This window comes from Phragmites australis, chromosome 4 (assembly GCF_958298935.1).
Source record: "Phragmites australis chromosome 4, lpPhrAust1.1, whole genome shotgun sequence".
In the NCBI taxonomy this organism is placed as follows: domain Eukaryota; kingdom Viridiplantae; phylum Streptophyta; class Magnoliopsida; order Poales; family Poaceae; genus Phragmites; species Phragmites australis.
In genome coordinates, this window is record NC_084924.1 from 33,336,844 (window position 1) to 33,408,932 (window position 72,089).

At 44.6% G+C, this 72,089-nt stretch overlaps 1 protein-coding gene across 1 annotated transcript; it reads left to right on the forward strand.

The window, feature by feature from the left end:
* Window positions 1–29,531: 29,531 nt before the first annotated feature.
* On the forward strand, window positions 29,532–33,639 carry LOC133916179 (endoglucanase 9). Its single transcript, XM_062359734.1, has 6 exons — window positions 29,532–30,175; window positions 30,688–30,995; window positions 31,082–31,543; window positions 32,513–32,648; window positions 32,731–32,903; window positions 32,984–33,639. Exons 1-6 carry the CDS (start codon window positions 29,794–29,796, stop codon window positions 33,380–33,382), a joined length of 1,860 nt encoding a protein of 619 aa, XP_062215718.1. The 5' UTR covers window positions 29,532–29,793; the 3' UTR covers window positions 33,383–33,639.
* Window positions 33,640–72,089: the final 38,450 nt, after the last annotated feature.

The following is a 72,089-nucleotide window of genomic DNA, read 5'->3' on the forward strand; positions in this document are numbered from 1 at the left end:
AGAGAGCTCAGAACGCGGAGTGGCTTTTGTAGCCAAGATTTGGGCCACATATGAAGAACTTGGGTTGGGCTAATGGCATGTGGGTAACCGGTATTTGTACTAGATTGAAAGAACTTGCGACATAGTATACTTCTCGGATGGCCCGATGGGCACCTACGAGTGAATTCAGGAACCCAAGCCCTACCCACACTTATTTTGGGTACCTAACCCGCCAAACCCGTAGGCAAGAAATTGCATCTGAACCCATGCCCGTCAGGCACAGAACCCATGGGTACCCAAACTCATGGGCTTAATTGTCATCCCTAGCCCTTAGTCCCTTTCTGTTTCAGTTTTACTGAGCTTGTACCTGATTTGTCCCCTCCTGTCAGGCAATTTTGTGAATAGCAACGCTCCTTGAGATCCAATGCTCTAGCAACCATGGTGGCTCCCCTCAAGATGATGGCAATAATGACAGTGAGAGGAGACGACAATGGAGGAGGTAACAATATTGAACGGCGAAAGCAACCTTCAAACACTAGCAGACTAACACCTAGCGTTAACAACAGCAAGATCAGTTAAACTTGGCATGCTTTTTTTGAAAGGATAAAGTTGGCATGTTTTAGGACATGTTTGGCAAAGCTCTAGCTCCAAGAATTCTTGGAGTAGGATATTCCTAGATCTAGAAATTCATGAAGCTAGACCTGAGGGTATACTTGAGGTGTTTAAGTAAGTCATCTAGTTTATGTTCTAGACTAAAAATAGATACTTAAACCACTTTCCTACCAAATAGGGTCTAAGACCAACTTTTCGACCTGCCAACACCAATCCTAGAGTAGTAGCCCATGACCTAAACATTCTGTATGCTCCATCGGCAAATTGCAAGCAGGGTGCTAGCAACAAAGGATACCATCCGAAGACATAAAGACAGGTTGGCCATGGAAGCATCACGTGAAGACATGATAAGAATAAACAAGCCAAGCCCTCGCTCGGTGTGGCATTAAGGGTCTGTTTGGTTCATGGGATATCCCTGGATGGGATATAGCCATCCAATTTTTGAGAGTGTTTAGTTGGAGGATAACCTGGATGAAATGGCTAGGTAGAGAGAAATGTTGGACAAGCTCATTCCGTGACTCCACGACTCATCCGCTACCTCTTCCTCTCACCTCCCTAACTCCATCCGCCCTTTCCTCTCACCACCTACTCCCTTTCCTCTTGGACCTCCCGCAACCGCCCCACCCTATTCCTTACCCTCCTTTTCGAGTCACCTCCCGATGGCATCTGGCGAGGCCTCCGTGTAGGTAGTGGACCAAATTCGGGTGGTCGGCGTGTGGGCTGGTGCCCTGGAGGTGGCTCTAGGCGCCTGGACAGTGCCGATGTTGCGGGCAGAGGTGCCATGGGGGGCAGGGGACATGGAGCCCAATCACGTCAGCCACATCTTCAGTGGATGCGTGCTCAAGGATGATCCCCCCGCGTCTTTGCACCAGGCCGGACTCAATGGCAACACCAAGGTGCTCTCCACCATTCAAATACTGCAAGGATCACGTCCGTGCCAATGTTGAACAACTTAAATTCATTCATGACAAGCAAGAATGGGGCTATTGTGATGAGGGATTATGCCTCTTTAGAGGTGGCCGAAGGTGCATCTAACCCTTAAGTGTAGTTTTGTTAATTAATGACAATACACATAGACTAATAATTGTATTGAGAATTGTTAGTAGGTTGTTCCATAGGTGATGCATGAAGGATTGATCATGAATTCATTAAGGAATGTTATGTGATCAAGAGAGATGCATCAAGATGAATGAGCTCTAGGTGATGTTCGGGTAAGTGGTGATAATGCATATGGAGTAACAATTATATTGAGAATTGTTAGTAAGTTATTCCATAGGAGATGCATAAGTGATAAATCATGAATTCATTAAGAAATTCTATGAGATCAAAGAAATACATCGATGTCATTGAGCTCTAGGTGATGCTCATGAGATAAAGGAGAAACTCAAGAAGATTAATGATAAGCGTGAAGGCTAAGTTACTTGTAGAGATTAAGTGACTAAAAGTATGAGATTGTCAATTGAGTTTTATGAACTAACCTATGTATTTTGTGCTTGAGAGTGAGTTATGGTTAGATTCCCTAAGAAGACATGAGCTGAATTGAGATATTTAATATGCTAAGTTGGAAGAGCAAGATTAAGACAAGCTTAATGGACAACTTGTGTGCTTGATGTTTGTGGTTCATTTCTTGGTAGTGAACTGGATGAAGATGATATGAAAAGAGAATCTTCTAGGTTTGGTGCATGAAAAGCAATCAAGTAAACTTCAATAAGCTTTCGGAGATCGAGATAGGAAGTGAGGATGAATATCATCATCAAGCTCAAGTGAAGAGTTGATGACAAGCCTAGAAGAAGTATCAAAACTCGGATGATGTGTTTGTCAAGTCCGACGGGATGGCTCAAGGCAAAGGTATAACTAGAATATGTTTTCTAGTTTTGTCGGTCTCAAGATGCTTGGTGGGAGACCGAGTTATAGGTTTGATAGTCGTACTATTAAGAGGGGTTGCCGGATTAGCTCACAAGATGTCAAGTGCTCATGCCATATGCTCAGTGCATGGTTGGTTTGTGAGTAGGTTTTGCTTAGTGTGTTTGGGGTATCTAAACGGCGGTTTAGATTTAACCCTTTGTGGTTGTCACTTTTGATTAAAGTGCCTTTGGCTAAGCCTATGTGGCGTTTGATGTACCATGTGGCTTTAATTTAATCATGGGAGATTAAACTTGGTAAAGTGTGTGAAAATATCAGAATCATGTTTCTGAATGTTTCGAGTGTGTTTTTGTTGGGCAAAAGTCTCTTTAGCATTGAAAGTCCCAAACTGAGGATCGGATGTTTCGACTAGGTCGGACAATCTGATATTGGAGAACTTGGTGTTCTCGGGTAACTCTGTGAAAAAGATTGGACATTCTGATGTGGTGATCATAAGTTCCGATCCAGGTGTCGGAAGTTCCGATATGATCAGAACCTCCAAAATTTGCGAAGAGTGTGCTCTCTCAACAAAGCTCAAGATCACAACATATACCATTTACAATATAGTTTATCACAAGATATGAATAGAATGCAAATGTTTAACTTGTATTGCCTACCTTGCTCGTAATTTCATATTCTACTTAATATCAGAGTTTTCATATGCAGCAGAAAGTATTAACAACAAAATATCAGTGGTGCCATTGCCTAAATGGCTCCATAGATATTAGCTCAATTAGACCTCCTCTATTTCTACCTGTCACCAACATCAGTAGGATAGAAATATCCATACACTAGTTCGTTGTTACCTACAACAACTTAAGGGCAGCACCCTGAGTATGAAGGTATACACTAGTCCCGACTCTAAGGATAATGCATTTGGTTGAATAGTAAGGAGTAGCCACAAAATTAAGTTGATTCAGTGAAAAAACACTTTAATCAATATAATGACATGAACAACTGATATTGATCGACAATTACCAAAACCTCTAAGAATGTAACTTGCTCAACTCAAATAAGCATCAGTAGATGCTTCTCATGACTGCCTACACACTTTCTATTTTCCCAAACCGAACGAAAATTGCAGCTATTCAAATAGTTCTTACGCCCTGCAGGCGAGTACTTATTTACCCACACCACACAAAACCATCCGGCTTGTACAACCTACCAGCTACAAAGGGGGGTACCCGTGACAACCTTTCCCAAATCAACCCCAATCATTTGAACATGCATCTATAGGAGTGGAGGTTACCTAGGTCTACTCCCAACAGTCTAGATACCTCTACAAGCTCACTAGCTCACACCATAGACCAGCAAACCAAAGGGTCACAACAAACATAAGGTATTTAGCTCATCTTTACCATATTCGGATATGCGATAGGTATGAAAAAATGTTTAAGCCAACAAAACCAACGATTGGTGCTTAATCGATGCAAGCGGTCTATGACATCCGGGTCTCCTCTCCCGAACTACCCCTGACACACGCTCACATCTCATCTCAATCTCACCAATTCATCAACCCAACCCATTATTCCTTTGAAATAGTAATTGAACGCCATAAAGCTCGCAAACGACGGTGACATCCACCGCTCAACTTCTACCAAGGAGCTATGCAAAGGCTAAGCAATTATCGCATCACTTTTAAGTTAGATCATGACACATTATACCCAGGCTACAAGGATCAGGATTAACAACTTTATCAATGTAGGTACTATGCAACAAGTCGGACCTACCCACCTTCCCAACATCAACTCACTAAAACATGCATATACGACGCGTAGCAATAACTAGCAAATTGACCAATAATTCACCAAAATATAAGGGAAATATGATAGATGCTAGTTTGGTGCTTCCTGTTCTTCACTCATGAATTCCATTGGTTCACCTTCAGGTTCAAGCACACTACTTTCCGAAACGTTGTTTTCTAAACTAAAACAACGATCCATCACAATGAGTATGGATGATATGCAATGAGAGATGCTCCACAATGCATGACAATAGTGTAGATGTAATGCATCATGTCATGAATTTATAGCATAAATGATTTTCTTAATTTGGATTATTGTTAATTGTTTTACAAATCTCCTAGATTAATTAATCTTAAACTAAAGATTAATCTTAAATAGAAAATTACTTAGGTATAAGATGAGAGTAAGTATATTTAATGAACATGGAAAAATATAACAAGATTAGAAAAATTGGTTTCACCAATTTTGGACTTACCAATAATTAATTATGAGTTATTAAAGTTTAAAGACATTTCATTAACTATAATAATTTCAATACATATTTCATGGCTCCTAGCATTTTTAATGTGTATAGCATGATCATTTGAACCTAGAAAAATTGGTTTCACTATTTTTGGAGTTATATTGAATTTCCTATGCATTCCTGAAGCTCACGCCGATTTACACACTGAACAATAATTCATTTGCTGATTTTCTCCTTTAACCGAATTAACTAAGCCAGCTGGACATTTTACACCGAAGGCTAGCTAGCCCCAATCATAAGCTATGGGATCAGGGGCCATTGACCCGGTCAAAATGATGGACCGGGGTTAAATTGCCCGCACGCGGTGAGCACGGTGGCGTGACCCGCCGTTGGCAAACGGCATCGCCAATTGATCGGTGGGGGAGGGGGTGGCAGCGGCAATAGTCCACTATAGCGAACTCAGATGAGCAGGACTTGGGCGATGTAACATCCTAATTTTCATTTTTGGCAATTCATAAAAATTTGCTAGATTTTACTTTGAGTTAAACCAATTTTTTTTAAAAAAGGTTAAACCTATTTTCTAAAAAGAAACTCTAATTTGACATAGCAAATATTCGAATAATGTGCATCCATGCTGTCCTTAGGCATGTAGGGTTTTTCTTTGTGTGGTCTAGTCTATGTTTGAGTTGAATTTGCTTCAAATTCAAACTTTAAATGAATTTAGAAAAATCAAATCAAAAAGGAAAAAGATTAAACCTTACCTCGGGCTTCCTCCTCCTCTTTCCAGCCCATCTCTAGCGGCAGCCCGCTCGCCCCCGCTTCCCTAGACCGCGCCGCGTGCCCGAGCCGTCCCAGCCGCGTACCCGTGCTCCACCGAAGACGCTCGCCTGGTCTCCGCCTTCACCGTCTGCGACTGACCAGTGTGGCCCGCTTGTCAGTATCTTCGTCTTCGAGTTGAAGAAGCCGCCGCCGCCGCATCCAAGTCCGAGTTTGCCACCAATCTCCAGTCCCAGGCCTTCCCGTGTCCTCCCGAGCCCCTATAAATATAGGCCGCCTCTCCCCGAGCAGATCCAATCCAAGAAGTCATCGAGATCGAGCCCAATTCGCTGGATTCGAGCTCACCGCCGCCGCCAAACTCGCCGCCTCGATCTTGCTCGCCGTTCTGCCACTCCAGAGCCGCCGAGCCCCACCTAAAGCCGTCAACAGAAGCACGCGCGTTCGCTGTGCTTGCCGTCTCCGAAAGACCACCGGAGCTTCGCCACTGACGAGATCCTGTGAGGTCCGTCACCGCTCTTCATCGCCGACCACCTTCCGGTGTCTTTCCACCCTCAGTAAGACTTCCATCGCGTTCCTCATGTGCGTCTAGCCATGTTCCGCCGCTCGCTGGAGCTCTTAGGTTGCCGGAGCGCCGTTCCGGTGAGTCCGCCGTCGTTCCCCGCTCTTCCCCGGCCGCCATTCGCCTTGCGCCGTCAGATCTGAAGCCAATGTCCCAGATTAGATCTACTTTATACCGGTTCAGCAAACAATCAGATGATGCTGTGTGTCCCTCTTTAACCTAGTCAGCCGCCATGCCCAGTCAGCCCTGCCACGTGTGCACCACCTCAGCACCTTTGCTGATGTGTCAGCCACGTGTAGCCCAGTCAGCATGCCACGCAATAAATAAAGTTTTCTAATACAAAAATAAATTTGATAATTCCTAGAACGGTAACTTTGCAATCTAGACCTTGTACTTTTCTGAAATAGCATAAAGAGCCCTATCTTTTTACACTTAGGTCCTGACTTTTCCAAAATTACATTTAGGTCCTCTATTTTAAAAAAAGTCCCTAAAACTTTCTGTTAATTACAATTAAGTTCTTTTCTTAATTAAAATAAGCCCTCATCTTGTTTTTAGCATATCTTTTTCGTCGTAGCTCCGTTTTAAGCAATTCTTGCACCGTTAGATTCATTTTTCAAAGCTCTATCTCCCTAGATAGGTTTTATATTGATGTTCTTTTGTTGTGTGTTTTGTTCTTAGTGTATTTTGGTTGTGTGCTTTTCTGGTAATTGTGCGATCAGTCGACAACGTCCCGGATCAATTTGAGGAACATCAAGACCAGTAGCAAGAATACACTGAGCAGTAGCAAGGAGAAGGAAAGTGTCCTTGATCATCTTAAACCTATGTTTTTAAATATTTTATTTTACAAATTGCATGCAATGTCTGTCAATATGATAGGTAGTCACCTATATTAGGGTTTTTCCTAGATTTTTCCTTATCATCCCTTGGAACCTAGATGGTTTATAGTTAGGTGTCTTTGTTGAGTAGATTGCTTAGCCATGCTTTGGGATACTGGGAAGTGTCATAAGCTTGACTAATGAACATATGCAACAATGGTGGTTAGATTGTTAATGCTCTAGTAACATGGAACCTTAGACCTTGAGCATAGAGATGTTGGTGATAGTGGTTATGGTTATGATGTTGGTTTAGTGTTTGCTCAAGTAACCTAAGTAAGGATCTATTCATGGAGTGATAACCCAAGAAGTAACGTACCAACCACGAGGCTAATATAGGTAAGGCATGACATACTAGTTAGAGTATATCCAGTGTGTGTTGTGTTAGCACAAAAGGGGGCTTCTGGGTAGGAGTTTAACTCGTGTAAATCCTGACGGTGAAATCTAGTGGGTAGACACATACTGGATTAGTATCTGGTTAGTGGAAAATGTCATTCAGTGATTTCTTGGTGGCACACCACTGGCGTGTGTTAAGTGTTTCACGAACACGGTAACATGGAATTCATTGACTCGTGAGAAAAGTTGGACAACCTCTGCAGAGTGTAAAACTGTTATAACAGTCGTGCTCACGGTTAAGAGAGACTTGGATCCTCACATGATTAGTGGGTTGTGGTTATGGGTTTGGTCATTGTTTTGGTTATAGTACAAGGAGTACTAGACGGTTGTGGTATGCAAGGTGGGGAGCCTTGTATACTGGATGATGGACTATTTGGGTTACATTCACTTAATAATTGTTTAATGCTTTCTGAGTTCAAATACGTTTTCATTACTCGCATTTACATAAATATACCATGTATTAGCCTATTCTTGATATAAGTCTGCATATCATTACTTTTCCACACTTGTTGAGTATTCTATGTGCTCACCCTTTCTATCTCCTACAAAACATATGCTGCTCAGTGGAAGACTTTGGAGATTTTCAAGATGACGACCTGGTGTTCTAGGAGCATGTCTTCCGGTCGGTGCCTATGGAGTGCTTGATCGCCGATGCTTTTGTCCCGCTGTCGTCGTTTAGATGCTATCGTTTAGCTTTTGAAGTTGTTTAGGTGAAGTCTTTATGGTAAGAAGTGAACGATTATAAGTTAAAGTATTACTTTTTTTACTTCACCTATGACGTCCTTATGTGTGTTAAACTTCCTGGGCACACATAAGCCGCACTTGGTTTTGTCCGTTAAAACCGGGTGTGACAGGTGGCGGGCCTAGCTGGAAGATGGTCTGCGGCGAGCGCAGGGAGGCAGCGGCGCGAGGAGAGGCTTACTGGTGTTGGGTCAAACATGATTTAACGCACGCGGAAGATTCAAGGAGGAGTGGGGAGGCTCACCGTGCACTGCGTTGGCTGGGAAAGCTTCACAGTGGTGGTTCATCAGTGTGGCCAAAGTGAAACCATTGGAGTTGGGGGAAAAAAGGCACAAAGGCTCGATTCGGATGGGAAAAGAGGAGCTCGTGTGTGACTCGACAAGGAAGACACTAGGTGGCTCTCCTCCAGGCTCCTTGTAGCTCGGGCTCCGAGGATCTCCGTGGCTATGCATGCTTTGCTTCGCCCGATGCTACTCTATTAAGAATGGCCAGCCGAGAGAGGAAAGTGAGGGAGGGAGGGAGAGAGAGAGAGAGAGAGAGAGAGAGAGAGAGAGAGAGAGAGAGAGAGAGAGAGAGAGAGAGAGAGAGGCAGCAACCGACCTCACTGGAAGCAGCTCGGTGGCATGGCTCAGTGGTCAGCTTCGTTTGTCAACAACGGTGGCGGCCAACATAGAGGCAGAGAGAGGGATGACAGGTGGGCCTGTGAACAATTACTAACATGAGAAATATCCCCTTCCATTTTTTGATCCAAAGGCAGGCCTTCCCAAGCTCCAAAAATATTCTAGGGATTTCTATGGGATTTTATAAATTATTTACAACCCATTTTAATTGATTTGACCCACAAAGCCTAAGTCAAAATTAAATTAAAATTCTTCAAAATTGCAACCTTTTCTAACTTACTTTAATCCCTAAAATTTGGGAGAAATTCCCTAATATTCTTCATATACCATGGACTAAATTCTAAAATTATTTTGAACCCTATGTTGCATAGCAAATTTGTGAGTTCCTTCATAATGCATCACTTATTATTAAAGTTAACATTTTATGTTTAATTTCAATGGTATTAATTACTAACTCAAAACTTCCATTATGATGCTAATGTTTCTCATGAATGCTTAATGAAGTGTTTATAAAATTTGGGATGTTACAACCACCCCCCCCCCCCGGAAAAGAATCTCGTCTCGAGATTCAGGTGAGGTTCGAGAAGAGTAGAAGGAAATTTAGGTGTTCCAGGAATGGAACGATAACACTATCAAATAGACGTCATTGTAGTGCTACAAGAGCATTTTTCTCGTTCTGGGGGAAAACTCCTAGGTTTCTTAGTGCCATATTCACCTAGACAAGTTAATCCTTCAACAAAGACTCTATAAGATAAACAAGTGGGTGTTGTGTGAGTGATGATTGTGTCACTAACTTTTCTCATATCAACACATTAACATGACCAAGTAATAACTTCTAATAATATTCATGAGAGAAAAAGGGGAGGGTGGTCTCCTCGGTTACTTTTACGGTGATTGCTCAATAGTGAACTCATCACAATAACAGGCGAAGAGTTTATGACATCCGTATCACTAGAGCATTACTCACATGTTGGAGAAAAGCTCGGAAAAATCAGTGCGAAGCTGATCTTCACGTTCCCACGTGGCTTCATCTTCAAAAGATTGTTCCATTGAACCTTGAGAAATTTAACCAAACAATGTTGTGTATTTTGTTCAGCTTCATTGAGGATGCGAACTGGATGCTCACGATAAGAAAGATTAGGTTGAAGATCCTGGTCATCCAGCTCAACAGTTTCAGTTGGAATTCGAAGATATTTCTTCAATTATGAGATATGGAAGACATTATGCACGTCTGAAAAGGATGGGGGCAGCTCCACTTGATAGGACACTACTCCACACCTAGAAATGATTTAGGAAGGACCAACATATCGAGGTGCCAACTTTCCCTTAAATTGGAAACATTAGGTTCCTCTGTGAGGATGCGAAGAGCAACCTTGAGGTAGACACAGTCTTCGACTTGGAAGGTAAGCTCACACAATCGATGATCGGCGTATCTCTTTTGACGAGATTGTGCTGTAAGTAAATGCTCGTGAATTATCTCCACTTGTTCTTCCTCTTCCCTAACCAAGTCCGTACCAAGGAATGATCTTTCACTAGACTCGGACCAATTGAGGGGAGTTCTACATCTCATTCCATAAAGTGCTTCAAAAGGTGACCTCTTGGTGTTTGATTGATAGCTATTGTTATATGAGAACTCTTCAAATGGCAAGCATGAGAGCATAAGCTTGTAACAAATTTTCAAGTATTTGATTCACCCTCTTAGTTTGGCCATCAGTTTGGGATGGTAGGCAATGCTATGGAAAAGATTAGTGCCCATCACTTCATGGAGGCTCTTGCAAAAATGAGAGATAAATTGTGAGCCTCTATTGGAGATAATCTTCTCAGGAACACCGTGAAGGCAAAGAACTCAAGTGAGATAGAATTCTACATACTACTTCACGGAATATGATGTCTTGACGGGAACGAAGTGTGCGGATTTGGTGAAGCGATCAATGATGACCCAAATAGAGTTATACTCTTGAGAGGTCTTGGGTAGTCTGACAATAAAGTCCATGTTAATCTCTTCCCATTTCCAAGAGGGAATCGGTAATGGTTGAAGGGTACCAGGTAGTTTGAGATGAGTGACTTTCTCTCTTTGGCAAACGTCACACTTAGCCACATATCGAGCAATTTCCCGCTTCATTCGAGTCCACCAAAACCTTTGCTTGAGGCATTGATACATTTTTGTGCTTCCGGGGTAAATGGACAGAAACGAATTTTGAGCTTCATCCAATATTTTCTTTCTCAATTCATGTATCTTGGGAATCACTAGCCGTTTTCCAAACCATAAGATGCCTTGATCATCCTCGGAAAAACAACTATCCTTGTCCTCCTTCATTTTGTCCCGAATCCGATCTATACCCTTGTCAGTCCTTTGGGCTTCTTTGATTTGATCTAGAAAGGTGTATTTTACCTCAATGTTAGCAAGGAATCCTTCTTTGACCATTGCTAAACCAAGCCCTTGAAATTCGACGCAAAGGGTGACGACTCCGGGCTGGATCATAAGGCAATTACATTGGGACTTTTGACTTAGAGCATCAACAACAACATTAGCTTTGTTGGGATGATAGTGAACTTCCAACTCATAGTCTTTGATCAATTAAAACCACCTCCACTGCCACATATTGAGATCGGCTTGAGTGAAGATGTATTTGAGGCTTTTGTGATCGGTGTAGTTACTGCATTGATTTGCAAGAAGATAATGACAACAAATCTTTAGAGCATGCACAACGTCTAGTAGGATAGTTTTCCTCATGATGTTTCAATTGGCGAGAGGCATAATCAACAACTCAACCTTCTTGCATCAGGACGCACCAAATTACAATGCTGTAAGCATCGCAATAGGCATCAAAGCTCTTCTACATGTCCGGTTGAGATAGAATGGGTGTGGTGGTGAGAAGAGTCTTCAAGGTTTGGAAGGCTTGCTCATATCCATCAGACCACTTGAATGCCACACCCTTCTTCAACAATTCAGTCATAGGCTTTGCAATCTTGGAGAAGTTTTAGATGAACCATTAATGATAATCTGCAAGTTGAAGAAAACTCTGGATGTCAATGACACTTTGGGGCTGCACCCAATTAAGCACATCTTGCGCTTTGCTTAGGTCAACCACAATGCCACTTTCGGAAAGAACATGACTCGGAAAGGAGACTTCCTTAATCCAAAATTGACACTTACTGAATTTGACATAAAGACAATGTTCCCAAAGTCTCTCAAGAACAATCCACATATGTTCATCATCTTCATCTTTGGTCTTGGAATAAATGAGGATTTCATCGATAAAGATCGTGATGAAAGTGTTGAGCTCTTCCATAAAGACAGTGTTCATCAGGTACATGAAGTGGGTTGGAGCAATGGTTAGGATGAAAGGCATAACGATATACTCGTAAAGCCCATAATGAGCAGAGGAAGCCATTTTTGGAATGTTCTTTGTTCGGATTTTGATTTAATGATAGTCCAACCTTAAATCCATCTTTGAAAAGAAATGGACACCAAAGAGTTGATCAAACAAGATATTGATCTAAGCAAGAGGGTACTTGTTCTTGACAGTAACCGCATTCAATGAACGATAGTCAACACACATCCGCAAACTTTTGTCCTTCTTCTTGATGAAGAGAGCCAGGCATCCCTAAGGTGAGGAGCTTGGATGAATAAAACCCTTATTTAGTAACTCCTTGAGTTGCTTCTTCAGCTCCACCAACTCGTTTGGAGGTATCTAATGTAGTCTTTTAGATATCGAGGTCGTTCCGGGTACTAGTTCAATGACAAACTCAATTTCTCGGTCGAGCGACATTCTTAGTAATTCTTCTGGAATACATATAGGTACTCACACACCACGGGTACTGCATAGATCTCCGTAGTCGTGGGGCCCTCCAAGTCATATAGGTGGGAACCTCCCTTTTCAAGGTTGTGGGAAATTCGAACACCGAAAGAATCTTCGAGGGTGACAATTCTTCAAGCACAAACGATGATGGCACCATTCTTTGTTAGCCAATTAATTCCTAAAATGGCATCTATCACTCTAGTGTCGATCACAATTAAATTTGCGAGAAAGGTGATCCCATCAATCAGATTTTTTTACATTAGAAAGAGGGGCTTGCTTGTGACTTGACGAGGATGACCCTGAGCAGCTCTCCTCGGAGCTCCTTACGGCTCAGGCTCGAGGGATCTCATCAGGGGTGCGGTGGATTTGTAGTGGCATGGCTGTGCATGCTTTGCTCTGCTCGATGCTGCTCTGTTAACAACGGTTAGCCGAGAGAGAGAGAGAGAGAGAGAGAGAGAGAGAGAGAGAGAGAGAGAGGGGGGGGGGTTGCAGTCGACCTCACTGGAAGTAGCTCAGTGGTCTGGCTCGGTGGCCGGCTTCGTTTGTCAACAATGACGACGGCTGATACATAAGTAGAGAGAGGGATGACAGGTGGGCCCATGAACAGTGACCAACATGAGAAATATTCTCTTCCCTTTTCTTGATCCAAAAGCAAGCCTTCCCAAGCTCCAAAAATATTCTAGGGATTTTAGTGGGATTCTATAAATTATAGGAAACCAATTTAATTGATTTGTCCCACAAAGCCTAAGTCAAAATTAAATTAAAATTCTTCAAATTTGCAACCTTTTCTAATTTACTTCAAGTTTTAAGATTCCAATTTAAATATCTAAAATTTGGAAAAATTCCCTAAAATTTTTCATATGCCATGGACTAATTTATAAAATTATTTCCAACCCTATGTTGCATAGCAAATTTGTGAGTTCCTTCACAATGCATCACTTATTATTAAAGTTAATTTTTTATTTAATTTCAATGGTATTAATTACTTTTTCAAAACTTCCATTATTATGCTAGTGATACTCATGAATACTTAATGACATGTTTATGAAATATGGGATGTTACATGACTGTTGGGATTCATAGGATCGGAAGTTCCGATCAATGCAGAATCTATTCCCTTGCCCTGCTTGCGGGGATGGGGCTGGCTACGAACTTGTGTAGGTGTCGAAGCTTGCTATGGTGGTGCTAGCAAGAGCTAGAGAGGTGTTTGAACTTTGTGTTCCACCTTGGATTGAGAGGTGTGTGAACTTTTGTTCCACATTTGTGTGCGCTCTCCCTTTCTATCTTGAGTTTGCTTTGTGATTTCCAGGGGCTTTGTAGCTTGGAGAGTAGAGAGAGGTGTGGTGCTTTGGTAGTCTAAGGTTGGTGTATTGGTTGTGTTTGTTGACCACTTGGCTTAGTGTGAAGAGTGCATCTAAGAGCTTGTTACTCTTACAGACCATTGTCTCTTAGATACCTTTGTGGAGGATTGCCGATTGTCTTCTCAACTGAAGATTGTGAGAAGGTCCAAAAGTGATAGCAAAACTCACCATCTCTGGAGTGAATGAAGAGTTAGTCATAGTGGAGACGAGGAGTGCATTATGCAATCTTATTGGAAAAAGGGTTGAAAAAGATTCAGCTCAAATGTGACCGAGCTTCCTTAATGGAGACTTCGGTAACAAATTATTTGTCGCTGTATCCCTTTACTCTTATGCATTACATTGATTTAATTCTTTGTATGTTTATATGTATGCATCTTGAGTTAATTTTATGATATTCAATCTAACTCGTTTTACTTGTATCGGAATATCTTATCAGTGGATCGAAACATCTGATTGAAATCAGAATATCTGATTAGTGGATCAGAACATCCGATTAGCTCGTGTGCTTTCTTGTATATTTTACTAGGGTTGAATAATCTTTGTCACCCTAGAATTGTTATCTTTCACATTTGTTGTAGGGTGATTATGTACTAGTTGGACCTAGCATATTTATGTTTTCACTTGTAAAAAATTCTGTTAGTTTATTTTCGCTGCTAGTATAGGCCAACTATTCAAAAGGGAATGAAGTTTTCAAGACGCCTATTCACCCCTCTAGATGACATTATTATCCTTTCACCGGCGATAGGGAAATTCAGCGAGAGAAATGCGCTTGGAGTTGGTGGATTTGCTTCGTGGCCAATTTTGAGGGGTTGTTGCTGAAATGAAGAGATTAGGTGGTGGGGAACAGGAATGTGAGAAGGAATTTGAGGTGATGGTTGCACATATCATTCTTGCTTGAAAAATTGTAGGTGATGGTTCACACTATAACTCAATACGAAAATTGAAGAGATATTTGTCTCAATTCATTGTGCCAATCATGTCATAAACATTATCTGCAGGAACTTTATAAGGTTGAATAAGCGTTTCAAGAATATGAATGATGACACCAGTTGCTTGGTTCAGAAAATTATGTTACCCCTGTGCATAGTTTTCCTTTGAAGTAATCTAGTAAGTACCATCAGATAAGTCGCAAGAATTCCATTCTGCACTACTTGCAAGTTGATAGACTCATTATCAGTGGTAGCATGTTAGGGTTTTTTTTTTTACAGTGTAATCCAGTTGCTTCCCCCAAAACTTCAGCTGGTGAATTGAAATGTTCACCGTGATGAAATGGAATGTAACTATGAGCCTATCATTTGTAATTAAGATCATTCCATATGGTTGAGTGATCATAGGCTGCAAGAAAGCGCCATGCATCAGCTGCCGTGCAATGACAAAGGGGACATGCATGCATGTCTTGTAGAGATGGCCAAAATGCTCAGCGCAGCTCATTAGGTTGTTGGATGTTTGTCATAGATCCATATTAGTTTTAGCAGTTATATAGATCAATGTTACACTAGTGCTGTAGTCATGAGGCCGTTGGAGATTATACTTCCATACTAGCTTTAGCAGCTACATAGATTAATGAAATAATGTTGGTCTGTTGTTGCCTTCTTATACTGAATGCATCACAGGCGGCTATACATGTTTAACTGTTGAGCAGCACCGCCATTGTTTCAAAGTCTTTCTCTGGCATATATGATATATCATTTTCTACCTGAAAGGCAGGCATGCAAGAGTCCAGCACGATCCTGCTTTCTATTTACAGGAGTTATTTAGTCCTGCTTTTTTGTTTTTCCCACGTATTGGCTGATGGGCACTTACATTTTAAGGCATGCATTAATATGTGATGTTTTCAATATTACTCTGCCAATTCTGTTTTCTGTTTTTAGTTGAGTATTGCTGAGTAGCGCATATATTCGTACATATCAAAATAAAATTTAGAGAAGATTATTACGTGCTGATAGTACTGGAAAAATCAATTCATTTAGATGCTTTTAGAATTAAGGGTAAGTTCATCAAAATATTACCACAATAAACTCAGCTTATCTCATCCATCCAATTAAACGAAAAATTATCTCATCATATCCATTCTAATCCTACCAAAAAAAACTGACTCTCCTATATATCTAACTAAACAAAAAATTAAATCACCTCATTAAAAACGAGAATAGACATATCCCATACAACCTTAGCATCATCTCATATATCCAACCAAATAAAAAATTAGTTTATCCTATTTACTATAATCCCAACAATAAAAAAAAGCTAGCCTATCATAACTATCCAATCAACGAAAAATTAAATCATTCCATTAAAAAAACAAAAATAGCCTATCTCATCCCACCTTTATCTTCTAACTAAACATACCTTACCTCGCGCTCCATGTGCTCTGCACCCCTGTCGTGCGGGGCTCGTGATGCCGCGGTTCCTGACTGCCACACGCTCACTTCACCCGACCTGCTGAGCCGCCTCTTCCTGCCTGTGTCCAGCTGCATGCAGGAGCTCTTCACGGGATCTATCCACGGGTCTTCTGTGGCCAACGGGGAACCGGCTCAGTTTCTGTGTTCCTGTCCGGACAGCTGGGGACTAGCGGCACCAACGATGGAGAGATGTAAACGCATGCGATCTGGGTCATTGTTCAAACGATCGGTGATAGGTAGCTGTTCTATCGATCGTCCGGGAAGTAGAGATTAATCAATTAATTAAGGATTATTGAATTCATCGATCGATCATTAATTTATCGGTATAAATTACTTATATAAGTATATATAAGATGCTAAAAACTGACTAAGATAACAAGATATTATCTTGATAGTTTGATATTGTAGTTTTAATGACGAATATTTGATTAGAGTGCGATAAATCTGCAAAATATATAATAATTTATGAGTACGTGCTTTAAATATAAACTATAAATTCAAAAAAAATAACAGCAATTATTCTCATTCAACTAAACACATAAAAAATAGACTCAAAAGTCTCAAATACAGATAACCTAGAGCTAAGCCACGATTTAGAATTGAGCTTGTTTTACGATCGAGTCAGAGGATTAGTTGCTAGTCAACCCGATTAATCGGTTTGATTAATCGGATTGTCAGACTGAGTCAGCTGGCTGATCTTAGAGCTAATATTAGCCTAATTAACTCGTTGCCTACTAATCACTGAATAATCGGCTGATCGGGGCATTTTTTCATCAATAACCTGGCGGTTCGGTTGTTGCTGTATCAGTGGCACACTGGCACCAAAATCAGTAACTTCATTTTCCTTTTTTTTTCCACCCATTTTGCGAGGATCAGTTTACCGATTCTGTTTCTACAATTGTTACTCTTGCGATCTGGAGTAGCTCCCACTAAAAGTCGAAATACTCGGACCCGGTTTGGTCATGGCCGGGTTCCGCTATCAATTTCTGTCGGAGAATGTTTTATCATTCCGGTCTTTATTTAGTTAGTGGAGAAATTTTTCTCCAATTCTCATTCATGCGGGGAATTATATGGGAATCGGATCTAATAAAGATGTAAAACTGAATCATAGTTGATTATTTTTTATATTAGTAATTTATCCATATAAATAATAATTTATTGATGCATACTAGGATAATTAATATAAGTGGATTAATTATCATCAGTTAGATAAAAATAAGAATAATTTATTATTTACTCTATGTAATGTAATATTTGTATATTTATATGCTAAGAAAAATATGTATATATGTGATATTAGATATATAGTGGGAAGACAGACTTTCTGTCCTGGTCTCATATATGTTCACGATAATTAAATTTTCTCATACCTACCTTCTAATAGAAGAATTTCTCGTATGTTACCGGAGAAACGGAGCCCTATTGCCATCCCTAGGCTTGGAGCATCGATCATGCTACGGTGCACTAAAGGTGTGATTAGTTACTCACATGGGTCTAACCAGTATGGACCGTATATGTAAGCTGACGGGAAGTAGCATGAGTAGGATTATATTGGTTGGAAAGAAGAGTATTTGGTTGGCTTTATTTATCTAGACAGATTGAGTTGATATTCTATTTGGTTGATAGAATCTGAAGTTGTATGAGTGGATGTAAGAGTTGAAATTATGATTAGTTACCCGTATACAAATGATTGTGTAACATTGATAAGTAGTCTCATTTGTATGAGCGGATGCAAGCTCTGTATCCATCGAGCCAGGCTATCAAGCTTCCCTCCTGAGACAGCATACGAGCGTATATTTATATCCGTTCAACCAAGCTAGAACAATATATACAGATAACTAAATATGTTTTTCTTTAAAATTATAAATATCCGCGTATCAAATTGCACCGTACGGATAACCAATCACAGAGTAGCAGCGACAGCATATCAAATTGCTCCTTTGCAGTCAACTAACAGGCAGTGACAGCGGTAGCTACGACGATCGAGAGAACAGCACATCGTTGCGTTCGAAAGTAGCAAAGGAAAGCTACGAATAAACAAACCGACTTTGATTAGCTTCAACAGGAAGGTTTCTCCACAGTTGGACACGCCAGATTGCATAGCCACGAAGCGAGTGGCAACAAACTAGAAACTCGAAAGTGCTCTCGCTGCTTTCGGCAAAGCCGGACGGTTGCTTAGTCGCGTCAGCGCTCACCTTGCGTTGCAAGGGAGCCGCCTCGTCCCTCTCATCTCATTGTCTATCTTCTCACGAACAGACTCGTCTGTCTATCTACTCCAAACGGTCTAATGGGCAGCTTATTACTGATGGATGCCGGAAGGAACAAGGTGTCCTGCAGGTAGAGGGGAAAACAGGGTAGATATTTTCCATCTATCCGATTAATCGAAGACTTACGAAATAAATATATGATATAATAATAGTTATTCAATACTATTTAATATTATCTGTGTTCAATTTCGGATCAAGGAAAAAATAAGATAAGATACAGGATAATTGGTATTTATCTGAAGTATCTGAATGTTAGGTGTAATGAGAAAATTTATTGTGATTTCACTTAAAAATATGATAATATAGAATTATATTGTAACATATATGTAGAGAGATAAAAAGATAATATTGAATGCTCATGTTTTCATATCTTAGCGATCACTCTCTATAGGCTTATTTTGATTGTACCTTTATATTATTTAATGTGATATATGGAGGAGACAAATAAAGTAAAAGATTTTTATTTATCCGACTAACCGAAAGCTTGCAATACTATCCGCTCCAACTCCGACTTCGAGAGAAAAAAATAGGATATAATATAGAATAAAGAAATAATTAACCGACACTATCCGTATCCAATTCCGACTTAAAAAAATATGAGATAAGATACATAATAAGCTATATTCATTCATATCTGATTTAATTACACCTCTACTGTAGGTGATGCCAAACATGGCTCACCAAACCTATTGCATTCATCCTCGTTCCTTAAAAATCAGCTTGCATGCTTGTACTAGATGCAACTATTCTTTAGAGTGCTGGGTACTTGTTAAGGTAGAGGTGGAGATGGGATCTGGAACGAAGAAGTAGAAGGATTCTGTGAGAAAGAAGAGAGTTAAGAGAGGAAGAACAGATAAATTTTCTATTTTAGAGTTTAGTTGAGAGTTGTCTACTTCCTTGCCTCTCTCGTAACTGTGGTCTCTTTATACATGTTGCTAACCGTGCCAAGCCCATCAACTCACCTGCTCACCCACTCATCACCCGTTACACACTTGTTGTGTTTTGGCCTGTGTCTAGAATGTCTGGTGACGAACACGGCTTGCTGTCGGAGGCTGGTATTGTTGTCTGTCTGATCCGCTGGTAGATCTTGTGCCTTAACATCCCACTCCTTTTGAGAGCTTGCTTGTCACCAAGCAGGTGCAAATGGAAATCGCTGGCGAAGAGCTTCAACATCTTTCCAGGCGGCGAACTCCGGTGAAGTAGCAGACCATTGCACAAGCACTTGAGCGATGATAGCAGGCCCGCGCATAATCAGTCACTTCTGCAGTATGCGCTCTGGAATCTGCAATGAAGTGTTAGTTGAAGGTAACACAAAGATTGTCTGACCTTTGAATCCAATGGCCTGTTTTAGTTGAGATACATGGAAGACCGGATGGATTGTAATGGACGAGGGTAGCTCCAATTTATATGCTATTGAACCCACATTTGCCACAATACGATAAGGCCCGAAATATTTGAAAGCCAATTTGTGAGTTGTTCTGACAGCCACCGATGATTGCACATACGATTGCAATTTTAGATAAATAAAATCGCCAACCTCGAAATGTCATTCAGTCCTTTGCTTGTTAGCCTGCGCTTTCATGTGTTGTTGGGCACGTGGTAAGTGCTGATGAAGTAGCCGGTTCACCAATGTGCGGTCAGACAACTAAGCAGCAAGATCAGTGACTGAACAATTGGATGTGTCCTCAATACCGAGATGACGAGGTGAATGGCCATATAAAACTTCAAATGGAGACTTGTAGAGAGCAGAATGAAAACTGGTATTACACCAATATTCGGCTTGAGAAATCCAGCTGCACTACTGCTTGGGGCACGCATTGACGAGCATCTCAGATATGTCTCGACGCATTGATTCAATCACTCGATTTGGCCATTCGTTTGAGGATGGTACGCTAAGCTCATCCTCAATTTCATGCCAGCTAGCTTAAAGAGTTCTTGCCAGAATAAGCTTGTGAATATCCGATCGTGATCCGATAAAATGGAAAGGGGTAAACTATGAAACTTGTAAATGTGATCTATGAATATTTGAGCAATCTTAGGCGCTGTGAAAGAGTGGCTGATAGGAATGAAATGGCCATACCTTGAAAATTTGTCCACTACAATTAGGAGAGCGTTGTGTCAACCAGATTGAGGAAGCCATTCAATGAAGTCTAGTGCAATGATCTACCATGCCTGTATCAGTATTGGCAGGGGTTGCAGTAACCCGGGTGCTCGGATTCGGTCCAACTTAGCTTGTTGACAGACATGGCATGATTTAACAGCATTGTGAATCTGGGACTTCATACCTTTCCAAGCAAAAAGCTTCTTAATACGACGATATGTCTCCGGAAAGCCTGAATGGCCACCAAGTGCACTTTCATGAAGTGCCTGAAAAATCTTATGCTACAATGCAGCATCTTGGCCAAATCAAATGCGATTCTTGTATCGAATGATACCTTGTTGTAGTGTGTATGGGCCTGATGAAGAATTGGTAGCTAGATCAGCGAGCAAGGTTCTGACATGTGGATCATTATCATAGTTGGTTATAACTTCCTGCAACCAGGCCGGCTGACAAGTAGAGAGAGCTTGGAACTGTATTGTCAGATGAGGATGGCGAGACAACGCATCCACCGCTCTGTTGTCGCATCCCTTTTTATAGACGATGCGATATTGCATCCCCAATAACTTCGTAAAGACTTTCTGCTGCCAAGGGGTGTGACGACGCTGCTCATTCAGATGAGAAAGACTGCACTGATCGGTATGGATGATTAATTCACCGTGTTGGAGATACTGACTCCACTGTTCAACTACAAGCAGGATCAATAAATATTATTTCTCATATATTGAAAGGCCTTGAGTTCGTGGTCCCAATGATTTGCTGACAAAAGGTAACAAATATCTGTCTTGCATGAGGACTGCCCTGATTCCCACCTTGATTGCATCTGTCTTGATGTGAAATTGCTTGCTAAAATCCGGCAAGGTGAGGACTGGGGCTGACAGTAGTGCTGTCTTCAGAGTCTGAAAAGCTATCTCAGTCTGTGGTGTCCACATGAAGATAGCTCGTTTGTGAAGAAGGTCAGTGAGAGGTTTGCTAATATAGCCAAAATTACTGAAGGGATCGGTGACATCCTGAGAAGGGGTGAATTAGGACACTTAGAACTATTTTAGCTCCAAAAATAATACAAGATAAATCTATATCAATTTCTATCTAAATGTGCTCTAGGTTTATCTAGTGTGTCTACTCTACCGATCAAAGTACTTGCAACCTATCTAAAAAGGTAAATTGCAAAAATATAAATGCGGAAACGTAAATAAGGTAGAGAGAGCAAACTCGGCATAAGGGATTTTTTCCCGTGGTATCGATGAAAATAAATTTCACCCCTAGTCCATGTTGAAGCTCCATAAAGTATGTGCTTCGGTCGGCATCCAGTCACATCTCTTGAGCCACCAAGTCACAAAGACAAGAACTCCACCCGAATGAGCCACCAAGATAAGGTCTCACCACTAATCTCTCTTCTGGTTCCTTACTGTCGTGATCACTTCAGAGCTTGAGCCACCAAGGCAAGAGTCTTCGCGTCCTTGCACAATCGTCTTGTCGCCACTCCACACCAAGTTGGAGGGTCAACAAGCTTGCCGGCAAGTTACTAAGACTCCAAGATACCAGCGCACCACTTAGTATAAGGTTGGATCACTCCTTGATCCATTCGCTAGGCAGTAATCACCTAGCAACACTCTCTCTAGGCCTATAAGCACTAAACACTCTCTAATCTTGTGCTTAATCGCCTTGGATGATCACTTTAAGCAATTTGATGGCTTGGATATCTTCTCAGGTATACATGAACTTCTCTAGACTATAGCAACACGCCACCCCTTCAAATGACTGAGTGGAGGAGTATTTATAGTTTCAAACCCGCGCACTAGCCATTAACCCAACGATTCAGAAAAGTTGTTAACACCGGATGATCCGGTGAGAACAATAGTACTAACACCAGATCATCTAGTGAGTACGCTCTCACAAACTAGCCATTGGAACCCCATTAAGCCTCTGTGGACACCAAACACTCTGCTATATACTTCATCTTCATCACTAGACTATCCAGTGAGTTATCCTAAGTCATCCAAGCCTTTCTTCCTTCTCTGTGTAAATTGCTCCAGTGTATTCATCTGGTGGACATCACTCCATCACCGGACTATCCGGTGAGTTGACTTCAGCCAATCGAGCCAATGCAACCCTCTCTGAAAATAATACTCCGGTGTATACAACTTTCATCACTGGACCATCCGTTGGGTTGAACTTCGTCCTGCCTCTTTGCAATGTTCATTGTTCTATGTATTGTCCAGTGTAGCCTTGCTTCATCATCGAACCTTCTCGCGTGTTGATATTTGATCTTCCACAGCTGCAACCTTTTCTGGTGGAAATGCTCTGGTGTGTATCTTCCTCTGATCACCAGACTATCTAGTGGTTTGTTACATTTAACCTTCTAGATAGAAATATTTCAGTGTTGCCATGCTTTGATCACCGGACTATACGGTGAGACTTAGACTTCATTATTTAGCACGACACCCTTCTCTGGAAGAATTACTCTAGTGAGCATACTTACTGATCACCAGGCCTTCCGGTGAGGTCTTCAGACCTCTCTCTCCCTTTGTCAAATATGCTCCGCTGAGTTCAACACCCAGAGCACCAGACCATCAGGTGAGGTAAATCTTCCTGGGATTTCTTCAATTCGATCCAACTTTATCCGGATGCGGTAGATTTCTTCATGTATTGCATCCATGAGACATACTAACATATATTTTTGACAAATATGTTAGTCTCATTGACTATATTGTCATTAATCACTAAAATTACAATCATGGCCTAATAGGGCCATTTTCACTACAATCTCCCACTTTTTGATGATTGATGATAACACAACCAAAACAAATGGCAAATAATAAATAATATCTAATGTAAAGATCATTAGCGAGCACAAAGTCTTACCACATTTATTGGATGCAAGTTCTTAACACTTAGTCCTCCTTTGTTGTAGCTCTCTTTTGCTCCATTGCCACTATCTCCCTTGAACAACCTATGCAAGAGTTTCTCTTTTGCCCATCTAGGCGCCTAGCATCTTTTCTTCTCTCTCTTTGTCAACTTCGGCATTCCTAGATATCTTGTTTGTTGCTACAATCTCCTCATATTGTTCATCTTGCTTTCATCTTGCTTTGGTCATCAAACTTCTCCCCCTTTATCAACAATCTCCCAAAAAGAACTATAAACACATGTTGAACTCAAAGAAAAAATATTAGAGCACATGTAAGAGAGCTTCACAAATCATGATCCAATAAAAGGATACCAATTGTATGGATATCACTACAAATGAATGATACCAATTGTAGGCTATGAAAGTATATGGATCATAAATTATGTGTGCATACATACGATGAGAAAAAATATATGCACAACTAGACAATATATCAAGATAGTAAGTTTAAGCTATATTATGCATGGAGTTAGCTTAAATAAGTAAAAATTTGATAATGATACCGATTGAAGCATTTAAGTATTGCATACATCCGAGGATATGTTGATTGCTCAATGAGACTACAAAAGATGTCACTAGAAAATCATGTTAGTCTCAAAATCACAACCTATAGGATATACCCCCCTAAATATGTGCATACAAGTATTGAATACTTATGAGAATATATGCACTTGTTATCAATAACAATGAGGATTTATCCTATAGATTGGATCATGGCACATAAAATATACTAAATGTAAAACTAGTGTCAAGAAATAAATCTACAACTAATAAATAATGTAGGTTGCTCATAGGTTAGAGATAAACACAAGCAACCTACTATATGAAAACCTACACTAAACATTGCAATAAATTGAAATAAGTATATGCAATCCTAGACGAGGTAAATGAGCTACAACAATTAAGAGTTTGCATCTAGCTTCATTACCTCTTTTACCTTTGGAAAATGATTTGGGTATATGATGATCATGATCTTCATCAATACGCCCATCTTGTATACTTGCCTTCTTTACTTGAACCTTCACTTCATCTTGTGAGCTAAGTCTCCAAATCCCCATAGCCGTTTTGGCCTTCAAGTCTTCTTTGGAACCCAAATCGATTGGGGCCTCTTCATGTTGATGATGACTTCCTTAGGCACCCAAATGGGTTAGTTCCACATTCGGTCCTTTTCTCCCAACTATGTGTGCAACCACCTTGCTATTGTCCTTCTTCTTGAGCTTGTAGTGGTTGCTCTTGATCTTATTCTAGTAGTTGAGCTTGGTGTAGAGGTTGGAGATCTTGTTGGAGAGGTTCGTCATCTTCTTCTTCTTCTTATTGGTCTCCTTATTCACTTGTATGCATTGAAAGGATTTATGACCTTCTTGATGACATTTGAAGCATGTCACGGTGGACCTCTCTGTAAGCTTCTTCACCATGAAAGTACAATTATCTTGAGGAGGTTAGACATGTTCTTTTCCCTTTAATCTTGCCAAGTCCTTCTTTAGCTTTTCCACTTTTTGCTTAAGCTCATCATTCTCTTATGCAATGATGTTGTTAGATGATTCTACAACAACATTCTTAACAAAAATCTTATTGCAAAGGGTGAGCATGATAAAGCAATTAAATCATCATAAGAAGTGAAATCATCTACCTTATAATTGTAATTAAATAGAGAGGTAGATTGCTTCAAAGGGACCTTAGTATGAGATTCAATGCACTCAAATTTTGCTTTAAGCTCTTCATACTCCTTGCTTAGAAAATTAAATTTGCACAATAATTGTTCATAATTAGAAACAAAGGTAGCATGAATGTCATTAAGTGCATTGAATTTCTTAAGATCTTTAGATTGTTTCTTAAGGGCCCTTTGTTGCTCATTGATCAAATGAAGGGGTTCATCATAGGAAGGAGAATCCTCATCGAATTTATCATTACTTACATTGTTATCCATACCTTTGACCATAAGACACTTGTGAAATAACTTGCGTGATGATGACCTTGAGGAAGAGCTTTTCTTGGAGGGTATGTTGATGAAGCTTTTATCACTTAAGCTTGACTCTTCATCGTCGCTCACCTATCTCCCAATGCTAGCAAGTGCCTTGGCTTTTCCCCTTGTCTCCCTCTTTTCTATCTAAATGCACTCTAGGTTTATCTAGTGTGTCTACTCTACCGATTAAAGCACTTGCAACCTATCTAAGAAGGTAAATTGCAAGAATATAAATGTGAAAACATAAATAAGGTAAAGAGAGTAAACTCGATATAAGAGATTTTTTTCCATAGTATCGTGCCACCCATAATCCATGTTGGAGCTCCATAAAGGATATGCTCTCGATCGGCACCCTGTCATAGCTCTTAAGCTACCAAGTCACAAAGATAAGGACTCTATCCGGATGAGCCACAAAGCCACCAAGGTAAGGTCTCACCACTAGCCTCTCTTCCGATTTCTTGCCGCCGTGATCACTTCGAAGCTTGAGCCACCAAGGCAAGGGTCTTCACGTCCCTGCAAAATCGCCTTGCCGCCACTCCACACCAAGTCAGAGGGTCAACAAGCTTGCTGGCGAATCACCAAGATCATCTGGTGAGTACATTCTCACAAACTAGCCATTGGAATCCTACTCAAGCCTCTGTGAATACTAGACACTCTGGTGTATACTTCATCTCAAATCACCGGACTATCCAGTGAATTATCCAGAGCCATCCAAGCCTTTCTTCCTTCTCTGTATAAATTGCTCTGGTGTATTTATCCGGTGCACATCACTCTATCACCGGACTATCTGTGAGTTGACTTCAGCCAACTGAGCCAATACAACCCTCTCTGAAAATAATGCTCCGGTGTGCAAAATCTTCATCACCCGGACCATCCGTTGGATTGAACTCCGTCCTGCCTCTTTGCACTGTTCATTGTCCGGTGTATTGTTCGGTGTAGCTTTTCTTCATCATCGGACCTTCTCGTGTGTTGATCTTCGATCTTCCACGGCTACAACATTCTCTGGTGGAAATGCTCTGATGTGTATCTTCCTTTGATCACCAGACTATCCGGTGGGTTGTTTCATTCAGTCTTCTGGACAGAAAGCACAGAAACACCAAGCACTGTCCTTCTTCTTCACTAGTAAGACGGGAGATAAAAATTCACTGTTGCTCGTGTGAATAATGCATTGCTGAAGCATATTCTAAACTTTCTCTTCAATTTCCATCTTGAGAGCAGGCAGGTACCGATATGGTTGAATCGACACTGATATGAACCTGGAAACAATGGAATTCGATTATCACACTGTCATTGAGGTGGCAGGCCATGTGGTTCTTCAAATACATCACTGTAAGTTGTCAGAAGTGACTAAACTTGGGATAGCCACTGTGTGGTGCCTAGTATTAAGGACTCAACTGACATAGGCATCAACCGAATCCTAGAACACTCCCACCATGCAGCAGATAGACCATGTAATGTGATCCATTTACCCTCATATGGAATAGTCATGGACTTGGTACCCCAGTGAATTTTCATGGGACTGAATATTTCAAGGCAATCCATGCCGATGATGGCACCATAAGAGTGGAGTAGCAATACCTTGAATGAAGTATGAAATTTGGTCCCTTAAATTTACCAGCTCGAGTATTGAAGTTCTGCAGTGCACTACAAAATGCTACCATTAGCCACCTGCACACGAATTGGCTAACGTAGAGCTGTGACACTAGTTAGTTGCTCTGCAATGTAGGTGCTCAAGAAGGAGTGTGAATTGCCAGAGTTGATGAGCAGTAACATCTCTATGCCTTGAATGTGATCAGTGAACTTTAGAGTTTTAACAGACTCCTAAGCTAATATAGCCACACAAGATAACTGAAATAGAGCACTGTCAGAGTTGCCATCGCACACCTAGGACACAGATTCACTAGTGAACAAATCCCACAGCTCTTGAATGGCATTGAGCTGCATGGTAGGGCTGCATTTGTGGTCATGGCTCCACATCGCCGCACAATGATAGCAAAGGCTTTGTGCTCGACAATATGCGTGTAAGGCCGCCAACTTATCACCCAACATTTGAGAGCATGCACCATCGAGACCCTGTCTATCCTCAGCAGATTTCGCCGGAGGCTGTTTGGGCTGCAGAGGGAGTGGTAGTGGAAGGGCGCCCTGTGGCGTGGAACATGATGCCATAGACCACCCTTGACACCAATTTTCACGACGGTAACTCGGATCGGTGACCTCTTCCTGCAAGGCAGCCAAAACGCAAGAAGTATCCAAATCGGGTGGCCTTTGAATGAGAACAATGGATTTGATATCCTCACGTAATCCATCCACATAGCGTGTTGTGTAATAGAGAGGATCATGATGCAATTCATATGCAGATAGCTGGTCCACTAATTCAACAAAATGATGACTATAATCCTTAACTGAATCTGTTTGCCGAATAGTGAACAGTTGATGAATGAGATGTTCGTGCTGATCATGGCCAAAGCAATGATGGATCAAAGCACATAAATCCTCCCAAGTGAGATGGCGAACACGGTAGTTGATGGATTGCAACCAGCGCACAACCACTCCTATCAAATGCATAGATGCCACATGAATCACAAGGAAGGATCGACACCAAACATATCAAAATATTTTTCACATCGAATTTGCCATAACCTAGGATTTTTGCTATCAAACTCAGGAAATGCATTTTGGGTAGGTTGTTACTAGCATGGCCACTAGTGAACAATGATCGATAGGACGCTCGAATACCAAGATGGCAAAGGCAGTCGATGGTTACCTGTGACCGGAAGTGGTGAGAAGGTGGTGATCGACCCAAACACTGGCTCCTAGTGGTCGTGGTTCCTGCGGTGCCCATGAGGGTTGATTCGGTCTCTAGCAAATGGGTGTGCGACAACCATCTTAGGTTAGAGCAGCATGCCTGATGAAGCGTTGGTCGGAATTGAGGATGACACGACCGATTTGCTTGCGCGGAACACCCACGTCCAGTCGCGAATTCTCCACCATCGCTTCAATCCGAGGCTTCCAGGAGTCGAGAGCGGACACGATCTTGTCCACATGCTTGAAGCGCTCCTCGATTGTGTTGTCGACACCGTCAAGCCGCTTCTTGATCACCTCAAAGAGTTTTGCCATCTCGTCGACGATGATCTTGGTCAGTGGGTTCATGGTGTTGATCTTCTTTACACCAGTGCGCGCAGGATCGAGAGGAATCTGATACCAGATTGTTAAGGTAGAGGTGGAGATGGGATTGGGAAGGAAGAAGTAGAGGGATTTAGCAAGAGATAAGAGAGTTCAGAGAGGAAGAACAGGTGAATCTTCCATTTCAGAGTTTAGTTGAGCCTCTCTCGCAAGTCTATGATCTCTTTATACATGTTACTAACCACACTAAGCCCATCAACTCACCTGCTCACCCACTCATCACCCGTTACAAGCTTGCTAGGTTTTGGCCTGCGTCTAGAATGCTTGGTGGCGAACACGGCCTGTTGTCTGACGCCGTTATTTTTGTCTATCTGATCCGCTGGTAGATCTTGTACCTTAACAATATTACACAATCTAGCAAATATACATAATAAACCACCATCAACAGCACTTGGTTGCGGAGAAAATATTCTAGTGTTATCTAAAAAAGAAAATATTTTATTGAACCAGAGACCCAAGTCTCTAACAGCAGAAACATTCTAGAGGAATCAGTTTATTTTAGAACGACTATAAATAAAAGTAACGTAGGATAATCAGACACACTGAAACGAATAAAACTCTTGCAGAACGCATGTGGCAGCAATAAAAGAAAGACGGCTCAGCACCTACCCCAAACAAATGAACAAAAAATATAGAGGGAGACGACAAGGTCATCAGGTAACAAGAAAACAAGCTTATCCCGTAAGCATCCATCGCCATCCCCACACCCAACTCCTCACTACTCCTACTTACGAATTCGGTCACTATTATACTACCAAACAAGGAAGCCAACAACCCAAGTACAACAGACATGCGTCCTCGTCCTTAAAATTATTTAATTTTTGTCATTTTTATCATATGTTAATTTGGTTTCTTATTAATATATAAGACCATCTAAATCATTAATAATACATCATGATGACAAATCTACTGTTACTCAAAATACCCCTCCATCCCACTCCTCTCCGCCCCCACTCCGGCCGCAGCAAATCCCTCTTCCCCCAGCTCCAGCTCGCCTCCTCCCCCTCGCCGCGTGGCGGGCACGCACGCATCGCACGCCGGAACACCACCCTGTCCCCACCGTTTCGGGAGGAGGCGTCAATCGGCGCAGCGACATTTGGGGGGAGAATTTGTGAGCAGAGTGTTAGCTGGGAAGGGGCGAGATGAGCATGTACGGGAGGGACCCGTGGGGCGGGCCGCTGGAGATATGCCACGACTCGGCGACGGACGACGACCGGAGCCGGAACCTGGACCTCGACCGGGGGGCGCTGTCGCGGACACTCGACGAAACGCAGCAGAGCTGGCTGCTGGCGGGGCCCGGGGACCAGGGCCGCAAGAAGAAGAAGTACGTCGACATCGGGTGCCTCGTCGTCAGCCGCAAGCTCTTCGTCTGGACGGTCGGGGTGCTCGTCGCCGCAGCGGTGCTGGCGGGGGTCGTCGCGGGGATCGCAAAGGCCATCCCCAGGCACCACCGCCCGGCGCCGCCGCCAGACGACTACACAGTCGCGTTGCACAAGGCGCTCATGTTCTTCAATGCCCAGAGATGTGAGTGCATCCTCACTGTTTCCTTCTTAGTTTTTGGTTGTGCTTTTACCGTTTTGGAGGTGGCGTGTGGGAAAGAATGGACTTTTTATGTCTTCGCGGTGGTGCTGGGTTAGAATATTTTTAGTTTGAGGCGATTGCGGTTGTGATTCGAGAAATTTAGGTGCCAGAGATTGATTTTGTAGACAGTAGATAGTGTTTTTCCTTGGTACAATAGGAAAGATCGTTTTTTGCGTGTCTCTAATTGTTTTATGGATCCAAAGTTTTAACATTTGATATGTTCTTCTGATGATTTGGAACTTGGATTTTTAGGCGTTTTTAGCTAGGTATCCTCAGTTCAATACCTAAAATGAGAGATGCCAAGCGCCTCGGAACTGTCTTGTCCTTCAGATCTGTCCGTTAATGAATACAAAAAAAGATCTGTCCGTAAAGATGGCAAAGTTGCATTTTGAAGAGTGATTGCCGAATTAAAAGTCATATTTTGTTGATATCTTCGTTGTTCAAATTTACTCCAGCCGGCAAGCTTCCGAAGCACAACAATGTACCATGGCGTGGTAACTCTTGCATGAAGGACGGGCTCTCGGACCCAGCAGTCCGGCGGAGTCTAGTCGGCGGGTACTATGACGCTGGCGATGCCGTCAAGTTCAACTTCCCAGCTGCCTTCTCCATGACCCTCCTCAGCTGGAGCGTCATCGAGTACAGTGCTAAGTATGAGGCTGCTGGGGAACTTGGCCATGTCCGTGACATTATCAAGTGGGGGGCAAGCTACTTCTTGAAGACCTTCAACTCCACAGCTGATACCATTGATCGTGTCGTTGCACAGGTAAAAAAATCATCGCAAACAGGGATGCACGGGGAGTTGTGTTCTCGCCACCAGGCGTTGCTAATCGAAATTTTGGGGAGGTGCAGGTGGGGAGTGGTGCAACATCACCTGGTTCGACTCAGCCCAACGATCATTATTGTTGGATGAGGCCAGAGGACATCGACTACCCACGTCCGGTGGTTGAGTGCCATGCTTGTTCAGATCTTGCTGCTGAGATGGCTGCGGCTTTGGCCGCAGCATCCATTGTATTCAAGGACAATAAGGATTACTCGCATAAGCTAGTACATGGTGCTACCACTCTCTTCCAGTTTGCAAGGGATAGGCGTGGGAGGTATAGTGCTGGTGGTTCTGATGCTGCAAAATTCTACAATTCAACCAGCTACTGGGATGAGTTTGTGTGGGGTAGTTCATGGATGTACCTCGCGACTGGCAATTCGTCATACTTGACTCTGGCTACACACCCCAAGCTTGCAAAGCATGCTGGTGCTTTCTGGGGTGGTCCAGACTATGGTGTGTTCAGCTGGGACAATAAGCTCACTGGTGCACAGGTAAGCATTTTAATTTCATCTTGCCTAATTAAATGTTAGAGATATTCCCCACGTTGACCCATTGGCATTTAATTTGATTGATAGTTGACCTTCATACGTGTCTAGTATATTTCGTATCTAACTTGCCGAGTTCCTAGCAATTATAATATGTGACCTATCTATTGAATAATCAATGTTCTATACTTTCTGTCTTACTTGAAGTACAATACATCAACTTGCTCGACTGCAGTAGTAATTTAGTGCGGAGTGAACCTTCTGTCATATTTTAGGTACTTACTACTGTTGAACTGTAGGGTGTTTCCAATTATAGAGCATGGGGCTCACGGTTTGGTTGATATATTAAGGGTGACGTGGGCACATTTTCATTGTTGTCCTGTCTTGTTCCAGAGGAATCTCTCATCCTTGAAACGTATATGCCAGGATAAGAGCAGTCTTGAGCATGAAACCTGCATTTCAAATAATCTGATTAAGAAAGCCTCAGAAACTTCAGTTTGTACCTACTGATAAGTTATCTCATGCAGTCAGGGCTAATACTTTGGTACCATCTGTAACATCTTACCAGCCATAAATTCGCTCAAATCCCAGCCCCCACGTGGTACGGTGCTACGCCTGCATAGCGCCATCTTTGTTTTTTGTCTCCCTTTAGTCGAAGGGATTAATTCAGAAGTCCTATAGTTTGCACCACTAGGTACTATATGCTAGTGTAACTCATTGTAAACAGGCAATGTTGTACTAATAGCCGGGGTGCTACAATCTTTCGATCTCCACAGCACATTTATGCAGTATGACCCATAAATATGCAGTAGGTTTCAAAATATGAACTGGTTTCTTAAATTAAGAAAAAAAATAGTCACATGGTAGTCCAGTCCCTTTGCGTGTTAGAAAAAGGTTGCATTTTTGTTCGCTGTTAAATGAATAAATGGCTTTGATGTGTATCCCTACTTATTTTGTATTGTTCTGGCATTCCAGGTTCTTCTAAGCCGGTTAAGGCTTTTCTTGAGTCCTGGATATCCGTATGAAGAAATCTTGAGGACATTCCACAATCAAACTAGCATTATCATGTGTTCCTACCTTCCAATCTTTAAATCTTTCAACAGAACAAAAGGTTATTATAGCATCAACTCAGTGTATCATACTATCACTGCCCACTTTATTAGAACAGTGTACTGAATTTTCTTGCATTACAGGTGGTTTGATTCAGTTAAATCACGGGAAGCCACAACCTCTTCAGTATGTGGTCAACGCTGCATTCCTTGCTTCTGTGTTCAGTGACTATCTTGAGGCTGCGGATACCCCTGGGTGGTATTGTGGCCCCCATTTCTACTCTATTGAGGTTCTTCGCAGTTTTGCAAGGAATCAGGTAGGTTGGCAACATTTAGATATTACCGTGTTGTTTACAGCAGTTTGTAACTCCTGGTATTAATTCGCTACTTCTGTCAGATTGAATACATCTTAGGCAAAAATCCTTTGAAGATGAGCTACGTGGTTGGGTTCGGAAACCATTACCCTAAGCATGTTCACCACCGGGGTGCCTCAATCCCCAAGAACGGTGTTCACTATGGCTGCAAAGGAGGGTGGAAGTGGAGGGACACCAAGAAACCAAACCCTAACATCATGGTAGGCGCCTTGGTTGCTGGCCCTGATCGCCATGATGGATTCAAAGATGTCCGCAAGAACTACAACTACACTGAAGCAACGCTAGCGGGCAATGCTGGTCTAGTTGCAGCATTGGTAGCTTTGTCAGGTGAAGGCCATGGGGTGGACAAGAACACTATGTTTTCTTCTGTGCCGCCCATGTTCCCTTCCCCACCGCCGCCTCCAGCACCATGGAAACCATAATGACTGCGAATATCACGTTCTTTTGTATACTAAGTATTCTAGATTAGTGTTTCTTTCCTGTCATACTGCTGTTGAGATCTAACAAGTGAAGAGGTAGCATCGCCATTTTTTTTGTTTCTTTTCAGTGTTAATTGTACAATCGCCATGCTGTGTAAGGACTAGGTTGTACTATGAATCAGTTTGAATTCGAAAATTCAGCTGCAGTCTAATTAACTGTTTGGCAGTAGCTAAGATGGCGTACTACTGCTTCTGTCGAACCACCCTACCCCACACGATCCCATCCCCCGCTCCTGCTGCCGCTTGTCTATACGAAATTGACAAACAACGGAATGAATATGATGAAATAGTGCATACTTATTTTCTTCTTTTTTATTGTCAATTTCATATCTTTCAAGCGGGGTGGATTTTGATCGTGACATGGTGGCATAATATCACCTCCCCGCTACTATATGTGAATTTTAGAGCTTTTGAAAACTACACTCGTACGGGAGGTTTTCGCCTGATATTTAGCCATCTTTGCTGCCCGTTTCAACCGCGCATAAGCCCTTCCACGTGTCTCTTTCCAAGTCAACTCCAGTACAAAAGCAAGAACCTCCGGCTCGGCCTCTGCTTGCTTGGACCACGAACACGAAGTGGAGCATCCCAGGTCACAGGTGCGTCCACTCGCTATGCCTCTACAGTTCCACTCCCTCCCAATCTCAGGATGTCCGCTCAATTCAATTCACCGCTGCGGCGCGTAATTCTCCAATCCCGCGCAGTAAATATGTTACTCAAATGGACTGTTGGAAAGAGGGGAAAGAAGAAGAAAATCCCATCCTGTTCTTTGTATTGATTCCGCCAGGTTAGAGTAGCTGCGAGTTTTAGGATGCGATCTTCCCCTTTTGGACCCAAGAACCGAGTTTCCATGTCCCTGTTTGCGCTCTTGGCGCGTAGCTGTGGCAGCTTTGTGACTGTTTCTTTGAGAATAAAGACTGTCGATCAGTTTTCTAGATTTAGGTCCAATAAAATGCATTTAAACTCGGAGGAGCATTAGCACTGGTGCACCGTCCGCCGCCTTCTTAACTGAAGAATGAGTCGATCGGACATGTAAACCTCAGAGCACCACAAATTATTGCAGTAAGGGGTGTTGAGACATTAAAGGAAACAAGCAAGGACAACAAGAAGCTTCTGGCCGTTGGTGTGTTTTGAAAGGAAAACAGTAAGCGTGATCGCAGTAAGGGGTGTTTTGAAAGAACCTTCAAAGGTTAGGCACAGTGACCCTCTTTCACTTCTGTTTTTTTTTTTATCTTAGTTAGAAATGCTTTGGATGCTATTCTCAGTAATGTTAAAAAAAAGGCTGATAAAAAATTTAGTTCATCATTTGTTTCCTAGTAGCATCACTCATCTAAAATATACAAATAATACAATTATTTTTTTAAAGTTGGATGATCAATCAATTGCTTATATGAAATTTTTGCTATATTATTTTGAAAGCATCCTTGTGTTGAAAATCAATTATAAGAAACATGATGTGATTGTTATAGGAGCCTCTGATCAAGAACATAAAAGAGTTGCTAATATATTGAATTGTAAAATGGGCTTATTGCCTATCAAATATCTGGGCATACTGATGAGTGATAGTCATCTTAGAGTTAGAGAGTTGATATTTGTGGGACAGAAGGTTAAAAAGAAGATGGGGACATGGCAATGCATATACCTCTCATCTGGGGGAAACAATCTTAATTGAGTCCTATTTGAGTTCTATCCCTAACTACACGATGAAAGTGTACCTTTTGCCAGAAACTATGCATAAAAAAATGGAGTCTGCGAGATCAAATTTCTTTTGGCATGGCAGGGATAAAAGAAGAGATATCATATGGTCAAGTGAGATATATTAATTAAGCCAAAAGATTTTGGGGTTTGGGCTTTACTGGTACTAGAGTTATGAATGTTTGTCTTTTATCAAAATGGATTATTAAACTTGAAAGAGGTGATTGTTATCCTATATGTGAACTTTTCAGGAGGATATCTCATATGGGGGGTTTTATAGCAGCAACACAGCTGGTGGCTCTCAGATTTGATAAATCAGATTTATACCCTAGGGAATGAGAAGAAGATTAGATTTTGGTTAGATTCCTGTCCCCTAAAGATCAGATTTGATAAGCTATACAAAATATGCTTTCAACAAGATGCAATAGCGCACCAGGTGCTTGGATAGGGTTTTCTTAAATATTTCCTTTAGAAGATATTTTGGTCCCCAGGAGGTGAATGAGTGGGAAACCTTGATTGAAATATCTAATCTAGTTTGTTTGTGTGAGGTCCCTAATTCAGTTATATGGGCTTTTGAAAAGACTGGAAAGTATAGCACTTCTTCTCTCTATAGACATATAACTTTTCCTGGTGTTAAAGATGGAAGTTTGATGGATATTTGGAATAGCTATCTTCCTCTGAAGATTAAAGTTTTTCTTTGGTCTTTTTATAGAAACATAATTCCTTCTGCAGATCAGATGCTTAAGAAAAATTGGAAGAGTAGTGAATGGTGTAAATTATATGGTCTTAGAGAGACTGCCGACCACATTATGTTTCAGTGCCTTGTTCCGAAATTTGCTTAGTGTATTTGTAGAGATGTGATGCAGTGAAAGTCAGTTCCAGATTCTCTTTGCATGCTTAGAGATATGTTTTATGGTATTAGAAGCTCTAGAGATAAACTAATTTTAATCTTTCTCTTAGGTTCTATTTGTTGGACTCTTTGATTAACAACCAATGATTTTGTTTTTCAATATAAATTATGTTCTTCTCCTCAGGCCATTATCTACATGATGCTCTCGTTCAGGATACAATGGAAGCTAAGTCGGGCGCAGATGGAGGAAATGATAAGGAAAATCAAGATGGAGGTGGATGCTCATCAAGAACAACACGTGGATGCTAGATTTCAGGTATGAATTGGATAGTCTGTTTGGTATTATATGTTTTTTGGGTTGTCGTTGATTGATTCTATGCTTTTGTATCTTTAGAGGTTCATTTTAGAGTAGCTCGATGCTAGAGATTTGGTTAGAGTGTAAATGGCTATTACGCTTCGATTATATACTGTGTAAGTTGGTTTTACCAGCTAAACTTTGTGGTGATTTCTATAAAGCGGGGCCAATGCCTTTGGTCTAAAAAGGAAAATAGTAGAGGAAGTCCTAAAAAAAGGAGGGGGGGGGGAGGGGACCAGCTCAGGTTAAGTGCAGGAAGGCCTAAAAAAGAAGAGAAGAAAAAGAACTATACAAGCAAAGAAAGCCAGTACATCAAGGAATACAATAGCTCGTTGACCCTATTCAACTGAATGCTAAATTTTGAAATAAAACAATCTTTCCATTCAAGGAAAGAGGGTCTGATACTTCTAAAATAAGATTAATTCGTTGCTTACAGATACTCCAAGTCATAATGATGAATATTTCCATGAAAACGGCTTCTGAAAAACCCTTTAGTCTTTTGCATCATCATGAAGAACTGAAGATTGTGATCCCATGTCATCTGGATGGAAGACTGGTAATTAGCAGCAAAGGGACATGTGAAGAAGAGGTGGAAAGCAGTTTCTTCGGTGTTGTTGGTGCACAACACACAATTATAATTGTTTCCATCAATTTTTAGCCTCTTGCTTTTTAGAATGTTCCTAGTATTAAGCATGCCCATTAGAAAAATCCATGTGCTACAAGTGGACTTCTAAATTTAGCATATCGGGGGTGGTGGTTGAATGTTCCTGAAAGGGAAGTTGTTTAAAACATCTTAGTTGTGTATGAATTAGTTCCCCAAATGCAATACAGTTTGTCATTCTGTCCTGAACGATTATGATGAGAGTTCAATTTTGTATGTAACTCTGTGAGCTCCTGGAAAGCCTATTCAGAGAGAGGGATGTGAAAATGTTGTCAATGGACATGTCTTCTCTGAAGGCAACCACAGAAACCAATTTATTTTTAGCAAAGGAAAACAATCTAGGCAATTGGTCCTTAAGCATGCCACCATCCCATAAATCAAACAAAAGCATGGTCATTTGGCCCGCACCAAACCTACAGAGGGAAATACCCCGATAGTGATCCACATACTTAAGAACATCTCTCCACCAAAAGGAGCCCTTTTCATTAGTAACATGAGACACTGAGTGGTTGATGTAATGAGTGTTCCATATAAGCTGCACCCAAGGGATATCTTGCTTGTTATAGAATTTGTGAAGGTGTTTTAGGAAAAGAGCTTTATTTTAAAGCTGTAAATTAATCACTCCTAAATCTCCATTCCTTTTTAATCTACAGACCTTCTCCTAGGCCACCAAAGGTTTCTTTGAAGAATTTATATCCAAGCCACGCCACAAGCACTATCTTCTAGCTTTGTTGATACTTTGGATAACCCTAGATGCCAATTTGAAGGTACACATAGAATAAGTTGGAAGAGTTGATAGCACCGACTTAACCATTTCAAGTCTTCCAACCATTGCAATGAAATTAGAGACCGCATGTAGCCTTCTTTCTACATTGTTCACGATAGGGGTATGGTCCTCAATTATTGGACGAGTAGTACCCAGGGGAAGGCCGAGGTAGGTAAAAGGAAGCTTGAAAATAGAACAACCAAAGACCCCAGTTGACTGAGTAGCCCTTTCATGGTCAATGTTGACATGAACAAGGAAGGACTTGTCAAAGTTAACCTTGAGGCCCATTCAAGAATTCAGAATCGCTTTCAAGTAGAACAACTCTTTTTGGACCCATTCAAGAACATTAAAGTATCATCTACATATTGAATAATGGGGAAATCTTGATCCATTATCATCTAAATATGCATGGAGAGAATTCCATTTGTGTAGGCCTTGTTGATGATACACTAGAGAAGATCTGCTGCAAGCACAAAGAGGAGAGGAGAAAGGGGATCCCCTTGCCTGACTCCTCTTCTACAATTGAAGAATTTCCCTGTCACTCTATTGTGAAGCATAACAAAAGAGCCAGTATTCAAGATGCTTTCCATCCATTTGATCCACCTTTGATTGAACCCAAGCTGAGCCTACGTAAGATGGATGGTACTGTGCTCCACTGTGTCAAATGCCTTTTCAAAATAACTAGTTCTTTTTTGGAATGGTGGCACTGGTAAAGATATTCATATGCCCAGACAAGGCAATCCTGGATGGTTCAAGTTTTAATGAAGTCATATTGGTTTTTGTGGATCAAAGGAATGATCACTCTCTGCAATATGTTGGCCAGGAGCTTAGTGATCAGTTTCACACTAATATTGAGCAGGGAAATGGGCCTAGTCTTTGACTGCCACATGATTGTTGTTTTTTGGGATTAAAGTGATAAAAGAGTTGTTTATGGCCTGGAGATCGATGGAACCATGGTAAAAATCCTCACAAAGAGAGTAAAAGTCTTTTTTTGATGTCTAACCAACATTTCTTGAAGAAAAAGCCATTAAATCTATTTGGGCCTGAGGATTTATATGAGGGCATTTCTTTGATGACCCTGTCAATTTTGCATCTTGGAGAAAGGATCAAAGAGACTTCCAAGGTGCTCAAAGGATTGGACAAGTTCATTTAGGTTGAACCACATTTTTGGACTACCAGGGGAGCCCATTTTGACCTTGAAGGCACTATACATGACTGCAGCCTTTTCTTCATGATTATTGACAAGTCTGCCCTCCTGACATTCAATAAATGTGATGGTGTTCTTCCTAAATCTTTCTGTGGCCGCAACATGAAAGAATTTGGTACTTCCATCACCAAATTTCACCCATCGAATAGAGCACATCTTTTTCCAGTACTCGTTCTTGCAATGCAGAAGCTTTAGGATGCAATCTTTAAGAATCCTTCTGAAGTTCTTTTCTTGGATGAATAGGGGTCTGATCTCCTCCATCATGTCCGAAAAATGAGGAAACCCCATTGCACTTATTGATCAGGAGGTTTAGTTGACAAAGGCTTTTACTCCATCACTTGAGAACCCTTCTTAGCACTTTGAACTTTGCTGACACTCTGTTAGCACTATCCATTTCTCTAGTGGGAGTCCGCCAAACACTACCCACAATCTCCATGAAACCAGGATGCTGAGCCCAGAAGTTCTCAAACCTAAAAATTTGAGCTCTTGGAATGCCTATACCAATTTGGACAAAACACGGGATATGATATGAGAATGGCTTTGAAAGGGGAAGGATAAGAGTGTTTGAGAAATCCAGAATCCAACTGGTTTAAGGATATGTGAACTTCCTGCCTTTTAGAGGTATCTCTAGCAGACCCTAGTTGCCATTGACCTCGTTGAAAGCTTCAACGTCACTTAAGGGCCTGTTTGGTAGAGCTCTTCCTGATCCAAATTCTCTACGGGAAGTGATTCTCTGGAGGAAGTGATTATGTGGCTGAAAGTGATTCTCTAGTGATTCTTTAAAATAAAATATATGGAGGAAGTGATTCTGTGCGGAAAGTAAATCAGGGGAAGCTGCTTTTTTTCAGCTCCCCGGCTTCTAGTTCATTTCAGAGAATCGCTCCCACGGATTCTACTCAGGGAGCTAAAAGCTGAAAGCTGCTGTTTAGCAGGGCTCCCCCTAATTCCAACCGAGAAGCTGCTCTGGGAGCTCTGCCAAACAGGCCCTAAGTTGCCCCCAGTTTGTTGTGATCATCCAATGATTTATAACGGTTGAAGTCTTTGATGATCCTCCAGTTCTCATTATCTTCATTGCTAAGTTCATTTAAGTAGTTAAGAATTTCAGCTCTATCAGGGCCATGGCACGTGCCATATACATTCATGAGGAACTAGTGATCTCCATTGAAGGTAGAGGTGAAGGCTACTGTGAGAGAAAAGGTGCCAAGAAGATGACATTCGCGACAAATTAGGTGCCAATCCAGCCCACAAGCAGGCCACCAGAAGCTCTAGTCGAAGGAACAAAAGTAAATTTATCGAATCTTTTAGGTAAAAACTTCTTTAAGGTTGAAGGATCAATCATTGTCATCTTTGTTTCATGAATACAGAAGATTGAACAAGACCTTCCCTCTATTTTAGCTTTTAGGGCAATCCATTTAGATTATGCATTTAAGCCTCTGATGTTCCAAATTATCTTGAGATTACTCATAGCAAAAGCAATCAATGTGAAAACTTCTAATCCATGGCCACAAACCCAGGACTTTCACCAGCAGCCACTACTCAGCCTGAAAGATATCCAATTGCACATATAGTCCGAAAGAGAAGAAGGCAAAGCCATCTAGCATGAAGACTAGAAGAAGAACCATAAGCAGACATTGATAAAAAGAGCCTTCCCCCTCCTTCAGACTAGAGAAAGAGCTAATAGGGTAGCAACACAGATTAGTACAACCCAAACTACTAGCATACATCCAAAATATAAACAAAATCACATGTGTTTTTCCCAGCAAATTGAACCACTTAAAGTTTTGAGTACCCATTAAACAAAAACTAAGAGCTAACTATGGGAAGCAGACTCTCCAAGGGTGATTCCATCCTTGATTCCGAGAGTCGCTCGCTGGACACCTCCTCAGGGGGTAGACCACACTCTTCCACTACCACTTTCTAGATGGCATAGACAGATATCGCCGGGATATGATTAGCAAAGCTGCCAATGTTATCTAGAGAAGGAAATTTAGAAAGATCAGAAAATTCATTTAGTAGAGGGACATTACCCACGATCAAATCCAAACTGTCCAGATTCCTTCTCTTTCTTGCAGTTCTTTTGGTGGTCGTCTTGACAGTGCTCTTCATAGTGGTTTTGTAACCCGATAGATTTGTGCAGATTCTCTAACTCCTCAAATTCTTGGTCATGAGAGGAGCACTCATCCTCTTTTTCTTGGAGATATTGAGGTTTAGGTTATTAGCAGGGCTTTGTTGGGACTACAGGGCTCTCTTCTTCCTGATGTAGGTCTTCGTGATGAGCTTGCTGACCTCCAATCTTGCAGCACCATTGGCCTCCATATTAGAGGGGATGAAGGTGTGTTGTATTTTGCTGCTCTGCTGATCTTCATTATGCCAGGTAAGGAGAAGGGGGACCAACCTCTCTGAGGTCTATTCCTACAAAGAGGTAGAAGAGCCAAAAACTATGCTCGGTGAGGGGAACAGCATCAACCAAAGAGAGAAACTGTGGAGCCGGTAGGAAGTCAATTGGGTGCGATTGAGAAGCTTCTAACTTGTCCTGGAATGTAGAGAGAAGGTTGGACTGCACCAAGGTCACAAAGTTTTTGAACAATATGAAGAGGTTCATCGACTACTCTAACCAAAACTTGTGCTGCCCAGACTTGTCCAGGACGAAGGTGGGCAGATACTGAGTGGGCGGGGAATGAAGCTGACAAAGCTAACTAGTCGCCTCTAATATCCTTTGAAAGGAGTCATTCATAAAGGGCAACATCATGTTCTGAAGTTGGTTGGCTCCTTCGGGAGAGGGCACACCAAGATCATGCTGATAGACCATAAGGTCTCTATCTAGGCCTCCTCCCTGCTGGACCATCTGATTAACCAAGGAGGAGGAGGAATCAATCTCTTCATCAGCGCCAGAGCCAAGGGAATGGGAATGCTATGCTACTTGAGCCTATGGAGCCTAGAGAGCTTGTACAAGCACCGGGTTTGGCGCCTAATTGTGACCACCAACACTCATTCCAGCCTGCTGCATATGAAGGTTCCAGGCAGGTCTCCTTCAGTAGGTTTCCATTGCTGGACAACCTGATTCTCCAGATTTGGCGCCTCCCCGAAACCACTGCATTGTGAAAAGGATGCGAAGTGTCATTTCCAGGTGAAAGATCATCTTCATCCTGGGGCTACAGATCAGCAAACCCATTATTGAGCACATAGACTGGAACTATCCAAGGTCGTCTAGTCCCTCCCCACTCAAAACCTTTTCTAATCACCAGGCTTCGCGACACACTATCCACATTGTGAAACAAGCATTTCACCAGCACATACGCCTTATTTTTGGTATTAGAATGCCAGTGGATCAACTTTCTGAAGAGAGCACAAGCTTGATCAAGATAGTTTAGATTCATAAGTCCAGAGGAAAGCCAAGAAGCAAGAACAACCTAACTCTAGCATAGGAGGAATTCCTGAGGTTTTAGGCAGATGAATCTGATTCTAAAATCATCAATAACATGAAAGATAGTGCTAACCACTTGGTCACACTGAAAGATGTCCCTCGTTTGAAAGAGGCCAACCCCATGAGGATGTAGGCAATAGAACTACACATGGATGCGCCTCTCATCAACTAAATAGTGACGGATTTGATGCATAAACACATTGTTGTCATCAACATCAATATCATCATCTATAGCAACAGTGGTCGCTCACTCTTTGTGCTTCTTAATGGGATTACCGGCCAAGGAGACCGAAGCCCGAGTCAACCTTTCATCGCCACCTTCCTCGATCACCATCTCTGGAGGAATGAACCGAAGAGGGCCCACAACATAGTTCATGATTGGCCTTCCTTCAACAACTTCTAAGGCACTGCAGGAAGTGGATAGGAGATACGAGAGACGATTGCTTTGCATTTCCTATATTTACCGTTGTTGCCTCCATCCTCATCATCATCATCACGCCTGAGTTTACACTCCCCAAGCTCCTTGTCCATGATGCCCCGCACAACCTTGCATTCGGTCAGGTCATGGGCGTCTGTGCGGTGGATCGGGCAGTAGCCTCGGCCCTTCTTTCCATCCTTTTTTCGAAGTGTCAGCACGGTTGGCTAGTCTGCTCGACTGCCATGACATTGGGCAGTCTTGCCTTACTTTTGCTCTTTTTCTCCTTCCGGCAACCCCTTTGAAAGAGGCGGGCTAGTCGGAGATTGACTGCGTCTTTGGCCCGCTCTAACGCTCTCGGGCCTCAACGGCCTACATTCACTTATTAGCGAGCTCGAAAAGCGCAGTGGTACTCCAGACTTCCTTGGTGGCCAACTTGTTGACCATCTTCTGGTCTCTGACCCCCTCCGAAATGCTATGACCATGGACTCACAGGTGATCCTTGGAATGGTATTCCAGCGTTCGGTGAAACACCAGATGTAGTCTCGCAGCGACTCACCCTATCGCTACCTAACCTAGTATAGGTCATCCTTGAACCTTGGTCGAGCGTAGGTACCTTGGAAGTTGACAGTAAACAGGTCGCACAAGTCCCCCCTAGAGTGAATCGACCAATAAGGTAGGTTTATAAGACAGGACCATACAGAACCGACTAAGGTGGTCAGGAAATAGTTGACCATGACTTTCCCGTGACCTCCCGTGGCCTGTGCCATGGTGATGTAAATCTGCAAAAACTCCTACGGATTGGTCGAGCCGTCGTATTTTTTGGTTAGGACCGGCCAGTGCACCTCTCACAGCCGGAAGGACAAGGCATTGCACCCCGTCTCGTAATGAGGGGTCACTCGCTTATGGGTGGTGATGCGCGTTGGGGGAGAGAGACGATGGTCACACAGCCCAAGCGATTGAGCGAAGGAGTCGGACGCCTCCCTGCGATCGGTGGGTGAGTTGTAGGGTTACTTGCCCTTTTCCTACTCCCGTCGAGCATGATCTTCCTGCTCCCGACTAGTCCTCTAGCCCTGGATCACGCCACGGAGGTCACATTGGCAAAGAGTGTCACGCAGGTCAGTGGATCGGCTGTCTCGACGTGGCGGGAGGCTTTGAGTGCTTCCTGTTATGGAGAGAGCACGTGATCTTTTCTACCACGTGGCCTGCTATGATTCTTATGATCGCAACCATCACCAGTCCTTACGATGGACGTGGTTTTACTGCCATGGTTTGACATCAGGTGGTCTCTACGAAGAGGGCAAGGTCGCGTAGCCATAGTGCCAGTATGGCCTCTGGCGAACCCTCCAGTATGGCCTCTGGCATGTGGATGAGAAGCATTCGCATGATATGCAGATTATGCATTGGTGTCATGGCCTCGTAGTTGAGCTGTTGAGCATAAAGTGGTGACATATCACGAAGAGGGGTGTCCCTAGCGCTCGTGTGGTGTGACAGCTTAGACAACGATGCCACCAAGCAACACGCCCTATGCAGGGGCTGTATCAGAGCACCTCCCTGTTTAGTGCCATGCAGATTTTCCTCTAGGCGCAAGGCTCGGGGTTCACCAACAGTGCCCAGGACACTATGACCTCCGCTGCCTCGGAGCCTTCAGACTCCGATGCGGTGTCTCAAAATTGGAGCACACAGGGCTCATGTAGGTCGTATCCCATGACGAATACCTCGCAGCGACCGAGGTTCTCAGAACAAGACTCGGCGGTTGCCATAGATCTAGCCTTGGGTGGCCTAATCGATTTATCAATACTTATCGAGACGTCAAAACACTCCCCTACCTAGCATGACAATTGTCTCTGCGTTCCCGTACAAGCTTCTTGCTGCCACTTCACACCAAGCTGGAGGGTAGACAAGCTTGAGCCACGAAGGCTCAAGGTGCCGACGAGCCACAAAGGCCACAAGGCACTGGTAGCACCGTAGTACACGGTAAGATCACTCCTTGATCCCTCTCTATGCAACAACACCTAACAATCACTCACTCTAGGACTAAACTAGCACTAATCACACTATAATCTTGTGCTAATTATTTTGGATGACCACTTTAAGCACTTTGGTGGCTTATATGTCTTCTTATGTGTATGTGAGCTTCTTTGGACTCTAGCACACTCAAATAACCGAGTGGGGGGTATTTATAGCTTCGAACCCACGCACTAGCCGTTGCTCCAATGGTCACAAAAGACTGTGAACACTGGATGATCCGGCGTTAACAACAGTACAAACACCAAACCATCCAGCGTGTACAGCAATAGCATCTAGCCGTTGGAACTCCACTCAAACTCTTTTTTCCTTAACGCCGGATGTTCCGGCGATATCCTTTTCTTAACACAAACCATCCGGTGTGTGGTCTACCCTCATAGCCTGCAATTGCCAACTGTCACTAGCCGTTAATCCTCTAGTGATTCCTCCAATACCATCATTGGATCATCCGGCGTGTGTAATTCCATCTCTATTGGGCCAAAGGAAAACCTTCTGGAAAATGCTCCGGCGAAGCCTCTAGTGTGCACAACTTCATGTGTCGGACCATCCAGCATGTGGAACACTTGAACTCCTTCTTCTTGAATGCTCCGACATGCACAACTTTATATTGCCGGACCATCCGATGTGTACAATTTCATCTCTATTGAGTCAAAGGAAAACCTTCTAGAAAATGCTCTAGCAAAGCCTTTCGGTGTGCACAACTTCATGCACTGGACGATCCGGCATGTGAAACATTTGAACTCCTTCTTCTGGAATGCTCTAGTGTGCATAATTTCCTCTATGTTGGACCTTTCGACGTGTACAATTTTTTTGGGCTTTCTCCAATTCAATCAATCTTTGTCCCAGCAACGATGACTTCTTCATGTATTGCATCCATGAGACCTACTAAGGCATATACTTGACAAACATGTTAGCCACATTGACTATGTTGTCATTAATCAGCAAAATCATATACGTACCTTAAAAGGACCATGTTCACTACACTCATGCCTTACGAAGGCCGAGGAGAACCACTTCATATTCTACGATATTGTTTGTTGACCAAAAATCAAGTTTGGTTGCATACTACAGCTTCACACCCAAAGGCAAAGATACAGCTTCTGCTGTACCAGCCCCCGAAGCCCCCCATGCTCCATCATAGTATATAATCTATATTGGGTCTAATGGTATTTCTTCTGGGCCTTTGGCCTGCGGCTTATGTGCCAAAAACTCAACTAACGATTGAGATTTTATTACCATCCATGCGACGGAGGCTAGCATGAATGGTGCAATTTTTGCGACCCATTTTCTGATCCTTCACGTAGCCTCATGATTTTCAAACATGTCATGAAGGAGCGAAGAAGCCAGCACTGTTATCTTGTGTCCTGTGAAGTAGTTCCGAAGCTTTCACAAAGCCATCACCATCGCATATGCCATTTTTTCTATTTTAGAATAGAACCTCTTCAGCCCTACCAATGCCTTTGAAACATAGTATATTAGAAACTGTTGCAACTTTTCATTGACTTGCATTTCTTGCACAAGCACCGCACTTACCGCTAAAGGGAAAGCCGCTATATACAACAATAACTCGACCTTCAAATCTAGGCTAGTCAGTGCTGTGAGCTTCATCAAATACTCTTTCAACTCACCAAAAGCATTATATTGCTCTGTGCTCCATCTAAAAGGGTCGAGGCCCTTGAGTGTTTTGAAGAAAGGTAGGCTTCGCTCAGTAGACATAACGATAAACCGCCTTAGAGCTTCCAATCATCCAGCCAAGCATTGTGCCTCTTTCCTGTTTTGCGAAGGCCTCATGTCAAGTATTTCTTGTATCTTTTCTGGATTTACCTCGATGCCCCTTTTTGACAGCAAGAATCCCAACAATCTCCCAGAGTGCACACCGAACGCACACTTTTCTGGGTTCAACTTTAACCCTACACTGCGCAGATTACCGAAGGTCTCCCGAAGGTCATCGAAGTGTTTGTCTTATTTGATGCTCTTAACAACTATGTCATCGACATATGCAGATACATTTCTTCCCAACTATGACTTTAGTACAATCTGGACCAATCTAGAGAAGGTGGCTCTAGTGTTCCGAAAGCCATTCTTACAAAACAATATATCCCGAAGGAGGTTCTGAAACTTGTTTTTTTCCTTATCCTCCTTCACCATCCAAACCTGATGGTATCCAGAATATGCATCCTAAAAGCTTTACATTTCACAACCAACTGTGGAGTCTACCAACTGGTCAATGTGCGGCAACGAAAAGTCATCCTTCAAACAGGCTCTATTCAGGTATGTGAAATCAATACAGATTCTCCATTTGCCATTGTTTTTCTTGACTAACACCGAGTTGGCTAGCTACTCACAATGCAGTGCTTCACATATGACCCTGACATCGAGCAACTTCTGCACCTCAACCTTTGTTGTGTCCTCTCTTTCTGTTGAAGACTTCTGAAGCATTTGTTTCTTTGGCTTTGTGCTCGGGTCAACATTTAGAGTATGTTCGATGATATCTCTATTGACTCCTTGCAAATACTTCGGTGGCCATGCGAAGACATCTTCGTTATTGCAAAGGAATTCTATGATCCTTCTCTCAGCTTCTTCTATCATTTCAGCTCCTATGACCACTGCTCTTTCTGGTCTATCCTGTCATAGCAACAATTTCTTGGTCTAGCCTTCGGGCTTAGCCTTTGGCGCTCATTGTGTCTGTATCAGGACTTCATTTTCCTGGGGCTTGCAAAGAGGTTCTGCTATGACATGAATGTTGCAATGGTCCGAAGTGTATCCCACATCAATTATGTGGGCTATTTATTGATCTCCCAACACCGATATAACGCCTCTAGGACTGGGAATTTTCATGCGCACATAACCGTGGTGTGGTATCACACTAAACTTGTTTAGCACCTCTCTTCCAAAGATGGCATTGTATGGATAGATTATATCAACAATATCGAAGATTATATCTTCCATCCAAAAGTTTGACCCTACGCCAAAAGAAACTGGTATCTCCACCATACCCAAAACATTGATTGCTTTTCCACCAAAGCCTAGTAATGGAGATTTAGCCTGTTGTAAGATACTTCACTCCAGACCCATCCTATTGAAGGCATCGGTGAAGATGATATCTGCCAAACTTCCACCATCTATCAGTATCCTGCGGACTTTGCATCCTGAAATGTTAGCAACGATGACAAAGGCATCTGTGTGAGGGTAATCCAAGACCCTCATGTCCTCCTGCGAGAAGGTGATAGGGACATGAACCACTTCGAATGGATGTAGAAAGGGTTTACACCGATATGGTTAACCCTTTGCACATATTCTTTTCGTTGCCTCTTGGACTCTATTTCCTTATTAGAGCCACCAGTAATTGCCAACACCACATTCAATCCACGGTTACTGTGTTCACTGATCTGCTACCTTTGGGGGGGGGGAGCTTCAATTACGGGCCTTGGCGGGGGTTGTGGAACCGCTGCTTGAAAAGCCTCTGACTGACCATAGGTCTGGTCTGGTGGAGCTAAAGGTGTTGAAACATATGGCTATATTGAAGCCATTGATTATCATTGAGAAGTGAATGCCGAAGGGTTTGGCCCATGAGCCTGACCCTGGGTCTACTAAAACTACCACGCGCTGCTAGGCCTGTATGGCATGGCGTGATGCACTACTCTTGCAGGATCGAAGGGTGCTTCCTTAGGCTTTCCTTCATGGCTACAATATGTGGGCATTGCTTAGTTGTATGACCAGCACATTCGCCATGTAACTCATAGTAAACGTGCTTGGGTCATGTGGTGCCCGTTCTCCTCCGCCACCGTGACCTCTACGGCCTCTACCGCTTTAGCCGTCACGAGCTCCACCACCCTGGCCATTGGCAGCTTCTTGCAAGACATCCTTGGACCTTGGTTCTATCTGGTTGATTTCTTTTTTCTTCGAGGTGTACCAAAATGCCTCATTTTTCTCTGAGTTCTTCAGTCTTTCTTTCGGCTGGCCAATGTTTGCATCCTTGTTTGAGGGATAAAGCTTTGACGTTTTCAAAGCTATCATTTCGCTTTTCCTTTAAGATAGTCCACTTCAAACCTTGCATATTCCTCTATTTTGTTGAAGAGTTTTTGGACTCTCTGCGGCCTCTTGTGTGTTAGCTTTCATGGTAGCATCCCTCCTCTAATGCCCTGGATAGTGGCATCGATGGTTGTGTCCTCACTCAAGCTCTTAGCCTGCCTGCGCACATGCACAAAGCGACGCATATAGTCTTCTAGTGACTCTGTCAGTTGCTACTTGACTGTGAAGAGGTCGTCAGTGGGGACTTTCTCACCTCTATTGCCTTGAAAATTGCAGAAAAGGGCATCACGCAACTGCTCCCACGAGTCAGTGGACCCTGAAGGTAAGATGGAGTACCAGGATTTTGCTATTCCTTTTACTGCCAACACAAAGGCCTTCGCCAACATTGTGTCATATCCACCAACAGATTCAACTGCTGCCTCGAAGATTATGACGAATTCCCTCGGGCTTGATTCTCCATCAAACATCACCACCCTCGGCATTTTGAAATCCGAAGGCCAAGGTTGGTTTTGCAAGCCAGTGGAGAACGATGATTCTAGATCGCCTGCTTGTGACCTATGCCGAAGATCTTACACAGGTCGTGCTATAAATGCTGACGAAGGGATGATAATGTTCCGTGTCTCTTCGCCTTCTCATTGCAGTATGTTAATTTGTTCTTTCATTTAGCCCAGAGTTATTCTGGCTTCGTCAGCTCGTTGGCGATATTCAGCCGCCTTCTGACTTGCTACCAAGCTCTCTAGAGTACGCTTCTTCTGTGCAATTTGTATCAATATGTCCTCAGCTTCTAGCTATGCAACTCTTTCTGCTTTGGTATCTTCATCTTCATCTTTCGTATTCTTCAAAGTGATCGAAATCATCATGCTCTTCAACATGAGGTGCCTTTCCCTCAGCTACTGCCAAAGCTTCAAAACGAGTTCGAAGCCCGGTCTCTATCCTTCACATCAAAGCACTTACATCCTCCTGGTGAGTTGGCTCTTCGCGAACTCGACCATCCCCATCGGCCAGCATGACCACATCATTTTTGTAACACCCTATGTTTAGCATATTGTATAATTACAGAATTAGCTCCAAATTAAAACTTTTTGAGGATAATTAAGTAAGCAAGTACATGTACGGGGATGTGTATGTATACCAGTACATACACCTTCATACATGTTGGAGGTATTGAGTTGACTAGTTGTTCCAAAGTTTGCCAGGGCAATTTCTAGTATGATCACTGCATTAGGTTGACTGTCATGCATTGTTGGATTTTATGATTCTTTGTGTGGAGGTTTGAATTGAATGTCTCTCGATTCAAACCTACTCTTAGACTCTGATCAGCTTAAATCAAATTATCTCCAAGCTCAGAGATCCAGATTAAATCAACTCCAAATAAATAATTGAAGTTGATCTTAATCCAAAGTCAAGTTCCAAATTCAAATTTCCAATTTGAATTATTCCAAAGATATGTTTGATTCTCTTTCTCTTTTTCTCTCTTTCTTTTTCTCCTCCAAATTCTCAGTGGGCCGGTTTCCTTTTTCCCCTCTCTTTTTATCCAGCCCAACTGGTCTTCTTTCTTTTTCTTTTTAGCATAGGCTAGCTGTCGGCCCGTTCGGCCGCTTCCTTCCCCGCGTGGGCCGCCATCGCCTTCCCGGCCCACTCGGCCGCACGCCAGCGCGCCGGGCGTACCCGCGCACGCGTTCGCTCTGGGCCGTCCACCAATGCCGCGTGTCGCCCATCCACCCGCGCCACACCCCCTTCCATCTCCTTCCTCCCCCTTCCTCTCCCCTGCCAGCGAGGCTCAACAGCTCGCCGGCCGCCGCCCACTCCGTGGGGGAAAAATCCCCTCTCGTGTATCTCTCTCTCTTCCCCCTCTCTCAGCTCTCTCTCTCCGCCCATGCCTGAGCCACGGCCACAGCGACAGCCGTACGCGAAGAGCTGGCTGCCGCTACCAACGCATCGCCCGGACATGGATGGACGCCGCCACCGCTGCTCGCCGGGGACACGTATAGCCGCGTGTCCCGTACCTCCCCGCGTCGAGCTACGTTATCCCCGGTGCCACGCCCTATAAATAGCCGACCACACCCCTATGGCCCCCCTTCCACCAAATTCGCCGCCGCCGCGCTTCCATTTTCGCCCCACCATCGCTCGCCACCGATGACTCGACGTCGATGTAACACCGAGGAGGACCAGAGGCTTGCCGTCGTCTTCGTGCTATCGCCCAACCGCTGAGAACAGAAGGGAGCCGTTCGTGCTTGGAGCCGAGCCATTACCATCGCCCCTTAATCAAGCGCTGGCCATACTCGCCGCCGTTCTTCCCTCCGGTGAGTCTATCATCTTCGCCCCGCCCTTATCGTCTCGTAGATAGCGTATAGACGCCCCCGAGTCCTTCTTTTTCCTTGCCGCCGCGCGCCATGGCGCATTTGTCTCCGCCGCCGTGCAGTCATTGACGCCGGCGTGCGTATGAGTAGTGTGGTCGCCGGCCATCATGCTGTGTGTTAAAGAGGCTCCAGACCTCTTTTTCTTGCAGGTTGGCCCCTTTCCCGTACAGGGGAGGTGCCGCCCGTTTCTCTCCGCACCTTGTTCCCCCTCCGGCTATGAACTGGCATCGTTTCCGCCACCGGCTGCTGTCGAGGTGCCCCCTGCCGAGTCCGCCAGTTCTCAAGGTTGGCCGGCGTGCCTTCATCATCATGAAGCTTTGGCCGAAACACTTTTCCGGCGAGCTCTCTGGTGCGCACCGCCGCAAGATTGCTCGCCGCCGGCCGAATTCCTCCCTCTCCGCCGTTCGCTCGCGTAAGCTCGCCCGCACGCCCGCGCGCACGCCAAACCGACCAACGGGCCGTGGCCTGGCTTGGCCAGACCGGCCTCAGCTCAGCCCAACGGCCGTCTCGGCCCATGCACCGCTAGCTCGGCCCAAGCAGCCAACCGCCAGCGGGCCAGGCCTCAGCAGGCCGACCCAGCTCCCGTAGCCCATTCAGCAGCTAGCCCAAATACTGTGTGGGTTGCACTGTGTATCCCACTACTGTAGACCCAAGCCCAACATGGCCCATTCAGGCCCGGACCCAGCCCACCTAAAGCCCAAGTGGGCCTGCTACTGTTCATGTGGGCCCCACCTGTGAATAGTGTCTTTTTCATATTTTCCTGAGTTAAATCTTCCAGGAGCCGTAACTTCTCCATTCTGGCTCCGATTTCGGCGTTTCTTTCGCCGAAATTCCTTAAAAATCAAGATCTACTCATTGGCCAACTTGTGTTGTCTGTTAGGGCTTGTTTGGCTTTTCAATTGGTGTTAATCGGTTCTTCTTTAGTTTAGCCGTATTGGTCGTAGTTGTGAATTACAGAGGAGCAAGAGCAGGAACAAGGACATTTGTTTTGCGAGATCTGTGCTGGGATTATTCGGGCTGAGGAGGATCCTGACTTTGACCAAAATCAAGAGGAGAACTCCGGAGAAGGCAAGTCCTATTTTCCTTGATCATATTGAACCTATGTTTTCCGATAATCTACATGCTCAACTAAAACTGGGAATACTACTGCATGTGCTATGTATTACGCTTTTGCAATTGTTTGTAGTAATTAATCCTATCAACACTTGCCATACCATAACTAACTTCACCCAGAATACATATCACCCTAGGATTACCTATTGTTCTCTATATTAACGATGGAAGACGTCTTGATATCTAGCATGCTTAGGATTGAATACGTCTCCTCAGAGGCGTTGCTTTTAAAACTACATCTCCTCGGGGATGATAAATTATCATTATCCAATGACAAGTCATATACCATGAATCCTTGATGGATATGAATTTCGTGATGGATGTGAGATCCTTGTCGTTGTGTGGGATATGGTGGGTGGTGTGTAAAAATTAGTGAAACATGTTTTGGCGGGGGCAGGTAGAGTAGTCCTCTGTGGGAAGGGATGCTCTTGGGGGCATGTGGTATTGTGGGAATACTCGTGCTGTGAGATGCCCACCCCGGCCGCTTAAGGACCGAGTCATTGCGGCCCATCTAGCCTAGCCACTACGTACAACCATGCGTCCTGTATGGGCAGGACTTGACTTTCCTTTCACTGGACTGGGTCGGACATCATACCAGGAGGCTGAGAGCAACGAGCAGGCAAGTACTATCCTCTCCCGCATGCTTGGAGGTTTCTAGTACCGGCCAAGGCTTAAAAAGGGATGCTGGCCTTCGGAAGCATGCAGCTCTGGTACTTGGGCGTGTCTCGTGGAAAAGTCCGGCAGGAAAGGTGTTATGGAGGGTCTCGCTATGATTCGCTCCCCTGCATGCAACAGTGGGAGGCTGAGCATATCGCGTGGGTAAAGTTGTACAGCCTCTGCAGAGTGTAAAACTATTCGAATAGCCGTGTCCACGGTCATGGACATGTGAAAGCAGCAATCGCGTTGACTAGACTCAAGGTGCGTGTGTCCTGATGAGTGAGTGTGTGGACTAGATGTCCGTATGTTAATATTCCTGGCTCGATCCGCCAGAAGCTGTGTGGTACTAGAGGTACACCAGTTGTGATAAAAGGGACTGCGGAGTGAGGTATAGCCCCTCCCAGGACCGAAAACCCCCAGATAAAGCTTGTTACTGGTTTTGAACTATTAAAACAGTTTTAAAGATAATCATTGATGATACAACTGAATACCTGCATAGATTGCTTTACGCTAAAACTATTCCGTAAAGCCTTATCCTTGAAATACTTCATTATGCATCTATGAAACCCTTGAAAGTAGTATAGGGCTTGCTGAGTACCTTTTGTACTCACTCTTGCTGTCATTCAGATGAAGAAGATAACGCCGACTTTGCCAGGGGCGAAGCCGGAGACGAAGAGTAGTCTAAGCGTCGTGTTCGCACCCTTGCTGCTTGTGGCTTGGGTCCTTTTTCCGCTGTGCTTTTCATGAAGGCCGCTAGGCCATGTTTGTAAAAGACAATATGGTTTGTAACTTAAAATACACTGTACGTTAATGTATTGTACGAAGTTTGACTGTGATACTACAACTATTGTATTGCGCGTATCAGCTACGTAATCCAGGGACTGATACAGGAGGCACAGGAGATCCCGGCAACGCGGGTCTTACAGGAGTGGTATCAGAGCCACGCTTGGCTGTAGGACGTGACCTTAGAATAGACTTGCCGTGTCAGCATGTTTGTCAAAAAACTATGTTGCTAAAACATTTTACTTGTTACTTGTTGCCTGTTAAACTTGGAAATAGGGGTCCTGGTTCTGATCTGCCCTTTTTCCTGGCAGATGGAGGACGAGGACTGGACGACAGTCCGTTGTGAGCGGGTGCCGTACTTTCCCAAGATGTTGTGGGAAGCCTGCATGCGCTTGGGGTACACCAAACGCCTCGAGTACACTGGGCGCGAGTACGAGGAGTGTGGCTCCCAGATGTGTGAGGTGTACCTACAGGTGTTCGACTGCTCGAGAGACGTCAGTTTGTAGCCGTGGCGCGTCCACACCGTAGGCGTCCGGTTCACTGACACCTACCAGTTGGCGGCCAGTCAGGCCCTTCAGCACCTTTGTGGGATTCACGTGCAGGAGGTGACTCGCGGACCTATGAGGCACCTTCCAGTGAGTGCTGGCAGTACGCCGCCTGGTGCGCGCGTATGTCAGCGATGGAGGACTCTGGACGTGGAGACGTTGAGGACGACACCACTGCAGTAGTTACAGCCCAGTACGTCCACGCTCAGGAGCACCTGTACGACGACTACTACCGGCTGTTTGAGGGTGCCCGTCAGAGGGCAGTGGAGTCGGAGATACGGGAGCGAGCTCTCCGTATCTTGCTAGACGAGGCCAGAGTCCAGGCAGCCGCCGCAGAGGACACCGTAGTGAGGTACCGCGAGGGTTGGCAGAGAGCAATGAGGGCCCACATATGGGACCTCAACAGAGGGCACGCCATGAGTGGCTCCCGGACCAGGACTACCGCGAGGAAGAGTACCTACCGTCTACCGGTGAGTCGGACTCAGGACGTCTTCATCGCAGGTGTTCCCCTCTTACCGACTCGCATAGCAGAGGCCATAGCAAATGGCCGGGTCAGACCCTTCCCAGTCCCAGCAGCCACTGGAGGTTTAGCGCCTGTGGAGCCGATCCAGGATGATGACATAGAGTTACCAGCCGACGGCTCCGAGGAGGAGGACCCCAGCGAGCGTGAGCTCGTTGACGATGACAATGACTTCGACATAAACGGGGGCACCGGCCTCGCCACCACCTCGAACCAGCCAGGACTTACTCGCTTACTGAGTCAGGCGTCGGCAGTACCGCTGACAGGTCCCCAAGCGACACTTGAGGACATCGCATAACGTGTAGCTAGTAGTAGGAATAGGCCCTAATATAGATTTTGTTGTAGATAACCATGTACTCAGATGCTCTGCGAAGCACACTTTTGCCGTTGTAGATCGAGAGCTTTTGTACTAGTGACCTAGTTGAGATAGTCCTAGGTTTGTTTAGAACATGTTGCTTGTATATGATATATGGTGTTGCTTCTTGTTGTATCTTTGATTGTGTGATTAGCAAGGATGTCCTTGCTTCTACCTTACTTGCCCCTGCCTTATAGCTGTATCTCAGCTTTTACTCCCTCTCTTATCACAGAAACAGATGAACTCATCTGAGGGATCTGCCCGTCATCGTGCGGAGCGCCAGATAGTACCTGTTGGTGAAGTCCATAGGAGAGGATCTCGCTCGGGTAGTACTGATGGATCCCGAGGAAGGAATTTAGGAGAATAGTACAGAAGGAGAGATAGGAGTGCTGGTCCACAGCCCAGTCATGAAGTTCTCCAGAGCCACCACAGCAGTCAGAGGACCCAACTGCCCCCACCACCGGAGAATGATCTGGTGGCAGTAATGGCAAATCAGACCCGTCTGATGGAGGCAATCGCGCAAGCGGGATTCAATAACAAAGGTTATGGACCTCAGAGTAAGATAGGAAAATTCATGAGAGTTAGACCTCCAAGCTTCGACAGTACTGATGATCCCCTTGAGGCTGACGATTGGCTCAGGGCAATCACTAGGAAGCTGCAGGTTATCAATTGTGAAGGCCATGACAGAGTGAAGCTTGCCGCTCACCAACTCACTGGGTCAGCAGCAAAATGGTGGGAAAATTACTGCGAGGCATCAGCAGATGCCAAGGTCATCACCTGGGAGGAATTCTGTGAGGAGTTCAGGAGGTATCATGTGCCAATTGGGATTATGGAGATGAAGGCTGACGAGTTCCGTGAGCTGAAACAAGGGCCAATGACTGTCAATCAGTATATTCGGAAGTTCATCCGCCTTTCCCGATATGCGCCGGAGGAGATATCGACTGATAAGAAGAAACAAGATCGGTTCAAAAAGGGGTGGCGGCACGGCCTGTATGTGCAGCTTTTGCCAGTGTTCTATACTGACTTTAATGCATTAATGAACAAAGCTCTCCTATTAGAGGAGGCTTGCGCACCTCTCGAGGCAGAAAAGAAGAGAAAGTTTGCTGACCGGAAACAACAGGGCAATAAGTCCCAAGGAACCAAATTTGGCCAGAGGCAGAGAGTCCAGTATCAACAACGGCTGACCATGCAGTATCCAGCTTCGGGATCCATATCCCGTACAGCAGCATCAGGTTCTCGTAGCTCCAATACCGGAAGGTCTCAACAGAGCAGTGCTCAGACGCCAGCGACTACGCAGAGGACTTGTTTCATCTGCCACGAGCCAGGGCACTATATGAAGGACTGCCCCCAGGCTAACCCGAATAATGCACCAGCCCGTTCAGCCCCAGCAGCAGGAGCAGGACGAGGAGGAAATCGATCAGTGGGTCAATCCAGGAATGTTGGACAAGGCCGCGTCAATCACATTGACGCTCAAGAAGCTCAGGAAGCACCGGAAGTTGTACTCGGTGAGTTTCCCATTAACTCAACCCTTGCAACGGTTTTGTTTGATTCTGGGGTTTCGCATTCGTTTGTCTCTTCAAAGTTTGCTACACTGCATAAGTTGCCTACTGTGGTTCTTAAGAACCCTAAGATGGTTCAATTCCCTGTGGGGAATATCCTGTGTCGTTTAGGATGCCCCCAGGTTAAACTCCATTTAAGTGGGGTAGAGTTTCTAGCAAACCTGGTAATTCTAGATTCAAATGGAATAGATGTCATTATGGGAATGAATTGGTTGACCAAGCACCAGGGCAATATAGCCTGTGCAAGCAGAAAGGTTACACTGGTCAATCACAAAGGGGTCAAAGTAGAGTTTGAGCCCAAGAATCCCCAGACTGACCCAATGGCATACAGTATGGCCGAGCAGTTAATTTAAGATGTGCCAGTAATATGCGAGTATCTAGATGTGTTTCCTGATGAATTACCTAGTATGCCACCGGATCGAGAGGTGGAGTTTGTGATTGATCTCTTACCAGGGACAGCCCCAATTGCCAAGAGACCTTATAGGATGCCAGTTAATGAACTGGAGTTGCTGAAGGAACAGATTAGAGAGTTGCTAGCAATTGGCTTCATCAGACCAAGTTCTTCACCTTGGGGTTCGCCAGTTCTTTTCGTAGAAAAGAAGGATGGGAGTCAACGGATGTGTGTGGATTATCGCTCCCTGAATAAAGTAACCATCAAGAATAAATATCCACTGCCAAGAATTGATGATCTATTTGATCAGCTCCGAGGAGCTATATATTTCTTGAACATAGATTTGAGATCTGGGTACTATCAAATGAAGATCAAGAAAAGTGATATCCAGAAAACCGCCTTTGTGACGAGGTATGGATTATATGAGTTTACAGTTATGTCGTTTGGACTAACCAATGCCCCGGCATATTTCATGAATCTGATGAATAAAGTATTCATGGATGAATTGGATAACTTCGTAATAATATTCATTGATGATATTCTGGTCTATTCAAGGAGTGCAGAGGAACACAAACAACATCTGAGAGTGGTTATGGAAAGGCTAAGAGCACACCAGCTTTATGCCAAATTCAGTAAATGTAAGTTCTGGCTTCAAGAAGTGGCATTTCTCGGACATGTTTTGACGGCTCAAGGAGTCTCAGTGGATCCTTCCAAGGTTGAGACAGTAGTTGACTGGATTCAACCAATCAATGTCTCAGAAATTAGAAGCTTTCTAGGAATGGCAGGTTATTACCGCAAGTTCATTGAGGGATTCTCGAAGATAGCCAAACCGATGACGAAGCTTCTCCAGAAAAACGCCACATTTGAGTGGGATGAAGCCTGTGAAGAAAGTTTCCAAGAGCTCAAGATGAGGCTGACTACAGCCCCAGTATTGAAGTTACCGGATATCCAGAGGGATTTTGTGATCTATTGTGATGCCTCACGCTAAGGCCTGGGTTGTGTGCTGATGCAAGAGGGCAAGGTTGTGGCTTATGCCTCTAGACAGCTAAAGACGCATGAAGAAAATTACCCAACTCATGACTTGGAATTGGCAGCAGTAGTACATGCACTTAAGATATGGAGACATTACCTTCTCGGAAATAAGTGCGAGATCTATACAGATCACAAAAGTCTGAAGTACATTTTCACTCAGTCAGAGTTGAATCTGAGGCAACGGAGGTGGTTGGAGTTGATAAAGGATTACGATCTAAGTATCCAATATCATCCAGGCAAGGCTAATGTTGTGGCTGACGCCTTGAGTAGGAAAGTCTATAGTCATGGCCTACAAATGCAGGAGATGAGGCCAGAGCTTTTTGCGGAAATTCAGCATTTGGATCTACATATAGTACAAGGGCAAGCCCACACTCTAGTGGTGCGTCCAACATTAGAGGAAAAGATTCGTGAAGCTCAAATAGGAGATAGTAAAATTTTGAAGGTCAAGAAGAATCTTGGGTTGAATAAAGCACCTGGTTTCAAAATAGATCGACAAGGTACTGTTTGGTACAAAGATAGGATATGTGTGCCAGATAAAGATGATCTTAGGGAGTTGATTATGGATGAAGCCCACAACTCTCCCTATTCCATTCATCCCGGATGCACCAAGATGTTCATAGATTTGAGAGTCAAGTATTGGTGGACAAGGATGAAGTTTGATATAGCAGGGTTCGTTGCTCGGTGTGACACCTGTCAAAGGGTCAAGGCAGAACACCAAAGACCGGCAGGATTACTGCAACCACTATAGGTTCCGACCTGGAAATGGGATGAAATCGGCATGGATTTTGTTGGTGGGTTACCCCGAACTCAAAAGGGTAACGATTCTATATGGGTTATTGTGGATCGTTTGACTAAAGTGGCCCACTTTATACCCGTCAAGACAACCTATAGTGGAGACAAGTTGGCACATTTGTATATTGATAATATTCTGAGGCTACATAGGATACCAAGCAGGATCGTTTCTGATAGGGGTCCCCAATTTACATCAAGATTCTGGAAGAGTCTGCATACTGCCTTGGGAACTAAATTGGACTTTAGTTCTGCCTACCACCCACAGACTGATGGTCAGACAGAAAGAGTAAACCAAATCTTGGAAGATCTTCTGAGGGCTTGTGTAATCACCTATGGCAAGGACTGGGAGAAAAGCCTGTCATATACAGAGTTCTCCTACAATAACAGTTATCAAGCTAGTTTGAAGATGTCACCCTTTGAGGCATTATATGGGAGGAAGTGCAGAACACCCCTTCTGTGGTCAGAAGTAGGAGAGCGTTCACTCTTCAGACCTGCATTAATCAAGGATGCTGAAGAACAGGTTGCCAAGGTCAGGGAGAATCTTAAGACGGCTCAAAACAGACAGAAAGGTTATGCAGACAACCGAAGGAGGGACCTAACCTTCGAAGTAGGAGACTACGTCTACCTCAAGGTGTCCCCAATAAGAGGTACTCGGAGGTTCCAAGTTCATGGTAAACTGGCACCGCGGTATGTGGGACCCTATAAGATACTGAGTAGGTTTGGTACAGTGGCTTACAAGTTGACGCTTCCTGCAGAAATGTCAAATATACATGACATATTTCATGTTTCACAGTTAAGGAAATGCTTGAGAGTACCAGAAGAACAGATTCCCTTGGAAGTTGAGGGTCTACAACAAGATCTCCAATATAAGGAAAGACTCATCCGAATCTTGGTTGTGACAACCCGTCAAATCAGGAGGACAGCTGTCAGGTTCTGTAGAGTACAATGGAGTAATCATACAGAAGCTGAGGCAACTTGGGAACGTGAAGATTATCTAAAGAAGGAGTTCTCGTATCTCTTTAAGGAACTTTCTGAATCTCGGGGTCGAGATTCCGTTTAAGTGGGGTAGATCTGTAACACCCTGTGTTTAGTATATTGTATAATTACAGAATTAGCTCCAAATTAAAACTTTTTGAGGATAATTAAGTAAGCAAGTACATGTACGAGGATGTGTATGTATACCAGTACATACACCTTCATACATGTTGGAGGTATTGAGTTGACTAGTTCTTCCAAAGTTTGCCAGTGCAATTTCTAGCATGATCACTGCATTAGGTTGACTGTCATGCATTGTTGGATTTTATGATTCTTTGTGTGGAGGTTTGAATTGAATGTCTCTCAATTCAAACCTACTCTTAGACTCTGATCAGCTTAAATCAAATTATCTCCAAGCTCAGAGATCCAGATTAAATCAACTCCAAATAAATAATTGAAGTTGATCTTAATCCAAAGTCAAGTTCCAAATTCAAATTTCCAATTTGAATTATTCCAAAGATATGTTTGATTCTCTTTCTCTTTTTCTCTCTTTCGTTTTCTCCTCCAAATTCTCAGTGGGCCGGTTTCCTTTTTCCCCTCTCTTTTTATCCAGCCCAACTGGTCTTCTTTCTTCTTCTTTTTAGCACAGGCTAGCTGCCGGCCCGTTCGGCCGCTTCCTTCCCCGCGTGGGCCGCCATCACCTTCCCAGCCCACTCGGCCGCACGCCAGCGCGCCGGGCGCGCCCGCGCACGCGTTCGCTCCGGGCCGTCCACCGATGCCGCGTGTCGCCCATCCACCCGCGCCACACCCCCCTTCCCTCTCCTTCCTCCCCCTTCCTCTCCCCTGCCAGCGAGGCTCAACAGCTCGCCAGCCGCCGCCCACTCCGTGGGGGAAAAATCCCCTCTCGTGTCTCTCTCTCTCTCTTCCCCCTCTCTCAGCTCTCTCTCTCCACCCATGCCTGAACCACGGCCACAGCGACAGTCGTACGCGAAGAGCTGGCTGCCGCTGCCAACGCATCGCCCGGACATGGATGGACGCCGCCACCACTGCTCGCCGGGGGCACGTATAGCCGCGTGTCCCGTACCTCCCCACGTCGAGCTGCGTTATCCCCGGTACCACGCCCTATAAATAGCCGGCCACACCCCTATGGCCCCCCTTCCACCAAATTTGCCGCCGCCGCGCTTCCATTTTCGCCCCACCACCGCTCGCCACCGACGACTCGACGTCGACGTAACGCCGAGGAGGACCAGAGGCTTGCCGTCGTCTTCGTGCTATCGCCCAACCGCCGGGAACAGAAGGGAGCCGTTCGTGCTTGGAGCCGAGCCATTACCGTCGCCCCTTGATCAAGCGCATGCCATACTCGCCGCCGTTCTTCCCTCCGGTGAGTCTATCGTCTTCGCCCCGCCCTTATTGTCTCGTAGATAGCGTATAGACGCCCCCGAGTCCTTCTTTTTGCTTGCCGCCGCGCGCCATGGCGCATTTGTCTCCGGCGCCGTGCAGTCATTGACGCCGGCATGCGTATGAGTAGTGTGGTCGCCGGCAATCGTGCCGTGTGTTAAAGAGGCTCCAGGCCTCTTTTTCTTGCAGGTTGGCCCCTTTCCCGTACAGGGGAGGTGCCGCTCGTTTCTCTCCGCGCCTTGTTCCCCCTTCGGCGATGAACTGGCATCGTTTCCGCCACCGGCTGCCGTCGAGGTGCCCCCTACCGAGTCCGCCAGTTCTCAAGGTTGGCCGGCGTGCCTTCGTCATCGTGAAGCTTTGGCCGAAACACTTTTCCGGCGAGCTCTCTGGTGCGCACCGCCTCAAGATTGCTCGCCGCCGGCCGAATTCCTCCCTCTCCGCCGTTCGCTCGTGTAAGCTCGCCCGCGCGCACGCCAAACCGACCAACGGGCCGTGGCCTGGCTTGGCCAGACCGGCCTCGGCTCGGCCCAACGGCCGTCTCGGCCTGTGCACCGCTAGCTCGGCCCAAGCAGCCAACCGCCAGCAGGCCAGGCCTCAGCAGGCCGACCCAGCTCCCGTAGCCCATTCAGCAGCCAGCCCAAATACTGTGTGGGCTGCACTGTGTAGCCCACTACTGTAGACCCAAGCCCAGCATGGCCCATTCAGGCCCGGACCCAGCCCACCTAAAACCCAAGTGGGCCTGCTACTGTTCATGTGGGCCCCACCTATGAATAGTGTCTTTTTCATATTTTCCTGAGTTAAATCTTCCAGGAGTCGTAACTTCTCCGTTCTGGCTCCGATTTCGGCGTTTCTTTCGCCGAAATTCCTTAAAAATCAAGATCTACTCATTGGCCAACTTGTGTTGTCTGTTAGGGCTTGTTTGGCTTTTCAATTGGTGTTAATCGGTTCTTATTTAGTTTAGCCGTATTGATCGTAGTTGTGAATTACAGAGGAGCAAGAGCAGGAACAAGGACATTTGTTTTGCGAGATCTGTGCTGGGATTATTCGGGCTGAGGAGGATCCTGACTTTGACCAAAATTAAGAGGAGAACTCCGGAGAAGCCAAGTCCTATTTTCCTTGACCATATTGAACCTATGTTTTCCGATAATCTACATGCTCAACTAAAACTGGGAATACTACTGCATGTGCTATGTATTACGCTTTTGCAATTGTTTGTAGTAATTAATCCTATCAACACTTGCCATGCCATAACTAACTTCACCCAGAATACATATCACCCTAGGATTACCTATTGTTATCTATATTAACGATGGAAGACGTCTTGATATCTAGCATGCTTAGGATTGAATACGTCTCCTCAGAGGCGTTGCTTTTAAAACTACATCTCCCCGGGGATGATAAATTATCATTATCCAATGACAAGTCATATACCATGAATCCTTGATGGATATGAATTTCATGATGGATGTGAGATCCTTGTCGGTGTGTGGGATATGGTGGGTGGTGTGTAAAAATTAGTGAAAACTGTTTTGGCGGGGGCAGGTAGAGTAGTCCTCTGTGGGAAGGGATGCTCTTGGGGGCATGTGGTATTGTGGGAATAATCGTGCTGGGAGATGCCCACCCCGGCCGCTTAAGGACCGAGTCATTGCGGCCCGTCTAGCCTAGCCACTACGTACAACCATGCGTCCTGTATGGGCAGGACTTGACATTCCTTTCACTGGACTGGGTCGGACATCATACCAGGAGGCTGAGAGCAACGAGCAGGCAAGTACTATCCTGTCCCGCATGCTTGGAGGTTTCTAGTACCGGCCAAGGCTTAAAAAGGGATGCTGGCCTTCGGAAGCATGCAGCTCTGGTACTTGGGCGTGTCTCGTGGAAAAGCCCGGCAGGAAAGGTGTTATGGAGGGTCTCGCTATGATTCGCTCCCCTGCATGCAACAGTGGGAGGCTGAGCATATCGCGTGGGTAAAGTTGTACAGCCTCTGCAGAGTGTAAATCTATTCGAATAGCCGTGTTCACGGTCATGGATATGCGAAAGCAGCAATCGCGTTGACTAGACTCAGGGTGCGTGTGTCCTGATGAGTGAGTGTGTGGACTAGATGTCCGTATGTTAATGTTCCTGGCTCGATCCGCCAGAAGCTGTGTGGTACTAGAGGTACACCAGTTGTGATAAAAGGGACTGCGGAGTGAGGTATAGCCCCTCCCAGGACCGAAAACCCCCAGATAAAGCTTGTTACTGGTTTTGAACTATTAAAACAGTTTTAAAGATAATCATTGATGATACAACTGAATACCTGCATAGATTGCTTTACGCTAAAACTATTCTGTAAAGCCTTATCCTTGAAATACTTCATTATGCATCTATGAAACCCTTGAAAGTAGTATAGGGCTTGCTGAGTACCTTTTGTACTCACTCTTGCTGTCATTCAGATGAAGAAGATAACGCCGACTTTGCCAGGGGCGAAGCCGGAGACGAAGAGTAGTCTAAGCGTCGTGTTCGCACCCTCGCTGCTTGTGGCTTGAGTCCTTTTTCTGCTGTGCTTTTCATGAAGGCCGCTAGGCCATGTTTGTAAAAGACAATATGGTTTGTAACTTAAAGTACACTGTACGTTAATGTATTGTACGAAGTTTGACTGTGATACTACAAATGTTGTACTGCGCGTATCAGCTACGTAATCCAGGGACTGATACAGGAGGCACAGGAGATCCCGGCAACGCGGGTCTTACAATTTTCTTCTTCCTAAATTTCCTTGACTGCCTTAGACAGGGTAATGTTTGGATCCACCGCGGCCAAAGGGGCAACTGTGTTTGCACCCCCCCCCCCTCCGAAAGCTATATTTGTTGTGCCGATGATGCATCAGTGGCCTTTGGCTTCTTTTTGGGTGTCATGCCTTCAAAAAATTTCGATCCCCACAGACGGCGCCAACTGTTGGAAACTTACATAACCGAACAATGTAGAGGGCCTTCAATTCATCAGAGGGATCCGAAGGCTTGGTGGGAAGCACAAACAAAGTTAAGGAACAATTCACTGGTATTAATATTTCTTGTCTTTTCGGTTACCGTGTCATCCTATTTATAGGCCATACCCAACCATTTCTATTACATTTTACACTATTACCCTTCTAACTACCACATTTTCGATATATTTGTGGGTAATTTGGTATTATCCTAAGTACAACTAGCTTATTTATAATCATGCTCCTTTATCTTCAGTTATCATCAACGGTCACCCTTTGCTCGGGCACCCGAAGGTCCATGCCTGGCAACGCCTTTGGCATCTCTTCAGTCACCCTCTTGGTGGCACTGAGCGAAAGTCTTCAACTGGCCTCCGAAGGCCTGATGAAGGCTTCTCCTGCGTTGACGCCTTCGACGTCCATTTAGTTGATTCCCTCGTGACGCCGAGCGAAGGCCTTCGGTTGGCATATGAAGGTATGAAGGTCTAGCATAGGCTTCACCAATTTCGTCCAGTGGAGACGCCTGTGCGGCTCCGATCATCCGAAGAGTACATTCGGAGTACAAAAGGATTCCTACAACATCACAACTGTAAGCTTTACCAGTATACAGTGTTGTAGAGATTTTTGATCCAACATCCGAAAGGGGCCTATGAGACCATTCCCCCAATTGGTGTGTTCTAATGAGCTTCCTAACAAGGACCCCAGTACTTTCTGATAGGTGCTGGAGAGGTGTTCTCCATTGGGTTAAATGAATTTTTCTACGAGGAATCACCAGACGCCATGAGAAGCTTATGCCTGGCATTCTCATTTGCTAACTACTCGGCTGGATATTACCTAAGTGCATTCATCATTTCTCTTGTGCTCAGTGACGGACCCAACTAAAAATTTTAGGTGGGGCGAATTCGGGTGATAAACTAAACTAAAAGCACAAACACACTACAATCGCACAAATTAGTGTGTAAACACATGATGGTACCTTTAACATGAAGAATAAGTAACATTTTTTGCACCATATAATTCAAAATGCATACCACTAGTAAAGCACTAAGCACCTAGGTTTCATTGGCAAGTTCATTTTCTGGTTTTTCATGAGTTGAAATCTTTTCTTAATTTTATCACAATCAAGTGTCCTTTAAAAGTCCACTTCTCAATGTAGCACAACGTCAAGTAATCGAGCCAATCATCGGACATCTAACTGCTAATTGCTAACTGCTAAATTGCTAAAATTTTCAATTAAACAGTGACAAATTGTATTGTTTGTTTTTCTTTCTTGCCCACCCTTTTTATCGAGCAGCCTAGCTCCTGGAGAATGAGATAGGCAAAAGCGAGAGAGCAAGAGGAAGCCAAGAAGGGGATCAATTTTGGGCTCACGTGCTCTCAGTTCTGAGCTCTAGGTCCATTGCTCCATTTACTAATTGTTTGCTCCGGCCCACTAAGTCCATACCACCTTCGCCTTTCGTTCCGCTTGCCAATTTCTGTCACCCTCAGCCAGATAGCGCCCAATGCTGCTTCTTTTCCGCCTCCAATCACCTAGATGCGGTGGACAGGCAAGGACAGGGCTCGAAGGAGGTGTTAGGGGTACTGCTGCTAGCCGATAGCTGGGGCGACCGCCCCACCATGCCTATAAAGAGGGTCCGCCCCTGCTTGTGCCGGTGTTCACAGGCAGAGGAGGCAGTCCAGGGTGGTTACCTGACAACTTAAACGAAGGGCATTTGGATCTATTCTACTGGATGGTAGCTGGGTTGAGTTTCTTGAATCTGCTAGCATTTGTATTCTGTGCAACGAGGTACAAGAGTAAAAAATCTTCCTGAGCGCTGCCGATGTTGGCATTACGTATTATAGTGACAAACAACAATCTCTGACGTTCAAAAAACTCTGAAGGGTTTGGCTTACTCGCATCTGAGATACACGATATGGCAATCCGGAGTGTCATTTGAGAAATGATGTTGTTCTGAAGTGTCAATCCATACCTTTAGCTGGGAAATGTGAATATTAATATATTGGATCTCTAAAAATTGTACAGTTCGTTAGTGATGGCAATGAGGGATCTTTCAAGTAGGAATATCACAACAAGCAAATATTTTTTATTATAATTAGAACATTATAAAGTCTGGGATTCCATGTTTTTAGAATTGTAGCCTATTTCTCCTTTTTTAAGCGATTGTAAAAAATATATTGTATAATAGATTGCATATATGCATATTCCAGTTTCTATGTGATACTGTGCATTATAGACATCAATAAAAACTTTAATACTCCCTGTTTCCCTTTTATAAGGCGTGTATTTTCTTCGTCCTTTTGCCCTCATTTATCATATCTTTGCTTTTCATGCATCAGTGAGTAATACATTCACTAACTATTTTCTCTTCCACTTTCAATGTGCTCCCTGCAATCTAAAATACTCTCTCCGTCCAATACAAGGCATATTTTATTTTAAAAAAAGCCAAACTTTGTATATTTTAACTAATAATTAGTCAAGTTATATAACTAGATTCAATATTTAAAATATTTTTATACTATACTAGTTTTGTAGCTATAAATAATATATTTTATGATAAAATAATGGTCAAAGTCTAATTTTGAAGACTATACCATAATAAAATATGCATTGTATTTTTGAACAGAAGGAGTAGATATTTTAAGATAACATTTCCCCAATGTGTTGCATATATTAGCTTTATTGTTTAGAGGCTGTACATATTAATTGCTTTTTTTAAAAGGAATCGTAAAATTACATCGTCAAGGACATATTTTGGTTGCTTGTTGGCAATGACGTTAACCTGATGGGTTACTACTGCCACAACTTTTGAGCCGACAAGGGCTATCGACTGATGGGCTAGAAGACTATTATTGGGCCAAGTCTTTTTTAACCTCGGTTCTTTGCAACTGGCTAATAGTATCTGGAAGACGCCGAATTGTCATACGGGCCGACTAATTTTCTAGGCCCATCTCAGTCAGTCGTTGACGTACAGCAGTGACGTTCTCAGGCGGTAACGGTCGCCTGTGCACGTCGGTTTCCATTCCCAGCGCGCGCGCATCGACTCGTGTCGTGGAACATGAAGACGTGCATGTGTGTGGCTCACGCGAGCGACCGAGGCCGCATCGATGCGCAGGCACCGAGAGGTGGGACGGGCGACGACAAACATCGCAACCGCACAGTACGCGGTGCTACGCTTTTCCCTGCTCCGGAGGATGCGCCGAAACGGCAAGGGCACCGCCGCACGGGAGCTCCCGGCCCGAGGAGAACCAGAACAACCGTACACACACCCGCCGCTAGGACTGGGAACCGCAACCAGCTCCGTGCCGCGGAAGGGAATCCGTCGTCGGCGCACGGTATCCGTGGCCGCGGAAGCAGACACGCACGGTCTCCCACGGGCAGTTTGAATCCCCGTCTCGGAGCCTGCGACACGAGGAGAGTTGGCAGGTTTGGTGGATTAGACTAGTACGCATTTGGTTGGCAGCAGCAGCGCCGGCCGGATCCCGATCCCCTGCAGTAGAGAAGTTAATGTATTTTATTGTAGTGGAGAAGTGATGATAAGATCTTTCTGATTATGATAGGCGAAGTACGGCGAGAGCTGGAGGAGACTCAAATATCGGAAGGAGCACTGCGCTTAGAGTGTTAGAGGTTAGCTACACTTGCGATGGAGGTTGCTTGGATCACCTCTGATGCCCAGAGTGGTTTTGGGGTCAGTGTCCACCATTCACTTCGGACTCGGAGGCATCGGTGATGTCGCTCTTCTGGCTTCGGTCTGCCGTGAAGGTAATGGTTAGGGCGGCAGAGGCATACGCGAGGTCTAGCGCACGCGTGGCCGCAGTGCTCCAGCTGACCCTGCTGCACCAAGCGGGGGACCACTCAAAGTACTAGAGCAGCCGGTGCCGGACTCCGTGATCGAGGGTTTTCGGCCTAAGGCACCTCCGGTGGAGATCCGCGGCTCTGGAGAACTTCCGGCACAACTTGTGGGCAAGGCACGGTCGGGACGTGACGCTGCGCTATATGGTGGGTCAGGTGATTCCAGGTTCCCCGGGAGGTCTACGTCCGGGTTCTTCATCGGGGGGTCCGGCCCCTCATCCGGAGTCTGCAGGCGTGCCACGATCCTCTGGAGACCCTTTGCTTCGCGATGTTGCCCCGTAGGAGTAGTCTTCGTGTGTGGATACCACGGAGGTGTAGCTCTATTGTAGGCCGTCCATTTTTTGCTTTCTTTCTTTCCGAAGGGGGTCAAGGTCTTAGTATGTTGACTACCCCCTTCTGTTTTATGTATTTGGGTTTTTTTCTTATATAAACGAAGTCATGTCTACCTTCTTGTTGTTCGCCTGTGTTGTTCTGGAGTGTTCGTGCATTCGAGGCTAACTGGAGTTCGATCTGTGTGTATAGGTGCAGTGACTCGAAACCGAAGGGGGCTTCGCTCGGATCCGAGATGGTGCCTTCGGGGAGGGATCAAGTGTGTTCAGAGCGTCCGGGGCCACTCCGTCTGCCTGACGATGGAGTCGCTTTGTTATGCCCCTTGATTCCGAGGGGCGCGTGGATCCGATGGTGGCTGCCGACGTCTTAGTCAAGTTTGAGCTGGAGGACCCCTTTGTATCTAGGCCGGATGTATGTTTTGTTGTAAAGAATGGTTGGTGTGTAGCTCGAACAGTCCGGGACGTTGCCGGTTCACGCTTCTTCCAACGCCTTGTCCTTCCTCGGGATCCTGATGGAAGGGTGCCTTTGGAACTTCTTGAGCCTATCCTGGCCAAGGTGAAGGTGGAGGAGGTGCAGGCTGCGGAGTATATGCCGGAAGAGTAGCAGGAGGATGAGTTGGATTTCTCAGCCTTCGACTCATATCCCTTCCCAGCAGGCCCTTCGTCTTCCCGAGGCCGAGGGGGCTCTGCTTTAGGAAGTGGTTCCACCCTCCGTGGAGGGGGTTCGCGTCGACCCCCTGTGCGTAGTTACCATGCTCCATCCTCCAGGTCCTGTGGTGTTTCTAGGAGGCGTGGCAGTCGAGCACCCTCGTCCTCCCATAGTGTTCCAGGGAGACGTAATAGGTTAGCGAGTTTGCTAGGCATAGATTCGATGTACATTGGTTAGCTGAGTGTAGACTCTTTGTATGACGTGTATGAATAAACTTGCATTGTGTTAGTTTTGTTTTTATAATTTTATCACATCAATGCTTTTATATCGTATCGACGTTTCGCATGTGCCCCCTATTCCAGCCCCTTCGCATTTTGCGGTTTGTTAGTGGCCGTGGGGTGCAATATCCGAGGGGTACAACATAGTGTTAGATGTGAGCAGGGAAGATATCATAGGGGTGAGATGATTTTGGCACAGAGAATTTTAGTCTTCAAGGTGCGGAGGATCAATACTTTGTATGAATCCTTTTTTGCACCGAGGCTAGGCCTTCAAGATGCCAGGGAGGTTATCCCTTCGTCACGTAGGTCAGCCAGGCCTTAAAGATGACGAAGAGTCTTATGCCTGTCCGGCACGGAGGCAATGCCTTCAAGATGCTAGAGCGGTCTTTGTCTCTTCGTCACATAGGTTGGCTAGACCTTAAAGATGGCGAAGGGATAAATGCATGTCTAGCACGGAGGCTTAAGCCTTTAAGATGCTGGAGCGATCTTTGCCTCTCCGTCACGTAGGCCAGCCAGGTCTTAAAGATGGCGGAGGGATATACTTCTCCAGCACGGAGGCACTGCCTTCAAGATGCCGGAGGGATTTAGTTTTCTTGGCACGAAGGCAGTGCCTTCAAGATGCTAGAGGGTCTTACCCCTTCAACACGGAGGCAGTGCCTTCAAGATGCCGGAGGGTCTTAGCAGGCTTTGTGTGGGTTTGTTTTTGCGGGGTAGGTGTTTTCTGGGAGGTGATGCCTCTAGGTAAGGTGGTTATTTGTGGGTGGGTAATCTATGGTTTTTTTTAACCTTTGGAGAGGGCGAAGTCTGGGGGCCCCTACACATAGTATTGTCGAAGGATCTCCACGTTCCAACTGTGTGGTAGGAGGTTCCTTCTGTGTTGGCCAGGTGGTAGGAGCTTGATTTGTTAGACCCGAAGACCAAGTATGGGCCTTCCCATTTGCTGTATAGTTTTCCCGGAGCCAGGGCACGTTGAAGTACTAGGTCGCCGGGTTCGAAGCTTTGGGGTGCCACCTTAGGATCATACCATGATTTGGTTTTCACGATGTAGTGATCGAGGTTCTAGACGGCACGAAGCTGCGTTCCTTCGGTGAGATCGAGGGAGAGTTCTCTTTCTCTGATAGTTTGTAGGAGTTGTACCCGTAGTGAGCATCCCTTGACCTCGGTGGGGGTCATGGCTTCGTCGCCAAAAAGGAGGCGGAAAGGGCTGAACCCTGTGCCTCACATGACAATGGTGCAGAGGGACCATAAAACCTTGGGGAGTTCCTCCACCCACAGGCCTCGAGCCAGGCAGATGAGTCGACGGTTTAAGCCAAAAAGAATGTTGTCGTTGGCCCGTTCGACGGCCCCGTTGGACTGAGGATGTCGGACTGCGGCGAAGCATAATTCGATGCTAAGGTCGTCGCAGAATTGTGTGAAATGCCCGTAGTCGAATTGTGTGCCGTTGTCGACCGTGAGTTGTCGTGCGACACCGAAGTGGCAGATTATGTTTTTCTAGAAGAATTTATGGACATTCTTCGATGTCATCATCGTGAGGGGTTCGGCCTCGGTCAATTTGGAGAAGTACTCCAATGCTACCACCATGTACTTCGTCATCCCATCCATTGGCATCCTTGGCAGACGCGGATGAGGTCTTCAGCATCAGACATGATTGTAGGCCAGTAGTGCCCCTAGCAGAGGGCCTTGCCAGCTAAGGCGCGAGGAGCCAAATGGTTTCCGCAATGTCCCTCATGTATCTCGTGGATGAGGTTGGCCCCTTCTTGTATGGCGATGCAGCGAAGGAGGGGGCGCAGACTCCTGTTTTGTAAAGGGTGCCTTCTATGAGACATTTGCCCATGACGTGATGCTGAATGCGGTGGAGTGCAACTGGGTCATCTGGCTCTTTTGTTCCACTGAGGAAGGATAAGAGGGGAGTTCTCTAGTCGGTGGTTCCGATGGGGAGGATGGTGGTGGCCGTCTCATCAAGAGTTTTAGCAGCTGGTTAGTGTAGAGTCTCATGGAAGGTGTCCAACGGTGGGTTTTTGCCCGTGGTGGTAACTTTTGCCAAGGCATCTGCCTGGCCGTTGTCCGTTCGTCGTATGTTACGTATTGATATGCCGCGGAAGTGTGCTTCGGCTTTACGAATGGCTTCAAGGTATCTTGCCATGTCCGGATGTAGAACTTGGAAACTTTTGTCGATGTGGCCATCGACGATCTGAGAGTCGATCCGGATGATGAATCTGGCTGCCCCCGATGCTCGGGCCTTCCAGAGGCCTAAGAGAATGGCTTCGTACTCGGCTATGTTGTTAGTTGTCTTGAAGTCCCAGCAAGCTGCAAACTAGACCTACTGGCCTGTGGGGGAGATGAGGACCGCGCCGGCTCCGACGTCCAAGGAGCCATATGCTCCATCGGTGTAGATAGTCGAGATGTCTTGGGGAGGGGTAGTGGTGGGTTCGGCGGGTGTCAAAGTCCATTCGGCGATGAAGTCTGCCAAGATTTGGGATTTGATAGCGGTGCGGGCCACAAACCTTACCACGAAGGGTGCTAGCTCTACCGCCTATTTGACGATGCGTCCCATCACCTCCCGATTGCGAAACATATCGCCAAGTGGGAACGAGGTTGGGATAGTGATGTCGTAGGCGAGGAAGTAGTGTCGGAGTTTGCGTGAGGCCATCAGCAGGGCCTATGCTATTTTTTTGAGCTCG

Excerpts from the sequence above, each read along its gene's own strand:
- LOC133916179 (XM_062359734.1), top strand. The coding sequence starts at position 29,794 with ATGAGCATGTACGGGAGGGACCCGTGGGGCGGGCCGCTGGAGATATGC. Across the intron at positions 30,176-30,687 it reads GTTCTTCAATGCCCAGAGAT|CCGGCAAGCTTCCGAAGCAC; the intron begins GTGAGTGCATCC and ends AATTTACTCCAG. Across the intron at positions 30,996-31,081 it reads TTGATCGTGTCGTTGCACAG|GTGGGGAGTGGTGCAACATC; the intron begins GTAAAAAAATCA and ends GGGGAGGTGCAG.